The sequence below is a fragment of the Eleutherodactylus coqui genome, chromosome 3 (assembly GCF_035609145.1).
Source record: "Eleutherodactylus coqui strain aEleCoq1 chromosome 3, aEleCoq1.hap1, whole genome shotgun sequence".
In the NCBI taxonomy this organism is placed as follows: domain Eukaryota; kingdom Metazoa; phylum Chordata; class Amphibia; order Anura; family Eleutherodactylidae; genus Eleutherodactylus; species Eleutherodactylus coqui.
In genome coordinates this window covers 35,785,990-35,858,078 of record NC_089839.1, presented here as the reverse complement: position 1 = coordinate 35,858,078, position 72,089 = coordinate 35,785,990, and the positions used below count along the sequence as shown (strand labels likewise).

General features: G+C 45.9%; 1 protein-coding gene across 1 annotated transcript; it reads left to right on the top strand.

Moving 5' to 3' along the window:
- The first annotated feature begins 20,499 nt into the window (after window positions 1–20,499).
- ACTR2 (actin related protein 2) lies at window positions 20,500–65,170 on the top strand. The gene is made up of 9 exons (XM_066595480.1): window positions 20,500–20,657; window positions 42,541–42,651; window positions 48,324–48,539; window positions 50,459–50,531; window positions 54,088–54,224; window positions 56,772–56,921; window positions 59,988–60,133; window positions 60,280–60,412; window positions 64,210–65,170. Exons 1-9 carry the CDS (start codon window positions 20,610–20,612, stop codon window positions 64,378–64,380), a joined length of 1,185 nt encoding a protein of 394 aa, XP_066451577.1. The 5' UTR covers window positions 20,500–20,609; the 3' UTR covers window positions 64,381–65,170.
- Window positions 65,171–72,089: the final 6,919 nt, after the last annotated feature.

The following is a 72,089-nucleotide window of genomic DNA, read 5'->3' as shown; positions in this document are numbered from 1 at the left end:
CTTAGAAATATGGCAAATTTTTAAAAGTTTTTTAGTACATTAACCCTTTCCAATCCAATTTGTATCCTGGTTTTCCTAGGGGATTACTCTTTTTCAGCTGTTATACAACAGCGCTACATGCTGGCTAAAGCCAGTACTGCATGAGGTGACACGTTGGATAGGCTCCGACAGCAGAGAGGCTGGCAATATACAGTAAGAGAACCCCGACGGACGTCTTCCAACATCGGAGCTGTACAGCCTTAAATCATAATGTCTTCAGACGTCAGACAGTGGATTGGAAAGGGTTAAAATGTTGCGACTGAAAAAGACAACTCGTCCTGCAATATACAAAACCTCAGATCTCAACGAATGATTTCAAAAGTTACGATTCTTTGGAAGTGGGCAGGAAAAAAAATGCTAAAACAAAATGGCCGTATCCTCAAGACGTTAACAAAATATGGCGCCCGTGGACGCACTGCTCAGAGGATTGGCACAAGCTCTACCACTTTATAGGATATGAATGCAATTGCTGGCAGGCCGTATGCAATATCTTTCCGGACTGTCAGTACAACGAGGACCCTTCTTACAAGTACAAATTCTTCCATTTAGGAAGGAACTAGCAAAAACGTATTCGCTTCCTAAAAGGAAATGACACAGTACTGAGAAGGTGAAAAGCTGTATGGTGTCATTTCAACAGCCTGGAGGAAAAATTGATTAGCAAATTCCAAACTTCAACGGCTTTGTACATTTTTTTTTCTAATTCCACATATTTATTTAACCTGTTAGTGACTGCAATACGCCTTTTTACTGACCTCATTAATTGGCTTTTATCCTCTGCCACAGGATTTCTTAATCTCCGCGGGGAGTCCCCTCATCACTGAACACTGTGACAGCATTGTCACAGTGTCCAGTGACAAGGGGACTTCCCGCGAGAATGAAGAATTCCCCTGTCACAACTGTGGCACAGGAGCGCAATGACCTCCAATTGCTTTCAATGGGCTGCCGGCAAGCCCTGCAGTGATTTTCGGGGAAGGGCTTTAAACATAAGCCCTTCTCTGAAAATCATCCCTAGAATGTGTAAAATAATAAAAAAATATATATATACACACCTCTCCGCCGCTGCTGGGGCTCAGGTGCGTCCAGCCGCGTCTTCTCCTGAACTGCTCTTAAGGGCTTTCAACAGGTGTTGCAGAAGCAACGGCCCCATTGAAAGCAATGGGAGTACCTCATGCTCTTGTGCCAAAGCTGGTGACAGCTGTGGCAGGGGAATTCTTCATCCCCACGGGAAGTCCCCTTGTCACTGGACACTGTGACAATGCTGTCACAGTGTTCAGTGATGAGGAGACTCCCCGCAGAGATGAAGAAATCCTCTGTTACCGCTGTGCCAGAGGATCGCGATCTTCACTGTATGTTCTCAATGGGGTCGGCACCCTTAGGCCATAAGGTGAAACCCCTGTGACAGCATCCAGGGGTTTCACATCCAAAAAATCCTGAATGCCGCAGTTTCTTGCGTTTTGAAATCCGCGGCCCTATTTTTACCAGTGCAAATTTTTGTGCTAAGGTAAAAACCAGAAAAGCATTGGATGTAATAGATGAGGACCGCAAACGCAAAAAACATGCAATAAACGCCAGTTTGACTGAGCCCTTAGGCGGTGTCTTGGCTGACTACTGACAGCCCGGCTCCTGCAGCAGAAAAACCTCAGCTCCTGCCAGTTTAACCCCTTACATGCCACTATCAATAGCAACTGCAGCATGTAAGCAGATGATAGGGGTAGGGGGCTCCTTCTGTCACCCATCGGCACTCTTCAATGCAATCGCAAAGAACCAATGGGTTCCCAGTTCAGTTGGAAGCTTGACAAAGGTATGCATGTCTGCCATGTAACACAGCCTATTGGGCCTTGCCTCCTGTGCAGTCTCATAGGCTGCTGTCATAGGCTTAGTAGAATGAAATACATAAGTAATGCAGTATGCTATCCTAGTGACTGAATAATCACATCTTCAAGTCTCCTTCAGAAACTAGAAAGTATTGTAAAAAAATTCAATAAAATTCAATTTACAGAAAAGGAAACCCAGTTTTTAAAAAAAAAATGCATTTTCCCCACAAAAAAACCCCAAACAAAACATTTTAAATGTATAAAATACCAAAAGATTTTCTAAAAAAAAAGCAATATTTAATAGGTATTACCGTATTTATAATGACACAATGATAATATTTAGACATTTATTTCACATGGTGAATGCTGTAAAAATAGTTATTTTTCTTTTTTTTTGTTTGCCTGCCACAAAATGCAATAAAAATCAATCCAAAAGTCACATGTACTCCAAAATGGCACTAATAAAAACTACAACTCTTCCCACAAAATACAAGCCCTCAGTTTGCTGCCAGAAAAATAAAAAGGTTATTAGTCTTAAAGTGCAGCTATGCAGATTCAATTGTTTTGAAAGAAAAACATGTTTTTATTGTTCAAAAGTAGTAAAACAAAAAAAAATCACTGTAAGGGCTTATTTCCATGAGCGTATATCTGTGGGCATTTTCACGGCTGGTCAATATACGCTTCCATCTAAGCAGCGCCCCCTTTCCCTCCCCCTCACCGGCTCTCTGCCTCTCTCTTCTTCCCTCCGGCTGTTTGCAATGGAAGTGAGCTGGGCAGGGGCGGAGCTAAGCTCCCACCCCTTGTCCACAGCCAGCAATGAGAGTGGGCAGGATGGAGGGATGGGGAGCCTGCTCAGATGGAAGCGTATATCGGCCAGCCATGAAAACGCCAGCTGATATACGCTCATGGGAATAAGCCTTAAACTTTGCATCGCAGTAATTGCGCTGATCCAGATAAGAAAGATATGTTTTTTTTTAATTGAATTATAAACGCTGTATAAGCAAAACCCAAAAAGAAGGATTTTTTTCAATATTTTTTTCCATCTCCAGCCAAAAAATGTAATAAAAGTTGTGCAACTCATTATATGTACCCCAGAGTGGTGCCATTAAAATATACAACTCATCCCACTAAAAACAAGCACTCATACGATTATGTCAGTGAGTTGTGGCTTTGCAATGTGTTGATGTAAATCACTTGGTCCTTAAGGCACAAAATGGTTCCTAAGGGGTTAAAAAAAACTAAAATAGGTAATTACACATAAAACCATATATCAGCTCCATGGGAAAGTGAGTAAAGTTAGATTCATTTTTGGTTAGCCTAATTTCAAAACGGAGTGTGCATGTTGAGAAGAAATCATATTCTCCCTAGAGTCTCTGCAGACAGAGGATGGAAAAGCGCCTCTAAAGCGCCACCTATTGGAAGGTGACTTCCCTATAAGTCAATAGCCTTTATTTATGAATATTGGCGTATGTTGCATTAATAATTTTTAGAACCCAAGAGTTCACAAAGTGGCCGCACAGTCTTATATATTTGGCATAAGAAACGCTGCACCAAAAATAGACAAGCTGCGACAAATTTTCGCATTGCAATGTTGCGTGCGCCCAAAAAAGTGCCACTTTTTATTCCAACAGGTTTTGCACCACAAGTTAACCCCTTAGTGACCGGGCTTTTTTGCTTTTTTCCATTTTTGTTTTTTCCTACTCCCTTTTAAAAAATCGTAGCTCCTTTATTTATCCATCAACGTCGCTGTATGAGGGCTTGTTTTTTGCGGGATGAGTTGTATTTTTCAATGGCACTATTTATTGTACCGTATAATGTACTGAAAAACTTTTTAAAAATTCTTAGCGGAGAGAAATGGAAAAAAAACGACATTCCACCGTCTTTCGGTGCGTCCTGTTTCTACGGCGCACAAACTGCAACAAAAACGACCTGATATTTTTATTCTATGGGTCAGTATGATTACTACGATACCAAACTTATATAGTTTTTTTTTTGCTGTAGTACTTGTATTTTTTTTTAAGATATTAAATTTTTTTAAATTATTTTCTGCGGTCATTTTGTGCGCACGATAACTTTTTTATTTTTCTGTCGACGTAGTTGTGCAAGGGCTCAATTTTTGCGGGATGTTCTGTAGTTTCTGATAGTATCAATTTGGAATACATACAACTTTTTGATCGCTTTTTATTGCATTTTTTCTGGAAGACAGGGTAACTAAAAAAGTGTATTTCTGACATTCTTTATTTTTTTTTTCGGACGATGTTCACCGTGCAGGAAAAATAATGCACTACTTTGATAGATCTGACTTTTACGGACGCGGCGATACCAAATACATATTTTTATTTTATGATTTAGATTTTTTAGTAATTGATATGGCAAAAGTGATTTAAACTTTTATAACTTTTTTTTTTTTACAATTTAAAAAACTTTATTGATCTTTTTTTTTACTTTACTTTGAAGTCCCCCTGGGGGACTTTAACATGCTATGCTTTGATCGCTCCTGCAGTATGACGTAATGCTATAGCATTACGTCATACTGCTTATTTACAGGCAGTCTATCAAGCCACCCTGTGTGGATAGCTTGATAGGCAGTCTGCTAAGGCAGCCCTGGGGCCATTCATTAGGCCCCCGGCTGCCATGACACCTGCACGGATCCCCCGATCTCACCGCGGGGGGGCCGTGCGGGACCCCCCAAACAGCGTTCGGGGGATTTAAATGCCGCTGTCAGAATTGACAGCGGCATTTAAAGGGTTAATAGCCGCGATCGGCCGAGCACGGCTATTGCCCGCGGGTGTCAGCTGTAATAAACAGCTGACGCCCGCGCTGTATGGAGGGAGATAGCGGCGCTACCTCCCTCCATACACGTCCTGCAGCTGCAGGACGTAAAAACACTATAGCGTGGTCAGTAAGGGGTTAAATTCTGCTCTATGCACTAATATAAAAAATAGCCAATAGTCTAATTACAGATTTTAACACATAAAAAGGTAGCAAAAGCATAAAAAAGCCACCCTATCCATGCACTTTATTTTGCTCCACCAATTTCCACATAACAATACTACATGTGCAAAAATTTGCGCCAGTTTGCATTTGTAAATATGTTTTGCTCCAAAAATTTTATTCTGCATCATTTACAAATATAAAATAATTAGTCGGCAGTCAAAACAATGATAATAAAGCTAAAAATGGGGCAAAGTCAAGTCCCCACCCCATCCATGTAGTTGGATTTGCGACAAAAAATGTATCAAAAATAGCGTGTTCCAAAAATTTGCACCAAATGTCTCTTCATTTACACCAGCTTTCATTAGGTTTTATTAGTGCCAGTGTTTACTGAGAGAGTGCCGGCCACATGGGGGTACCTTCAACCCTCATGTAGTGAAGGGATGGAAGCTGAAGAGAGGTATCCTGAGGTCCCAAATTCAAGGAACTATCTTTAAGGAGAGAGAGGAGAAGGAGTCCTCCGTGCAGCCATTAAGCTACTAATTCTCAAGTGAGTGTCTGCGGAGTGTTGTGTCCCCCTCTGGTGCATCCTAGTGCATATCCTGCATCCTGTCTGGGTGTGTCCAGGAGCGGAGTCATACAGAAAGCAACTGTAGGCCCGGTTTCATCCCGTGTCCTCTTCCCTGACTGTCTTTTAAATTGTCTTCCTGCATTGGCGTATAAAGCTGTATCTCCCAAGCCTGAAGTAAAGTTTCCAGTCATTGCCGGTTCCCAGTAATTGAGTGTTCAACGTTAGCAGTGTGTGGACTATTATTTTCTACAGCCAGAGAATCAATGGTGTGAAGGAACGATGGCGTCACGAGTGACAACTTCTTCAGTCCACTACACACATCTATACAGGTAACCGTTCCAACAAAATATCCTGATAACTACAACAAAAAATATCTTTCGCTACTAATTAAACCACATTCAATTTTTAATTTTTGGAAATTTTAATTATTAGGGGCCTCTGCGATAGCTGTTTGCAGGGGTACACAAGGGCCCCACCAAATTCTTTGCCCAGGGCCCCATGGTTTCTGGTATCTCAGCAATGACATGCCATAGTGGAGTTTTTTTCTGACATGGCCTAGGACTGTTGGTCATCATACCACAATCCTTGAATCATGAACATTACAGGGACCTACCGTGTTTCCCCGAAAATAAGGCACCCCCTTAAATTTGCGGAAGTCCCAAATATAAGGCACCCCCCGATAGTAAGGCATAGTAAAGTGTGCAGGCAAGTCAAGAGGCCTGTCCCCTCCTGCCATCCCCGTTGTCTCCTACCTCCAGATGTATAGGTAGATCTGCAGACAGTCTGCTGTTATCCTGTCCCTGCTGTGCTGTATGAGTGTGCTGTTGTGATCTCCCCTTGCTGGCTGGAAAAGTCCATACTGTACGTTCTGTTCCTGCTGTACATGTCTGCTGTGATGAGCTCCCCCTGGTGGCCGGAAGCTGCAATACCATCCCTGCTTACAAGTGGTACAGGAACTTTTGTCTGCAGACAGGTACGTTACTTTACAGCCCTTATTTTTTTATGGCTCTGTGTGTGAGTCAGGCGCCCTGTGTGATTCTTAAGGCTGGGTTCTCACAGAGCGTATTTCCAGCGGAAATCTCGCAGTTTGGCCACAGCGATAAACAGTGAGATTTCCGCCGGGAAAGTGCTGCTTCAAAACCCACGGCACTCAGCCGCTTGTTTTGAAGCGACCTGGCTGCACGCTTTTCCGTTTCTGTGGCCGGTGAATCCGTACCACAACACCGGCTTCTCCCAACTTTGCCGTGACAGATTTGCTGTCCCATGTGGACGAGATTTCTAAGAAATTTCGTCCACAAAGCTGGCCAATTGAGGGATTAGCGGCCACAGACGGATTTGCGGCGGCAAAATAAGACACCCCCTGAAAATAAGACGTAGCGCATATTTGGGAGCAAAAATTAATATAAGACGCGTCTTATTTTCGGGGAAACAGGGTATTAGCTGACAATCTGCACTCATATCATCAGGAAATCCTCCCCAACCACAGTGCGATCTTTGAACAGGACAACACAATGTGTCGTTGAGCTTGGATCACTAGGGAGTGGTTGGAGGAACATGACTATGAATTCTTCACACGGCCTTGGCTCCCAAACTCACCGTACTGTAACTACACTAAACAGGTTTGGGATATGCTGGGAAGGGCTGTGAGATCTTCCCCCACTTATTCACAAAATGTGCGCCAACTGACGGAGCAGCTGCAGTGGGCATAGCTTGAATTGAGTATGGAGGATGTACAATCTTGTGTCATATTTATCATATGTCTTCAAACACTTTCGGACCGTTTTTCCAATTTGTCCGAAAAAATTGGCATGGCCTCAAATGCTTCAAAAATTGTTTGAAATTGCAGTGAATTGCGCCAAAAATTTGGCGTAATTTATGGGGTAAACTAAAGGCCCATTTACACAGAGCAATGATCGCTCAAAAAATGCTCAAATGACAGTTTGAGTGACAGCTTTGAGCAATCATTTTGCATAAACTATTAAGTAGCTACTCAGCTACTTAATAGCTTATTAGTGTGCAAATGAAGCCTTGGCTGAAAGCAGTTAATAGCCTGAGGGCTCTTATCTGCTTTAAGTTCCTTTGTTCTCCGATGGAAAACAATGCTATCAGCACTACCCGCGGGGAACTCCTGATAAGACCCCAGAACGATTTTTAGGTTAGTCTGAATTTAATGATCAACTTTAGACGCAACGATTATCGCTCAAACGATTGCTTTTTAGCGATTTTTGAATGATCATCACTCCCTGTAAATGGGCCTTTTGCCAACTAATAGGTGGTTTAAACTTAGACTAGATGGCCTTAAAATTTGACAGATTTATAATTCAGGGTGCATTCACACGAACGTATATCGGCTCGGTTTTCACGCCGAGCCGATATACGTTGTCCTCATCTGCAGGGGGGGGGGGAGGATGGAAGAGCCAGGAGCAGGAACTGAGCTCCCGCCCCCTCTATGCCTCCTCTTCACCCCTCTACGCTATTTGCAATGAAAGGAGCGGGGGTGGGGGCGGGGCTAAGTTTTGAGAATTAGCTCCGCCCCCATCCCGCCTCTCCCCATTGCAAATAGTGCAGAGGGGCGGAGAGGAGGCAGAGAGAGGGCGGGAGCTCAGTTCCTGCTCCTGGCTCTTCCATCCTCGCCCCCTGCAGATGAGGACGACGTATATCGGCTCGGCGTGAAAACCGAGCCAATATACGTTCGTGTGAATGCACCCTCATTGTTACATCTAGTGCATTTTTTGTTTCAATAGTATTTACTGGGTTTGATTTTCACAACAAGCAATAACAAGTTAATGGATTCAATAACAAAGAAATATATACCCTGTTTCCCCCAAAATAAGACCTACTCTGAAAAAAAGCCCTACCCTGATTTTCTGCGGGACTTTTGGGGAGGCTTGAAATAGAAGTCCTACCTCAAAAAATAAGCCCCAGCTGCATTACATAAAAAAAAGGAATACATTCCTAGCAGGATAAGTCCTGGTCCCTCACGCTACTTGCCAGAGCCCCGACATGCTTCTTGTATTTCTCGGCCGCCCAAAGAAGATCACTTCCTGGTTACGGGATTCATAAATCTCACCTCCAGGAAGTGCTAGCTCTGATTGGCTGAGCAGTGCTCGAGAACCAATCAATGCAGTGCTTCATAAACCAATATGATGACTGTGATCCCTGTGGGCGGCCGAGGACTGCAAGAAGTGGGTCAGAGCAGCAGGAGGGACACAGACTGAGCATGCTAGGTATTTATAATAAGACATCCCCTGAAAATAAGACCTAGCACCTTTTTTGGTGCAAAAATTAACATAAGACAGGGTCTTATTTCTGGGGAAACACGGTAGTTAGAACATTCCAACAAATAGTTCATGTAATTAATTATGTTAAAAGGATAAAAAACATCTATTGGTTTAAACAAGAGAGTGAAAGGGAAAATTGGGTAAATAACTAGTAACCAGTGTGGCAAGTTGGGGTCTGCTTGCCACAGGATCGTCCACCTTTGCTACCGGAATGGCCACCAGTCATGCAGGAATGTTCCAGAGATGTGGATTCTCTTGAATTCTGGCTCCTGCCAGCCTTTATTTACAGCACATAGCAAGGTAAACATACATAGTCCAAAAAAGTATTAGGGTTTATAACCCTAATGAGGACCCTGTGGGTTATGAATAGAGATGAGCGAGTATACTCGATAAAGCAAACTACTCAAGCGAGTAGTGCCTTAGCCGAGTATCTCCCCGCTCGTCTCTAAAGATTCGGGTGCTGGCGGGGGGCACGGAGCGGCGGGGGAGAGTGGGGAGGAACGGAGGGGAGATCTCTCTCTCCCTCTCTCCCCGCCGCAACTCACCTGTCACCCGCGCCAGCAGCCGAATCTTTAGAGACGAGCAGGCAGGTACTCGAATAAGGCACTACTTGCTCGAGTAGTTTGCCTTATCGAGTATGCTCACTCATCTCTATTCATAACCCACAGGGTCCTGTCACTAACCCCTCCTGGGGCGTCGGGGGGCGTCTTCTTCCATCCGTCTAGGTGACAGACCCAACTGATCCATTCTGTCAGGAACGGGCTTAAATGCAACCCTTTTCCTGCTACACCCATCAGGTGTTAACCCTTTATTTCTTTTTGCAGGTGTCAGAGTGCCTATCTAGCACCCTCTGCAGGCTAGTCTGACACTGCCCTGCTACACCAGGTAAAACAAAGAAAAGAGGTAAGGCCATTTTACACGCAACGATTATTGCTCAAAATTCGTTCAAATGTCCGAAAACGAGCGATAATTATCAATACATGTAAACGCGGGCATCATGCACTTTTTGTTTCAGCAACGATGTAAGGTTAACTTAAAATTCATCGTTTAGCCACTGAGAGATAAAGCAAACACATTTTTCTTTAAATAGGCCACATGCTGATATCTCCATGGCATGTTTACACTAGCCAGGAGAGAACAATGCAATCTGCCAGCAGCCAAGAGGAGAACAATGCAGTTGTGTGCACAGTAGGGCATGTGTTTAAATACACACTGGGTTCTGCAAATAACTCAGGTCCTTTTACATGCAAATGAGGATGATAAAGTGTTAATTGCCATTAACACTTTATGCCAATAGATTGCTAAATTTTTCAATCTTTCATTTGAAAGATTATTTTTGCGTGTAAAAGGGCCTTTAAACATACAGTAGCTCCTACAGTTATCAGTTAGAGATACACAGATTTCAAAATATGCATGCTTTACATATATGTAGGAATTTCAGGAATGTAGGGGGGTTATTTGTAGATATGTTTTCATGTACATATGTTTGATTGAACATATTTGTCTAAAAAGAAATTATTTTTTTTTATAAAAACCCAACATATTTGGCATCCTGGTGTCCGTAATGACCCGTACTATAATTTAAGCACACTATTTAGCCTATGCAGCAAAAACCATAAAAAACAACTGAGGCAAAATTCTTATTTTGTTTCTTTTACCTCCCAAAAAGAGCAATAAAAGCAATCAAAAAAAGCCATATGTACACCAAATCTTTGGTGCGAGCTGCGCAGGAGTTTCCATTGACTCCTATGGGAGTTGGGGTTTATGGAAAAGCCAGCCGAGGGAATTCCCAGCTACTTACAACAAGACATTTAAAACCTGCTGCCCAGAAGCACATTTTAAATGCCCTGCTGTAAACTCCTGCTAGTCCCTGCAGGGATGAGGGGACTCCCCGAGGGTTCCCTTAAGGACATCCTTGTACCACAGAATTTGGTTTCCGCTCGTGTGCAGGAAGAATCACTTTTCCATAGCATGCTATGAAGCGTATTTGCCGCTGAACCTGAAGGCAACGCCCTCCCTGGATTCTGCATCAAAAATCTGTCCGTGTGCATGAGCCTTAACAGTCCTCCACAAACTTTGGAATGGAAAGGACGATGTAGCAGCTCTTCTGGAACGGAGTACTGTAAGTGCAGGGTAAAAGTTGTCTGGTGTAGCCGAATTTTGAATGAATCATCATAAAGTCACATCAGCAGGGCAGATTTAACAGTCAACGATGGACTAGTTTGGGAGACCTCATGGCCTGCTATTCCTCTGGCAGGTGTTGACTGGTTTGTCTAGGATCTCTGGTGGGCAGGAAGATGCCCAAGTTCCGCTGTCCCAAGAGATTGATTACTTCATCTAACGTTTTGACAACCAAAGTAATGCTGTTGTGGGTTATCACTAGACGCACAGAGAATCCCCATTCGTATATAACTTTATTGGCTCTAAGCGTTGTGGGGATAGTAAAGAGCTATGCAGGCAGAGCGGGACACCGCCGCTTTCGCATAAGCAGGCAGCTGCATTGTTTTTCACACTTACAGCTCGCATCCCACTGTGAACTACCAGCGGGACAGGAGCTGAAAGAATCTTATCAGCACTGCCAACTGTGATAACAGCCTGCACCGCTGATAAGAGTTAAATTCTAGTTTTCTGGAATTGAGCGAGGAACGAGTCCTACACGAAAACTGCACGATGTCCGTGCATTTAGACGCAATGGTTATCGCTCAAAAGACAGCTTTAAGCAAAATTTGAGCGATAATCATTGTGTCTAAATGGGCCATAAGGCTTTTAAGTATTACTTTCTTGGCTATATCCGTCACTAATATGTCATTGATGGGAATATAGTCAGAAACATCCATGATTGTGGGTGATATAGCTTTAGAAGAAGTTTGGTCACTCCCCCCTGCATCTGGGTGTCCCATTGGAGAGCTCATCCTTTGTCTCTGTTTTGATGAGCTGGCTGAAGGAGAAAAGGCAGCATCTGCCATACGTTGGTGATGATGACCAAGTTATTTCAGGAATGTTCGCCCAGCATTCACAAGATTTTCCTTTTAGCAAATTTGCGAGATTTTGCTGATAGCACTCGTTAACCAAGGGTTCAGAGCTGTTTCCTTGCCTCGACCCTTCGGATTTGGCACACTTGGCAGGTTCAGATGCAGGAGAGGTTCCACATGAGCTTCCGGCCGCACCATCTTTGTCTTGAGACTGATGGCTTATATAGGCCATGCAATGCTCACTGTGAAAAAGACAGGATAATGAATGATTGAATAATCCTTCGCAGCGCCACCTATTGGAATGCTAGCTGCCATATAAGTCCATATCTGACCTTTTAACAAGCCTTCCAGTATGACTAGGGCTGTGAACCAGGTCAGAATATCCATATGCACGCTGTAAGGATATATTTCTTCAGTTACCACTAGAGGTCTCCAGTGAGTAATTGAGATGATGTGACCTGATAATATGACAAATGCAGTGGACATCATCCGTCATGTACTGGGAGCAATAGCTGACAATGTGATATTACTGTCCATATCGGTAACAATCAGAACCCCTCCAGCATTATATAATATACAGTCACGTCAGAACAATATTTAGACGCAACCTGGTTAAATTCATGGCGACAATTTATTTTTTAGAACGAGTGCACAATCTATGCAAATGAGGAAGATGGAACAATACCTCTGCAGCGCCACCTATTGGATGGCAGTATTCCTTCAAATCAATGTACGACTTTGTAACAAGTCTGTAAAACAGTGGTTGGCTGGAAACTAAGCTGCCTGTCCATCCTCCTCTTATTAAGCCTTGTGGTCCCTTTGCAGCGTCCCGTAGGGTGACCCCGGACACATGGCATACGCTGAGGAGCTGAGAGGGCAAGATGCTGGCTTGTCACAGTGGCACTTACCACGCTCCCTACCGGAGAGACGCACACAGCCAAGGCCAGAGCAGCACTGGGCCTCTTCGGGACACCCCCGGCATGGGGATGCACAATAAACAGGAAAACAGGTGATGAGGTTGTCACGGGTGACGCCACTGTTCTGGTGCTTCCCAGTATCAACGTCGGTGGGGGACATAAATGAGCCACAGACAGTTTGATACTACCTCAGGTCCCCAGGAACGGTCAGGGCCTGGAACAACTTTTACGCAATGTAACTTCAGTAGGATACAAGGCACACCTTGAAGTAATGACAAAGCAGGCAAGTAAATGAACTTGACAGTAGTACCTCCACACGGTGACCCAGACTTCAGCTCAACCTGTGCGTGACAGAATGGGTGTACCTCTATGCGGTGATCCAGACTTCAGACGGCCGCGTAGGAAGATATAAGAATAAATAGTACCTCTGCACTGGTCCTTGATACACACTCGCTCACAACTGGGCTTGCTCTCGCTCTTCTTAGGTGGGACTCACTCTCTTCCCACAAGTACATTCACCACGGGAAACCTCTCCTTCTTTTCCATGCTTCACTACATGAGGGCTGAAGGTGCCCCCATGTGGCTGGACCTCCCGACTACTATTCTTGAAGACATAGAACCCCTTTCCTGCTCTCAAGCACTCACATTTATAGCATCACTCATACCACATGACAGGACAGAATTGTTACATTACAGTCAGCTCACACTTTGCAGACATTAACCCATCACACGCTGCAGCTGTGCAATACACATAACACAATGACAAGACAGTTCTGCACAGTGCATCCACACGAGACAGACATGTATGACATTATGGAGGGGGCCAGGAAAGCATGTACTGAGCCACTACACTTTTATCCGGGCCAATCAACACATCAGTCAACAATTGGTTCATTTTCTCTTTACAAAGACCGAACAGCTTATGGGGAAAAACAACCGCTACTATAATCCTTTGTCCCTATAGGCCGGCTGTACATATCTTTGTTCACCCATGGAGATGTACTACCGATCAGTGAGCATTTTTATACTTAATGAAACTGAAGCCGGCGAACGTGTATTTGGAGGAACGCTTTGGCCCAATAATCTGCCTGTGTATAAGGACCATAAGAGTACCTTATCAATTTTGTAATTAAAGGGGTGGTCTCGCGAAACCAAGTGGGGGTATACACTTCCGTATGGCCATATTAATGCACTTTGTAATGTACATTGTGCATTAAATATGAGCCATACAGAAGTTATTCCACTTACCTGCTCCGTTGCTAGCGTCCTCGTCTCCATGGTTCCGTCTAAATTCGCTGGCAGCTTGCTTTTTTAGACGCGCTTGCGCAGTCCGGTCTTCTCCTTTCAGCACGAGCCGCTTCAGTGTGCTCCCCGCTACAGCTCTTCTGCGCATGCGCAGACGAGCTGTCACTGCTCGGGAGCGCGCTGGAGCGGCCATTCTGTACCTTCCTCTGTTAGAGGAAGGTGCAGAGCCGCCCAGCTGTCCGGAGAAGCCGCCCAGCTGTCCTGCCGTCCAGCTGTCCTGCCGTCCAGGTAAGTGATGGGCCGGGGGGGGGCTGCCGCTGCGGCGGGGGGGGGGGGGGAGGGGGGCTGTCGTCGCTGTCGCTGCGATGGGGGGGGGCTGCCGCTGCGATGGGGGGGCTGTCGCTAGGCCGGGGGGGGCTGCCGCTGCGATGGGGGGGCTGTCGCTAGGCCGGGGGGGGGCTGCCGCTGCGATGGGGGGGCTGTCGCTAGGCCGGGGGGGGCTGTCGCTGCGATGGGGGGGCTGTCGCTAGGCCGGGGGGGGCTGCCGCTGGGATGGGGGGGCTGTCGCTAGGCCGGGGGGGGGCTGCCGCTGCGATGGGGGGGCTGTCGCTAGGCCGGGGGGGGGCTGTCGCTGCGATGGGGGGGCTGTCGCTAGGCCGGGGGGGCTGCCGCTGCGATGGGGGGGCTGTCGCTAGGCCGGGGGGGGCTGTCGCTGCGATGGGGGGGCTGTCGCTGCGATGGGGGGGCTGTCGCTAGGCCGGGGGGGGCTGTCGCTGCGATGGGGGGGCTGTCGCTAGGCCGGGGGAACTAGCGCTGGGCCAGGGGGGTAAGTGATGGGTCGGGGGTGATGTTCACTGACAGGTGAAGGCCCCGGAGCCCAGCGCTGGGCTCCGGGGCCTTCACCTGGGCTGAGGGTCTAGCGCTGGGGAGCCGGGAGCGTAGCGCTGGGGAGCCGGGGGCTAGCGCCGGTTACCTGCTGCCTGGCGGTGGGTGACTGGTCGGCGGCTGCGCGGCGTCTGGTCGGCGGCTGCGCGGCGTCCGGTTGCCATGGAGACACAGCTGGCAGCGTCTCGGGAGCGCGCACGTCGGGCTGCAGCGAGCGACGGGGAAAGAGCCGGCGGCCATCTTGGGGAAACTTTTATAAGTTGCTGAAACGCTGGAACGGTAAGTACGAACCAGCTAGAAAAGTCATTTACAGGGGTAATTAGTAATGTATGTTTAATTAGGGGGACTGGGCAAAAAAAAAAAATCACTGCTTCCTCGAGACATCTCCTTTAAACCCCATTGCAAAAATGGTTGTCAACCCAAAATACATGCATTTAAGTGAAAAAGAAAATTTTTCATTTCCAGAGGTGTTCAGAGGTTTTAAAGGGGTTCTGTCATTAAAAAAAAAGAAAACCAAAACAATACTTACCTATTCTTCCCCAAGCAAGCCGTTTCACTGCCTCTTCTCCTCACCGATCTTCTCCTGGCTCCTGCAGTCCCTCAAGTCACCTCACCATTTTCTGCATTCTTCTTCCTGCAGGTCAGTGTACTCTATGTCACTAGTGGCGTAACGTTCACTGCCTAGCAAGGAGTGCCGATCTACTGCTGAGACTGCGCATGCATGCTGTCTCGCCGAGGGTGTACATATACAGCGCGCATGCGCAGTCTCAGCAATAACCTGACATAGGATTTGGCATGAATGCCGAGAAGGGACACTTCGCCACTGGAAGAAGAGCATCCAGCCAGCTGAAGGTGACTTGGGGGGCTGCAGGAGCCAGGAGATCGGTGAGGTGAAGATGCGGTAAGAAGACTAACGGGGGAGGAATAGGTAAGTATTGCTGGTTTTTTTTCTAATGACAAAACCCCTTTAACCCTTTCCTGACCGAGGGTTATCGATGTGCCTGCATCCACGTCACATTCTGCCATTCTGCTGCTCCCATTAAAAAAAAAAAATCATAACATTTATTTTTCCGATGAATTGTTTTTTTGCGTTATGAATTTTATTTGTCAATGGTACAATTTAGTATACCAGATAATGTATCTGACAAAGTTAATCATGTGGGATTAATAATTTTATTTTTTTAAATTTTTTATAATAATTAAAATAAATATTTATTTTAACTTTTTTTTAATAGACTTGAAGTTCATAAAATCACAGAATGGTAGAGTTGGAAGGGACCTCCAGGGTCATCGGGTCCAACCCCCTGCTCAGTGCAGGATTCACTAAATCATTCCAGACAGATGTCTGTCCAGCCTTTGTTTGAAGACTTCCATTGAAGGAGAACTCATCACCTCCCGTGGCAACCTGTTTCACTCATTCATCACCTCAGGCCTCTGTCACTCATATATTCACGTATATCGGCCCGCCATTTTCACGGGCAGCTCTTGCCTGTCATTCATTCATTCAGTGAGAGCTGCTGTGATTGGCTGAGCACCTCAGCCAATCACAGGCAGCCCTCGCTTGTCATTCATTCAGCAAGGCAGCTCTCGCTGAATGAATGACAGACGAGAGCTGCCTGTGATTGGCTGAGCACCTCAGCCAATCAGAAGCAGCTCTTTCAGCAGGTGGGGATTTTAATTCCCCGCCTGCTGAAAGAAATTCATTGCAGAGCCGGGACAGCGCAGAGAAGATGCGGCTGAGCCCCGGTAGCTGAAGAAAGGTAAGTATGTTTTTTTTCCTTTTTTTTTCACTAGTTTGCCTTGTTTTTCAGGGAAGGGCTTATATTTAATGCCCTTCCCTGAAAAACAATTATGGGATGCCGGCAGCTGGATCCTCTACTGCAGCTGTTATCTGTGACAGCTGCACTTGGGAATTCTTTATTCCCCACGGGGATGAAGAAAACATCTGCCGCATGTGGCAGATGTGTTCTTCATCCCCGCAGGGGACACGGCAGCAGCGGACAGGTAAGTATATATATATAGTTTGCAATTAATTAATTAATTTAGTTATTCTTTTACACTAAAAGAGATGATTTTCAGAGAAGAGCTTATACTTAAAGCTCTTTCCTGAAAAATCAATTCAGGGGTGCCGGCAGTCCATTGTCTGCAATGAAGCCGCCAGCAGCAGCTGCGGCTCCATCGAAGGCAATGCGTGCATTCTCTATGGTGCACACATGTCCTATCTTTACAGGCGCACACCTGTAAAACACAGACATGTGAACACACCATAGGGAATGCAGTGGTTGTAATAAACGCGTGTTTTTTGCGCGCGTATGCACGCACATAAACACGTTTGTGTGAAGCCACCTTTACTGTCAGAAAACGTCTTCTAATATCATAGAAAAAAATACCAAAAATCGTTTGGTCCTCAACGCCAAAATAGGCCATGTCCTTAAGGGGTTAAAAAAATCATAACTTTATCCCCCTTGCATGTATAATGAGGGAATCGGCACGCTCGGCTTGTTGCCCTAAGATGCAGTGTTCTTAAGTATTGCTGACGTTTTGTCTCGACAATGTTTGTCATCTTCGGTCTCTTTCACACAAGTGTTTTATCGCGGTTATTTTGCCACTACCGAAAATCGCGATTATCTGAAGCATTGGATTCCAATGCATGCATTCAGATGGCCGATTTTCCGGCATGTAAAATCGGACAGACCAAAAAGATAGCGCACATGGCGCGCATTCCAACCGGCCGTTTTTATGTGCAACTGAAAAAGATCTAACCTGTCCTATCTTTTTACCGCAACACGCAGACCTTTCCCATAGATTCCAATGGGAGCCTATGAGAGCCGTCAGAAAACGCGAGGGGGAGTTTAGCAGCGTCACTCTCTCCCGTTGTGGCAGCTCCCATAGACTAATGAGAGAGGGGAGGTCAATTAGCATGGCAAGCACTGCTAAAGTCCCTCCCTTTGCCGGCAGCTGCCATAGGCTTCTATGGGAGCTGCTCTTGCTGCGATCAGTTGGCAAAAGGAGGGTAGGTGAGGGGGAGAGACTTTATCAGTATTAGGACTCTTCCACAGAGGCGTTGCGATTTTCAGTCACGATGCGAAAATCACGGCTTTCTCTCGTTCATGCGATTCTCGCATCATGACTGAAAATCGTAACGCCTGTGTGGAAGAGTCCTAATACTGTTTTTTTTCCCCTTATATGTCCACGCTAGGCATTTTTTATTGGGTTTTTTTTTATTTGCTTATGGATTGTCTAGATTGGTGATCTCCTTCCTGATGTGTAAGTAAGCATACTGCAAGCGGTAAGTCTGGGTGGTTGCATGACATATACCCTGTTTCCCTGAAAATAAGACATACCCTGAAAATAAGACATAGCATGATTTTCCAGAATTTTTGAGGATGCAAAATGATTTTTCAGGCTTTTTGAGGATGCTTGAAATATAAGCCCTACTCCAAAATTAGGCCCTGCTAACAGTTAATTTAAAAAGTCAATTTAAATAGTGTCCAGGCAGCTATACATGTAAAAAAGTTAAACCTTTTTGAACAAAAAATAATATAAGACGCTGTCTTATTTTCAGGGAAACACAGTAGTTGCACCTCCTTTGGACACTGTTGTTGCACTTTGTGCATTTTTAATGTTTTTAACCTTTTTGTAATGATCTAATAAAGTATATATTTGTCTTTTTTTTTTTTTTGCACACTTCTATTGCTTTATTGCTTCTACAGCGGTATGTATGACGGGAAGGGGTTAAGGTTGGGCCGCTACTCATTCCACTGAAATACTATTGATGACCTGTCATCGGGTTAGGCCATCAATAGTTGATCAGCGGGGTCCTTCGCTCAGGACTCCGACTGATCAGCTGAGCGAGTGCATGCTGTCAGCACCGCCATAACACATAAGTCGGAGCGGAAGGCTTCGCGACAACCACTGTGTAGTGGCCGGCGCTTGTTAATGTGGGCACAGCTCTAATTGAAATCAATGGGAGCCGTGTCTGAAGTTACAAGCACCGGCCACTACATGGGAGGTCGGCACAGAGACTTCCACTCTGATCTCTAACAGCTGATTGGTCGGGATCCCAAGCGACCAATCAACTATTGATGACCTATCCTGACCTATTATTTCAGTGGAAAACCCCTTTAACGTTGTACATTTTTTTAAAAATGGGCCAACTCCTTAAGGCTTCTACCTACTAGAGTTTTTTCTCTATTGATGCGAGATTAAGTGCCTCGCAACGCAGAGAAAACGCTGCGATATCACTCATTGTTTTCAATGGGGCCAGTGACAGCAGCGCCAGCCCTATTGAAAACATAGGGAATACAGCACGGACTTCTGCCACAGCTGTGCTAGAAGTCCGTGATGCTATCCCATTTCTTTCAATGGGGCCGGCACTGCTCTGGCCCCATTGAAAGCAGTGGGTTTGCAGCAATGATTTTCGGGGAAGGGTTTGAAATATATAATGGCTAGCTGTAAAAAAAAAATATATATATATACCCACCTAAAAGAGCTGTCCGGCTCTTCTCTGCTGTCCCAGCAGTTGTCTTCTGTGTTCTGGAGGCCGGGGATTGAAAAATCAATCAATCATCAATGAATGGCTGAGAGCTGCCTGTGATAGGCTGAGTGCTGTGACCAATCACAGGCAGCGCTCAACTGCCAATCAATAGCTGAGCGCTGCTTCTGATTGGCTGAGTGCTCAGCCAAGGACACCAGCGCTTTCTGGAGACAGGGATTTTTCAATCCCCGGCTTCCAAAACGCAGAAGACAACTGCTGGGGCCGGAGAGAAGAGCTGGACGGCTCTTCTAGGTGAGTGTATATATATATATATTTTTTTTTTTTTACTTTTTTTTTTACAGCTAGCCATGATTTTCAGGGAAGGGCTTATATTTCAAGCCCTTCCCCAATAATCATCAGTGCAAACCCACTGCTTTCAATGGGACCGCAGCAGTGCCGCCCCCATTGAAAGAAATGGGATAGCATCATGGACTTCTACACAGCTGTGGCAGAGGATTCATCCCCGTGGGGATACAGGAATCCCCTGCCATAGCTGTCACAGCTGTGGCAGAAGTCTGCGATGTATTCCCTATGTTTTCAATGAGGCTGGCGCTGCCAATCGCATGTTGGCAAGCGCAATATCGGCCCGATATCACATACGCCCATGTGAAATTAGCCTCAGGGCTCATTCATTCGGGCGTGAAAAATGCACCGTGTTCACCGCATGCGTCTGTGCGTGTTGCGGGTTTCTTTTTACGTCCCTGTGCCATCCGGTTTTAACACGTGCGAAGAAAAAAAGCTCAGGAAGGCCAAACCGATGTCACCCTTTTTGCTTTCACCGTCTCCTGGCAATGTGTGTTAAAAAAACCGCAGCGCACACATGTAACATCTGGGTTCACATTTTTTTTAAGGCTCTTATAGACTTTCATGGGCTCCCTTTACTAGCCATAGGTTGCCTCTGTCATGGAGGTACCGCAGTTGTGTCAGTACCCAGTATGGTGCAGTGTGGCTGTCTCTCCAATGGGGGCACTGTGGTTCCCTTTATGGAGGCACTGTCCAGGAACTACGAGGCGTGGTCGAAGAATTTTTAGGGTGGGGTTTATGTATATTGCCGCGCTTCTACTTCCTCCCTTCAGCCATTACTGACAATTTAGACAAGTGGCGGCTCCGCCAGCATCGTTTATCATCTAGTATTAATCGCACGCCCACATTAAAGATGGCACCCGTCGCTTCCTCCTTCTCTGAATGGACAGCCGGCTTCCTGCACGCGCTATCCAATCACCGTCCCCGCTCGCCCACTCTCGCTCCACAGGCGGCTCCCTGATTGGCTGGATAGGCGTAGGCGTCAGATCACGTGTCCTCGCTTTACCGGAGGAGAAGGAGAAGTAGTAGTAGGTGTCGGGCGGGGGACGCACTTCCGGTTTTGCCAGTCATTGAGAGCTTGGCGGCTCCGGCGGAGGAGGGAGGCACCGATATGGACAGCCAAGGCAGGAAGGTGGTGGTGTGCGACAACGGGACAGGGGTGAGTCGTGGAGACCCGGGGGGACACTGGGCGTTGGTTGTCACCACCCTCTTGAGTCAGTGGCCATCTGCAGCACCCAGCAGTGCCCACATAGCAGAGGCCATGGTGTAATATACGGCTCTGCCACCGCCTAGAATCACCTATAGCGCTGACATATACTGCAGTGCAGTACAGAGCTGCCTCAAACCACTTCCCTGCCTGCATGCATCAGCCAGGCTCTGCCATAGAAGTGTAGCCATGGTGACGGGGTGGACAGGGGGGCCTAGTGAGCCCCCCCCCCCCCCCCCCCCCCCCAACTCCAGGTAGATGGCCTGATGTGTGCCCATTCATCCAATGCTTTATACGGAAGCATCGCCCCTTTTTTGCGCGTGTGTGTGTGTGTGTGTGTGTGTGTGTGTGTGTGTGTGTGTGTGTATATATATATATATATATATATATATATATATATGTGTGTGTAATTGTAATTGTAATTATTTTTCTATTGCACAATCCTGTCACTTCGCTGCGTTTCATTCATGTACAGAATGTTTCGTTCTTACCTACAATGTTCCAGCAGCTCAGGGGTTAATGTCTTCCTGCCTGTCCCCGCCTGCTGGGGAGGGAGGGGAGCTGCAGGCCCCGGCCTGATCCGAGGGCGCCGCATACCTTGACATGCGTTGAGGTGGCAGCAAATATTTTTTTTTTCCTCTACATATTTTTGGACGGTAAAGGCTGACCGCGCGGAGGAGCGATTGCGGATTTTACGTGATTTCACACGTGCCTTGGGGTCAGTTTACGGTTTACGTGTCTCCGTTTTTGGAGGAAAAACTGAAAAAAAGCAAATTCATTTTTTCTTTTTTTTCCCCCATGTTTTACACACACACAAAAAAAGGCTGTCATTCCGTCAGGTTTCTGTTTTTTTTTGGGTTTTTTTGGCGGGGGAATTGGGATGGAAAAATAGCGCAGTCTGCCGTGTTATATTTTAACGTCCAGAAAAAAGGAATGGAAGCAAACAAAAGCCTGTTTTGCTTTTTGTTTTTTTTTTTCCTTATAACCTCATTGAAATTAACAGGGGTGGAAGGGGGGGGGGGGGGGGTAAAAGGGATCGGTTATATATCAGTTTCTCTCTTGTAAAAACGAAGCAGAGAGACGGAAGCCCTGGAGTGACCCGAACGCAGGTGTGCGAGCCGCCGACAACATACGTCTCTGCTTGCTGTTATGTGTTTATCCTTGGATAGATTTGGTGTTTACATGAAACTGATACATTGTTGCTATTTATAGCCCACAAGAACTGATACATTTACATTCTTGGGCCGGATTCACATCAATGTTCTGTCTGCCTTTTTTTCTTCTTTGTTTCAGTTACGCGCTTGAAAACGCGTCTGATACGGATCTGTATTCTGAACGTGTTACAGATGACATCACAATCGCTTGTCATCAATTTTTCATCCATGTTTTCCCATTAGAAGTCAATAGCAATACGGAGGCAGAAACGCAAAAAAGTAGCTCATGCTGTTTAAAAAAAACAAAAAAAAACTAACTGCTAAAAAATCGTTACATTAGCTCAATATTATTGGTCTGTCTCTTTTTTTTTTTTTTTTTTGGACGCTATTGCAATTTGTAAACCTGCGATTATCGTGCGACTTCAATGCGATTCGCGAGATAAATACATCCCTGCATGCGAGTTCCCCAAGTGTGTTCAAAAATTGTGTTCTAATGCTTCTGCTCATAAAAATAGCATCGCAGTCGCGCGTCACATGTCATTCCAGTGCGATGAATTTTTTATCGTCTTGCATAGGAAATAATGGGTACTATCACGTAAAAATAGAAAAATCACAGCGTACGCGGTCTCAGACTCTCGGTCGTAGAGAATAATCCCTCCTGTAAATGACCCCATTTAAAATGACGGGTTCTTCTGTTAACATGCAAATTCTGTGCATCTTGCAATGCACGCAGATCTTGCATTAAGATACACCCCGAGGCCGCTTTCACACGACCATAAATTTTGCGCAAACATGAACCCTATTTTTTTTTTGTTAATGGAGTCCTACACAAGAGCGATGTTTTCCCATGCCGCAAAATGATCGCGGTAAGTCCTATCTCCTCAGAACGCATCACCCATTGATTCCAATGGGAGATTTAATGCATCACATGGCTCTCGCATGCGACTGCAATGCGAAGTTTTCCATTGAAACCAATGAGAAACAGAATGGACCCTTTGCATTTCTTTCGCATTGCACTTTATGGCGGACGGGTAAACAGTTTATTCTATCCGTATGCCATTTTAAGGGGTTTGTCTGGGACTTGCACTTTTTCTGTGTATGCGTGACGGGCATCTGCTGCTATGGATCCCCGCTGTCACTATGAACAGTGCAAGAAGCGGATCACGCTGAGCACAGCGCAGTGGCCGGGATTGGTATTGCAGGTGCAGCTCCCATTGAAATCAATAGGATGCAGATGTAAAACTAATGTGGACTGATACTTTTGTTTTTCAACGCACTGGGTTGCTTGTTTTTTGTTTTTTTTTTGTTTTTTGTCCCCCCCCATCCCCCTCATATAATAGTCTTATGGGCACCGATTATAACCGCTGCAGGTTGTGAGGAGCCTTGTGAGCGGGACTTGGCTGCTGGTCTGTGAGGTACAATGGCAGGAAGAGGCTTGATGAGTCGTGCAGATAAGAGAACACTATTGCTTGTGTCACTTGGGAAGTTTTCATTTAGTAACACTTCTCGTTTCGTTCTTCCACATATAATCTATTGTGTCTGACTCTTACAGGGGGGCTCCAGTGTCTCCAAAAACAGAAAGTTTAACCATCAGACACCATGACAGTATTCAATCTGCTCACTTCAAAAGATTGTGGTACCTAAGCCAAGACTTCCCAATGTGTATCGGTGTGGATGCGTTGTGCCCATACTGCAGAGCATTAAGGCATGACATACATTGCCCTCTCCCCAGACACAATGTATAGGATGTCTAGAAGTAAAGGCCCATTTAGACACAGCGATTCTTGCTCAAAATTCGCTCACAGCTGTCTTTTGAGCGATAACCGTTGCGTCTAAATGCATGAACATCGTGCAGTTTTCCTGCACGATTCATTTCGCGCTCAATCGCACTTATGACAGTTGGTAGCGCTGATAAGATTCTTACAACTCGTGTCCACTGGTAAGTTCACAGTGGGATGCGAGCTGTAAGCACGGAGAACAATGCAGCTGTTTGCTTATGCAAAACAGCTGTATTGTTGGCCAAGTGACAGCAGCAGTGTCCCGTTCCACCTGCATGGCTTTTTAGTAGCTAATTAGCTACTATAGACTATGCAAAGATGATCGCTCAAAACTGTCACTCAAACTGTGATTTGAGTGGTCATCTATCAGTGTAAATGGGGTCTAATTCTCTTGTCCTGAGATCTCAGCTGGGGGCACAAACTTGAATGTACAAATCCTACAAGGTGTCACTGTTCTGTGAGACCAATTGGGGAATACAGCAAACTGTACAGAACTGTCTGGTTAAAGGGGTTTTCTGGGAACCCCAAACATTGGTGGCGGGGGGGTGGTGGACGCAAGGCATTGAAGAAAAAAAAAACCAAACTCGCTGTACTTTGCTACTGTCATTTATGGACCGCTGCAGCGGTTAGCAGGGAAGCAGAGACTTCATGAGTAACATCTTGTAAATCTGCTTTGGGGTTTTTAATGTAGAAGCAGAGAACAGATTTACCAGGCCTTCTGGTTGAGCGTTGTCACCTTTCGGACCACTGAATATGTATATTAGTGTTTTATATAGTCCCTGCCACAGATGACCCAAAACTTTCTAAAAGTAATAACTCAAAAAACCCCTGGAAAGTCCCTTTGCACAGGACAACTGTTGTCACATTAGTGCTGTCCTACGACTATCGCTCGTGTGCGTCATACAGAAGTGGTAATCGTGAATGGAGGCAGAGTAGCAGAAAATCGCTTCAGGCCGCCCGTCTCCATTCACAGTAATCAGAAGCCGTTTGTAGATGGAGCCGCTCCTGTTTATGTGGCCCAATAGTTGCTTGGCTTTTAGTCCTGTTAAAAACCAGGCGGCTCTGAAAAGTGAGCGATTTGTTGCTCAGAGCGCTTTTTGGCAGCCATGTCTATACGGGACGCTTATTGCCACAAGTTTCTGGGATAATTTGGGTGATCGTCCCGTGTAAAGGTACCTTAAGGGTGGGGTTACACGGGACGAAAATCTTGCGGAATGACCGCACTGAAAACGCGAGACTAACGCAGAATAAGCGCAGCTTCCAAACCCGCGGTCGCAAGTTTTGAAGCGGTTTCGCTGCCTGCATTCCTGCTGCAACCATCTCTCGCCATAGAGAGGCCACTGTGGAAATGAAAAAAGAATTGACATGCGGTGACTTTGCTTTCCGCGCCCCATGTCTGTTTATGCACAGCTTGGACACAATGGATTGGCCGCAGCGTGTGGACGGGATTTTTGGAAGATTTCGTCCACTTTGCTGGCTCATCCCGGGATTAGGAGCTGCAGGCGGAATGGCCGTGCGAACATTCCGTGGCAATTCCATCCCGTGTGAACCCAGGCTAACACTGACAGCAGCCTGGTGAGCAGCTTATCCGTGGGGGTCCCAGGTGTCGTCCCACTGCTGATCAATATGGATCACCTATCCATTAACATAACCTATCAGACCTGGGGATACCCCATTAATGTACGGCTGCCTGAAATGACTGCAAGCAGATGAAATGTAAATGTTTACATATATGTAGGCTGTATGTGTCACGCCTGGCATTGCTCGCAGGGGCCTGTTCCAGTTTTGATTAGTGTTTTTTGGTTTTTTTTTTATACTGGGAATGGGATCTAAAAGAAGGATGATGAATTCAGTATGCAACGGGGGGTCCTGTTTTCTGAAGCCCCTTTTGATAGACACTAAAGGGACACTTTTTGTTTTTGGGGTCAGCTTTTTTTTTTTTTTTTAATGCGACATGTTCCTAGGTGTGGTATTTTTTTTTTCTGGCCTTTTCCCGAAGGCTCCTCTATAGGAGATAAAAACCCATGGATATTCTAGTCTGCAGCTGCATTCTGTAGGATTCAGAGCTGAATTCGCCAAATATTCCTTGCATTCTCTACGTTTCTATGTAGCTTTATACCCAGTATAGTCATCTGTAGCAAAAACTAATTGTCTATACCTACTAGTAGTCATGCAACTGACCCCTTACTACCCTTCATGCATGTTGTGATCAGTCAAGCATGCCAGCCATACAGAGACTTAGGCCCAATGTCCAGGGGTGAATCGGATTCTGCTTGCGGGAGCCCGCAACGGAACTTGACCCTGCCTGCAGCCGAGGACACGGTTACCTGTCTGGGTCTTCTATTTCCTGATCTGCGGATGCGTGCGGAGACACTACATATTTTTTTTAACTCCTGCTTTCCTGCAGAATCCGCGCGGTTCGGACGGCTTCAATTGACTTCAATGCAAGCTGTTTGTGCGTGATCTGCACCGAAATGGAGCATGCTGCAATTAGTTTTCCACACAAAATGGTCCGCAAATCAAATTTGCATGCTTTATTTCATTTGTGGATGGTTATGTTTTTCTATGGGCAGCTGGATGTGTGGATCTTCCACATGGATGCCCCGCAAATCAAAGCCACCTGTGGACATTGGGCCATAAAGGACGTTCTTTTGGCCTCATCTGGTGTATGTGGCCCGTGGATACATTTCTTGTGGTGTTCCCTATCCATATAATGGGGATTAACTTGCTGATTGGTATGGACCTCATTGCTGAGACCCCAGCTGCTCTTGAGTGGGGGATCCCATGTCCCCCCATCTTCCTCCCCACGGGGTTACTGCATGGTGAGGAGGAGATGGAGTGTGGGGCTGGTCACTCAAGTGTACTAGCGCTTCACTCCCTTTCATTAGGACTGCGGAGATGGTCAAGCGGTACCCGCTCTGGTATTTTCATCAGCCCCACTGAAATGAATGGCGCGCGCTGACCACGTATTCTCAATCAGCACTCCGTTCACTGGTATGTCACTGTGGCGGCCGAAGCGACCCCTGTAGTGACAACTATAGAGGGACATGGGAGTCTAGTTCTCGAGATGGGCTGGGGTCACAGAAGTGAGACCCCCACTGATCAGTAAGTCATCCCCTGTGGATAGGGCATAACTTGTCATTGTGGTACAGCCCCTTTAAATGGAGGGCTGTGACGCAATGTGCAGAGAGACTTGCTCAACCTTTTACGATGATCATAAACTGTCAACTGCTGTTCAGAGGTGAATGTAAGCCTTAAAGGGAACCGGTCATCACTTTTCAGAATATTAAACCATGAGAATATGGATGTTAATGTGTTTCAAAAACATGGTTTATTAGGTTAGGTTCACATCTGCGTTGAAGCCTTCGGTCGGAGCGTCCGTCACAGATCCGGCACAAAATACTGAAAGAAGCAGGCAGCGCTCGTCCGTTAAAATATCGGGCAACTGAGCAGAAACTGACCCCAATGGGGTCAATGGGGTTTATTCAGCACTGTTTAGCTCCGTCATAGACAGAACCATTTGGCCAGGGGATTCCACTGGCGCATGTGCTGATCATCTGTCCCTATTTGAGGGCCCATTCAGAGCACTAATCTGCCCACGCGCCAGTCCACAAACTTGGGTGAGTTGCTTTGCTCCATGGATAAGATCGAAATTGTCATCTCACGTCAGAACAGCATAGAGGGACGGGTCAATAAGAAACACTACATCCAGCAGGGAACAATCCGCCCCACACAACAGACCGGTCTCTATTATTTGCATACGGCATGAGAAACCCATAAACATGATTTCTCCAGGCATGCTTTCACAAGGGCCAGTAACAAACTTAAGTTTTTGAAACTGGAACTGCAGAATCTGTTACATTTAGGCCTAAGTGTGATTGACTCCGTTAGATCACTGCAAATGTGCCGAGAAGGAGAACCAGCGCCAGAATATATCTGAGATGCTGTTTGTTATACCCAGGGGTCCAAATATCCTTGTCCAACTCCCTCGTAATTCCAAAGTAAAGTTAATTGATTATTTATTTTAACCTTTTTTCTACTACAAATCTGCTCTAGCATATTTAGTTTATTTCGAAAACTTCCACAAATCCCCTGGACAGCTAGGGTCACCAACAGAGCTGTCCTGGACTGTATCACCCCAGAGGTGTCCTTGGATGGCAAGATCATGAGACAGAGACTGACGTACTTTGGACATGAGATGCTACTTGGAACGGTCAGCGATAAAAGGAAGCGGGGAAGACAAGACACGTTGGATGGACACCATCAAGAATTACATGGGAATGGACATCGAGCAATTGAAAGCAGTTGTAGAGAATCGAGAAGCATGGAGACGACCGGCCTACAGAGTATCCAAGAGTCGGACATGACTGAACGGATAGAATTGGATGTAGCTTATGTATGTGGTGCTATCTTCACAAGTAGACTGCAAAGTGACATTTCATGTCTTCAGTAGTTTCTGTTTTAGTTTTTGAACCCAATTTCCTTTTAGGACTTGGTGACTCTTGTTCCGTGTCTGTTAGAGGAACTACGGTGACAAAAAGGAAGCACAATTATTCAGCACGAAGTTTCACGTCTGGAAAGGATAACGCCAATGTGCAAAATGTATCAGTTTGCAGACTTCCTTTGCCTTCAGTAGCTCCCAGAGCATTTAGCTATTGAGCTTCTGTGGTTTCTGGGATGTTTTCTTAGCTTCTTCCCCACCGCTATCTTCACAGGCTGACAGATCTGCAGACACTGCGTCTACAATCTCCTCATTCTCTGCCTCTCTTGCTGTTAGAGTATGTGTGTATGCACCCATTATATTGGGTTTATTAACCATTAGCCCACAATGTCTCTGGATGCCCATTTCCTACAATCATCCTGGCACAACAGAAGGCCGGGCATTCAGAGACAAACAATGCAGTATGGGAAGTGAGGGAAAGAAAGTATAGGACAGGGAACTACTGGCAGAATGGTAGGTTTGCAACACACCCCTGCCTGAAAATGGATTGCAGACAGCAGAACAGAAAAATGGTGAAAACCACCTAAAAAAATCAGAACTTGGACCTGAAACGTGGTGCAAACAGCAGCAAATGAGCCGGTAAAGAAAACCTGGTGTATTTTAGAAAACTTGTTAAACTTGGCTCTACTTTAAATCTGCAGCATATCCTTAGACATTGCGGTTTTGGTTTCTCCACCTCCCCCCTTTTGACTTCAGCTTCGAAATCATAGCTTTAAAAACGAAATATCCTGCTCATCATCTGGTGCCCACATTTCTAAGGGCTCATTCATGTGGGTGATTTTCACATCCGTGTGATATTTGTTTGCAACTGATTGCATATGGACAGCACACTGATCTGTTCTAGCCAGTGGGGTTATGCAGATCTGTGGATTTACACCAACTTGTAGGCCATGTTAAAAAAAAAAAAAAAAAAAACTGCAGCATATCCTATTCGATTTCTTCTAAGTCAATTCAAGTCAATGGATGTGCAGTTAAGGAAAGAAAAGTGATGTGCCTGCTGTTCACAGAAGCGGTACTAGAAAGTTGGGATGCCTTGTCAATGATTTTTCTTGTGTACATAAAACGGATGACACAGAAGTAAGCAACACACAAAAAATTTGCACATACAAGTAGATTTTTAATTTTTTATATATTTTCTTCCATCGCGGACCACAATTGGACGGGCTTGTTTGAATAAGCCCTAATGCTGAGTTCCCATGAAGTTACTCATCTGTCTTTTTTTTTTTTTTCCCCTTCACTATGTAGTGACACACCAGAGAGAAACTTATGCCAGAACTGATTGCATACTTGTGTGTAGGACAGTTCAAGGCATCCAACACGTCCGTTTTAATGCCGGAAACCTCCCTTCGCTGGATAGAAAAACATTGCGTTTTTATTCTGACTATAGACGCCAGACCGGTGCACCAAAAAGGCCTTGGTTGTGTCTGCCTATGGCATGAAAACACTGGCCAAATGCAACCGATGAAAGCTTATCAGGCCTAATAATTTTCTTTACGCCAGTGACCTCACCTATGAGAGCCCGCCTTCTATCCGGGCAGGAAATGGGAACCTCCCAGATCTCTTCCATAGAGCCGATCGGTGCAAGTCTCCATTAGAAGCCACTGGTTAAGCCTGGGTTTATCCTCTTGCCCCCTGCTGGATGCTGTGCTGCCCCGTCTCTGGAGGTTTGGGAGAAGGTTCTTCTGGCGTCATGGGATCTTTGTCTTGAAGTTCTGGGAGGCCTCTTTAGTGGTGGAGTGCTACCTGTGTTGCTGCACCTGGATCGGAGGTTTGCTGTATGCGACCTCTTGTTTTATCTGGTGCTTCCATTAGCAGATGGAGTTTAGGTGGGTGCTAATCTGTGAAACGCCTAGTTTCACCACTAATTGGAGCTAGGGAGAGAAATGAGCACTTTCTAAGAGGATCTCCAGCCAGTCCCTAGTGGATTAACCTTGTAGTGGTAAGGGATTGAATTTAACACTTACCTTAACTCTACAAGATTGAAAATTTTATGTGGGTTGGCTCTTGTTGCACTGATTATCCAGACTTGGGACCTGATGGCTTCTAAGCCTAGGGCTGAATGGCCTCCAGGCCTAGGGCTGTATAGCTTCTGAGCACTATACTGTGCTCGGTATAGCAATAGCCGGTATACTAATAGCTTCTGAGCTTGGTCTATAGCCTCTTTAAACTCTGGGCCTTGGCCTAGGACCCTTTTTTATGCCTCTTTAGTAGGTCTTCTGGGCTCATCTGCGGAGCAATGACCTCTGGGCATTGCCTGTGATATTTAGTGGGAAAGCTAGTAGATGAAGTCTCTCTTCCTCACCATACACTCTTAGTAATGTCCCGAGTAAAGATTACCTTTTGGATGACTGGGGTAAGACTGTTCTAATGACTTCATGGGAACAAGATGAGAAGAACATGAGATGCAGTTTTGGGTATATGGAGGTTACATTGGATAAGACCAAGTAAATGTTTCCTCTTACGGAAAGTATAATGTCTTGGTGTAATATATATTTTTTTTATCCATTATCTGGATGGCTCTGGTGGAGAAACCACCACAAGGGAGAGTTGGCTCCTGGAGACAAACAAGCTGGCATGTATTTCTGTAGGGTTAGAATGCCCATCTGGTTGTGTGGCACGGATTTTGCATCCAGATCAGAGTACCAATATTTTCATTCCTCAGATCTGTGAAACGGCTCCTTGTAGTTGTGCTAGTATTCTTTGTGGATTCTAGAATCCAAGGGGCTATTGGCTCTCAGTAGACTAATGCTTAAGGCTAGCAACTCTAAGGGTCCATTTAGACGGGACGAATGTCGGGCAAACTATGCCCGACACTTGTCCCTGTGTGTCCTCCCGCGCAAGAGCTGAATGGCTGCAATTTGCACTGAGCTCATCGCTCAGTGTAAATAGCGGCTGTTCAGTATTGAATGGCCGCTATGTTAAGTCAATGGAGAGGGGCGGGGTAGCGGGAGGAGAGAAATCTCCTGCAGCCTCCTCGCTGTGAGTAGGCGATTCTAGCTCCCATACAGGTGCGTGGGAACTAGTATGTGCGAGGAGAATGACGGGCATCGTTTGCCCGACATTCGTCCCGTCTAAATGGTTAGTTCATCTAGCATAATCTCTCATGGGTGTAAGGGAAACCACAAGATTACTTACTGGTAATCTGTTCACCATGAACCCATGTTGGCACTGCTAATCCCCCTCCCCTCCCCATTGATCTATGGAGCTGCGCTAAAATACTTATCAGCTCTTTTAGAAGCGGTGGAACATGCCATGATTTTATTTTTTCTATTGGGCCTCTTTTGAAGTTCAACAAAAATGTCCAGATGAAATTGGAAGGAGGTGGAGGTGCTGAACGAGGCCATAGAGTTGTATGGGCGCTGCTGTATCACTGCCATGTACATTAGCCCTGAGTGATGTCACCCCGTATAATAAGAAGCATTTGATCTTCATTACCTGTGATATTAAGCTTCACTAGGCCATCCATTGTTGCTAATTGTTTCGTAATGTATTGCTAAAATTTCCGGGTTTGTAATTACCAGCTACATTGCCAAGTCTAATAGTGTGTGCCACCCAAACGCGCCTGGAGATGTTGAGGGCATAAACATCTATCTGTGCATATTGGGAACGGGGCGCCTGGTGAGTGTTAAACACCACTCCCTGGACTGTCCATTCTCTGACCTTTTTTGAGCTCCATAACGTAGTTTATAGGGCTCAAAGGTTATGACCGTTTCCCTTTAAGGTCCATTTACATGGGCTGAGAATTGGCCCTCTGTAATGAGCACTGATCAACTAAGCATGTTAATTGGAGCCTGTTCACTACCGTTCATAGACGTTAGATCAACACTATAGGGACGAATGATCGCTAATACAATCCTTCATCCCCATGCAGATGTCGTTGGTCAGCTGTTGTCTCCATTCACGATCTTCTCTACATTCAGATTGTCCGATTATTGGGCAACAATTCATGCCCTATGGGATGTAAGGCTTTGGTCACGTCTGTATCATGGCTTCCATTTATAATGAAAACCATGATGGCATGCTGGATCCTTCCTGGATGTCATTGGCTTGTAGCCGGGTAAATCGGGTGTCTGTCATTGCAGAATCTCCGACTGAGTCTCTGAAGCAGATGTGAACAGAGCCAGACTACGTTTGTATCAGTTCGACGAGGACTTTTTTTTTTTTTCTCCCTCCGACCTTCTCTTAATTGTTGAAAGACTTGGCCGGAATTTAGAGTTTTCTAAAATAACGCCGGGGTTCCACGTTCTTGTGATCCCAGAGTGTTTCAGTAGAAACGCCCCCCTCCCAAACAATCATACACTTATCTATCCTGTCGACAACTGTTCGGCCAACTTCCAGTACATCTACATGCAATTTCTGTGGAAGCGGTGAAGCTTATACAGAGTGACTCTCATAAGGAAACCCAAGCTTTTCTCATTGACTCTGAAATTTTTGTCTGCTTCTCTAGGTTGACCTGGATGGAGATTTATGAAAACTGTCAAAAAAAAGGTCCTTATTGCCCATAGTAACCAATCACAGAGCAGCTTTCATTTCACCACAGTACTAATAAGAATGAAGGCTGCACTGTGACAGGAAAGATGGGTTTTCTTTAAGTTTTCATGCCCCCCCCCCCCCCGCCACTTCACGTTTGGGTTTCCCAACAAGAGAAAGATTGACATGCTGAGTTATAGGCCTGAATGCCCCTTTAAGGTGTTCTCTTACCCGCGTGGTAAGCGCTATGACCGGTCGTAGATAGTTTGGGCCCCTTTGTCTGTAGACTGCACAAAACTAGTTTTTTGGTTTTTTTTTCTTTTCTTTTTAGCTAATGGAAACCGTTGACTCATCTTTCCTGTCCAGAACTTCAGCAGATTTGCAGTTTCCCTTAGGATCCTCTGTACTTCTTAGTTTAGTAGTTGATGGTCCCTTGCCAACCCAGAGTAACCCGTTCCATTTTAGCTTGGCAAAAGTCCATATGCTAAATAAAGTCTGAAAACCACAAGTATTTCTTGCGCACATCTGGTTGCGGCTCTGATGTCTGCTGACCGGTTAGAAGGGCTTTTGTTCTGATAAAACGTACAGACCTCCTCTACTTCCTCTAACTTTCTGAAAGCTCCCAGTGTAAGGGGCTGCCGGAGTCTAAAAACCTAAGGGAGGGACTGGTGTAAAATAATCAACTACCTAAAGTGTTTGCCTGTTACTCCGCTGCTCCTCTCCTCCTTGCTGCTGCTCGCTTACTGTTACATGCCCGTATATCCACGTTATGGCTACAGCCAATCGAGAGGGACTTGCATGTCCTGAAGAGTCACCAATGGCGTCCCATACATAGAGCATTGACTGTAAATTTCTAGATCATGTGATCTGTATACAGAACACTATTGGGTAGGACATGGCAAGTTCTGCGTGTGGATCTGCACCCAAAACCGCATCAGATGCAAGGGGGGGGGGCGGGGAAGCTGTGTTTGGGTGAATGCCCACGGACACACTTGCACCGCGGTTCCCGCGCATGAATTCCGCAGTGGCAAGGTTCCATTGAAGCCAATAGTTTTCTGTCTGCCAACGCACACATGCAGATTTCTGTTAGCGGGGGAAAAAGAATCGCAGCATGTGTTGTTTTTTTTTACTGCTGACTTGCGCCGCGGGAGGGCTCCATTAATATCAACATGGCATTTTTCTGCTTCGCTCATGAGGCCATAGGTAGAAAGCAGCCATGTTTTTCTAACTGTGGGCAACCACTTTAATCACTGGTGACCTACCACTCAGGATCCCTGGCGATCCGCTGACCGTCCGACCCGCTGGCGGTGCTGCAGGGTTGGATCAGGAAGTCTCGGAGTCAACTTCACTCGCATTGAAATCAGTGGGAGCTAAAGTCTCGCCTTATACCTCCGCTTCCAACACAGGGGTCGGACGCAGAAGTGTAACAGGCTGCACTCCCATTGAGCTACCTCTTGAGACTTCTTGCTCCACCCCAAATGACTATGCCCAGTCCAGCCCAGCCTGTTGCACTGATAGCAGGATGGACGATCAGCTGATTTGGAATCCTGAGTGGTGAGTTCCCAGCAATTAACTATTGATGACCTATACTGATAGCTTACTAATAGAATTTGCCTTTAAAAAATCCTTTAAAGGGGCATTCCCAATATTGACTTATCACCTATCCTGCGTATAGGTGATGTAAGTCTGTTTGAGGATCTCAATGCTGAATGAATGGGACTGAGCTGCTATACCAGGCAAGGCCACTATGACGCGTACAGCGCTGTGCCCAGTATGCAGTGACGCTCGCCCCAAATGGAAAATAGTGTGGATTTTCTGCAGTTGCGTGTGAATGTAGCTCATTGTATCCAACAGTCACGCATCACTGCATAGAGTATAAGGAAAATGCAGTCAAGCATTATAGAAAATAGCTGGGAAGTATAACCTGTGGTAGAGACTTGCATATAGTCTAGAAGCCCATAAATGGACATGAGCTTTAACTGTCCAACCTCACATTAGTATCACTTTAGTCTTAATTGCTTACGGCCATGTTTATAGGAACCCTGCCGACTAATTCCTATATACAGAACCACAAAACCCTTTCAGATGGTTAGGATTATTCTAGGTCTCGGAGACCGGTCTTTATGCTGCCGGTGCACGTGAATCCGTGGCTGTGCCCATCCGTGACTTGTCATCTTTAGTGAACCTACATTTATTTATAATGGTATTGCATAATGTTTTCTGGATCTGCTGGTAAATAAGGGTGTGCCCACACCGCTGGCAGAGCCTCCATCGGCAGACTGCAGAAACCACAATGCCAGTGTAACATGGCACACACGGGAGAGCTCTAGTAATTGGGGCTTAGAGCGTGGTTTTATAAAGGTGGACATTCACTTTAAGGCCGATCTCGCACAACTGGATTTCTATTGCGGAATCTGCGATCGTCACCCGCGCAGACGATCCGCGGTATTCCGTACACATTGAAAGAATAGAACATTCGCATATCCGCTCAGATGTTTACTTTTTCAGCCAGATCCACGCGGGACTGCTTCCATTGAAGTCAATCGTAGCCGTCCGACTTGCGGCCCATCCGCAATTGACATTGCGGATAGGCCGTGAGTACCCATTTGATCGTCTAGTGGAGGCACAGGAGAGCCAAGAGAAAAATGTGTACTGCGCGTGACCATCAGTGAGCATCCGCGATCCTCCACAGTACAGAAAAGGTACACGGGGATGGCGGCCGTGGGCGGAGACTGATTCTGCTGCGGGCTCTCGCATGCGGGACCCGGCCTTAAAGGCAGTCTTTTTAGGGCATCTGCGCACACAGGACTTTTGCGGAGAATCCGCAGTGGCATTCCATAGCACCAAAACTATGAGATTTGAGTAAATCCCATCCTCAGGACGCAAAGGTTTTCCAAGCGGATCTTGAAACCCGCAGTAGATCACTATTGGTGGATCGTCATCGGCAACAATTTTGCGTTGGACGAATCTACCAACACCTCGTTGAGATGGGGAGAATCTCAAGGACATGTAAAGCGTGCCTGTCATTTCAGAATAAGGGCCCTTTTACATGGGACACCTGCCGGGCTCTTCAGCGCCCAAGAATGGTCCCAGAGATAACCGCATTCATACCGGGCCGAGGATTGCTCGGTGAATGGTGGTGGAGCAGAGATTGGTTCGGCTTACCGTCTCCACTCGAATTCATTCTGCTCCGGCCATCACTGATTGGCTGCATATCTCCTCGTTTACTCGGAGGTGTGCAGCCAACCAGCGAGCGTTTTTATGTTGCCTTTACGACCCAATCGGCTGAACAAGCTTGTGTTCGTTGGCTGCTTGTTACTTTTTACATGGCCCCATACTTTTGGATCCATTCCCAGTCCGCCTTCTACCCCACGGGGACCCTCACCGGCGGTATGCTTGGGATGATCAGTACACTATGGCCAATCACGTTGTAAGATTCCCACCCAGAAACGGGTCAGCTTCTCCAGAGATTGGTCTGGGATGGAAATTCCTCCTTGGCTGCACATTGAGGAGCCCGTGCTCCGTAGACTTCCTGCCGATGGTAAAGACCTGGCAATCCTACGGAGCGTCACGGGAATCACATGTTGTCCTCCTACTTTGCGCTTTTCAGTTGGTACATGCAGGATCTCAAGCCTCTTCTACTGCTGAGCCTTTAAGACGTTTTTGTTTCGTCTTCCCGGTGACCACAAGAGCTGCACCTCCCCCGTTCAGAGCTCTTTACGTCCTGTGTGATATCATTCTTTGGTAATTTCCTTCTCTTTCAAACCCTTTCTTCCTCTTTTATGTCGTGTGGCTTGACATGCTGCCGATCTAGAATCCGCCCCGAGTTGCCTTTTACAATTGGAACCACATGCAACTTGAAATTATTATCTTTGGTTTTTTATCACGCCTGTAAAATATATTAATCTAATTTTAAATCGCAAAAAAACCCATTTTGTGCAAAAAAAACCCATTCATGAAAATCCCTTTTAAAAAGCTGTTTAAACAGATAGTTTTTCCCTGACTCGGCTGTGTGACTACACCCTGAGGGGGGCGGGGCTTCACACAGCAGTTTTTGGAAAATGCGATTGCAGTTTTAGATGCAGTTTTTAAGCCCAAACCAGAAGAGTCTCCAGCAGGAAAGAGAAGTCCTTCCATTGATGGTGCTCATTCTGCATGCGCGGAAGGGCTGCGGATCGGATGGCTTCCATTGTCTTCAATGGAAGCCGGCCACGCAAAATCGGTGAAAACACGGAATATACTGCGATTATTTTTATATATATATATTTTTTTCATCACAGCGCAAATCCGCTGCAGATTTTCTACATTTGCCCTTGCATTTCAAAGGATAAAATGGCGCTGAAGTTTAATATCAGGTCTGACCTACTCAATCCGTGCGGTGGAAATCAAGCCTGAGCCTCGGAGTTCCTCCATGGATCTTCATGCAAATTCGCTTGCGGCTGCGGTTTCCTGGTCATAAATTGACAAGTTAATTCGTTAATTTCCATAATCTGTCTAACTGGGTCCGTATGAACCACAGTGTGTATCTCGCTACCAGTCAATAGAATGCTTGAGTGGAGCCGCTTTGGCTGTGGTATCCGTGGCGTAACTACCTAAGCGTATGTCCACATGAGACAAAGTTGCAACAGAAAAGAGTTTTTTTTCAAAATTTTGCATTAAAAAAATTTTTTGTGGAATTTCGGGCATGAAATCCGTAGCGTAACTTCCCCGAGTGTTCATAGCCTTACGGAGGGTGACTACCTTCTATACAATAGCACCCATAGGCAAGGCCATCGCGCTTCAGTCCTTTGTGCTTTAATAAGATAAGAGAAGGGTGACTCTTTTACTAACTAATCACGCCCACCCGCTGCCATCTGTTTCAGCAGGAAGCTCCGCCACCGATTGTGGATTTTTAAAACAAAATCATGTCCATTTCTTCTGTGGATTTTCGCTGCAGCTTTGGCGCTTCCAGTGCGTACACGGGCGGATTCTGCAGCAGAACTTGACTTATTTACATGTGGATTTTCCTACAAATTCGGCACAGATTTGCGCAGATTATTCCACCTATTAATATTTAGTACAGAAAACACTAAATGTCAAAGCTAGAAAATCCCTTTCAAAGCTGCCGCTCTCGCCATCCACGGCCTGACATGTCTCCGTACACACAGGAGGCTGCACTGAACTAGTCAATTTATAGTAATAGAATATAAGAACTTCCAGGATGGGGAAACCGAGTCATCACTGGATGAAGAAAACACGTAGAACCAGCAATGTCAGGGGAGGCGGTGGTGGTGGCGGGGGGGTTGGGGGAGAACATTAGGCGCTCACATTCCACAATGACCCAACCTGAACATGTCTCAACTAGGGAAGAATATGCCTTGTCAGACAAGATGTATTACTACTGTATATAAAGGCCTGAATTATATGTAATCCCTGACCTCAATGGAGGTGGGGAACGGGAGAACCCGGAGGAAACCCACAGAATCACTGTTTTTGGTGTCTTTAAGGGTGCAGTCACACGTATAGTTGCTTTTCTACGGATTTTGCAGCAGATTTTACCTCCTCAATTTTAATTCAATTGAAAGGGGTAAATCTGCTGCGCCTCCGCACACAATCTGTACTTATGAACGCACCCCTGGGATATGTTCTCATGGGACTGATTTATTTTATTTTTTGCTGCCATTGGTGGTACGGATTTTTTATTTTATTTTTTGTGCCATTTTTGTTACGGATTTCGGAATATAGCAAAGGGTGAAATCTGTGGTGTAAATTTGCAGCATACGGTTGACACACCGCACGTGTTAATGATGCATTTATTTTTTTTTTTTTCTCCACGCACGTAATTGCAGGAGCAGCAGACATTGTGGAGATCATTATCACAGTTTCTGCAGATCTGCCAGCCTGCAGCCTCTGGTAACCCCTCCACCTGTTGTTGTTACCACAATCTATATACCCAACGCCAGAGTGGATTGCAAAGATGGAAGTGGGAGCCCTCTAGTGGCAGCCACTTAAAGCAAGTTTTTGCTTCATCTTTGTAAATCTTTTTTTCATTCGAGTATATTACAGAAATAAGACTAATAAAAGATGGTAGATGAGCAGAAATTGTCTGAGACGTTGGTGCCCATTTAAATCAAAGTTTTCGTAGTTAGGGCAAATCTTACAACTGTGCATTTATGTACAGTATATGCTACCGCCAGGCAACAAAAGCAGTCTTATTCTCGTAGAAATCAGGATATTATAACATATGTCATGGTCAGTAATCTGCCACTAATAAGGTTAAAGCACTTTCTTATATCAGTAGGGGAAGAGCGGAAACGGGCTTCTAGATTGGTGTCTTATCAACATTCACGAAGGCTCAAAGTCTGCGTTTGATCAGCAGGGCTGGGCGCCATTGTAAAGCCAAGTGCAGATAAGGAGCACATTTTGATTCTGTAGAAACCAAGAGGTAGCCCTATAGGCTCTGTGCGTTCGTATTAAAGGGGTGTTACCAAGATGCACAGGCCTTTGGAGGTTTTGGGGGATCCCCACTGGTCCCACTCTACTCACACCCAGCTAATGGCTAACTTTGCTGGGGAACTGGTGGCCGCCAGCCTGACTCCTCCCTGCAGGGGAATGTAGTATGGATTTTCACGCGAATGGCACCGACCTGCACATTGAACGTGCCCTAAAGGGATGTTCCTGAGATGACGTTCATCCAACCGAAGCAGTGTGTGAATTCTGCACTGACACGCGGGGAGAATAATGAAGCTGAAAATGGGTTCCCAAAAGTTTCAAAAACTGGGTAACTTTTTGTCCTTTTAAGCCAACCCACACTACTGGTTGTCGGAGGCAGTGCAGCTGCTCCGACCTGACAACTTGTCTTAACTTAGGCCTGATATCGCCCTTGCCAGTGTGAAGGAGCCCTACAAGTCTGGACTCAACACTTGTTGTGTTTATGGACAGTATTGGGAGTGGAGAGACACTTGTGCTGCTGATCTAGTTTGGCTTCCGGACTTCCCACCCCTGGGGGTGCAGTCAACCCGTATGAGGACGAACGATTGTATTAAAGATCGTTGGTCCTCGTAAAGCAAAGTGTCTGAACTGCAGAGCTTTGCCGACTGTTGCTTGTTACAGTGGGTTGATTCTTGGCCCGTTTTTTAATTGGGGCTTCAGATGCAACTTGGGGAGGGTAAGGACTGGTTCCCATTGAAGAGAATTCATGTGGGATGAAGGATTATTTTTCAGGCAATGCTCCATGGGAAAAAAATATGCAAATCTCCTCCCGAAGGATGAAAACGGTCGTAACCGCTATTGTATTGTAACACGGTACCTCCACTCACCAAACGGAGATCTGGAAAATGATGAGACCCTGAAACTGAAAACCTCTCCCTACACCAAGTTGTTTCTATAAAGCCTCAAACCAGATGTAATGTAAGGCTCATTACAAAGCTAAAAAAAAATGTGCACAAGCCGAGCGGCGTTCCCTGCGCCGGCCGCTATTATGTAGAGCGAAGGTCTACTGCTGGGTGATGTGAATGGCACAATGCTGCTTCATAATGGGCCGGCCGCAGGACTTTCTGCTAAGATGTGCAGCAGCACGTTCTATTTGTGCAGTGTAAGCCGCAGCTGTGCATGACTCAATAGGAAGTGGAACCACACATTGCTATATATGGGCTATATACTGCACACTCTGTAAGGTAGTTCCATCATGAAAACTAGTTATCTGACTTCATGCGCTCCCTCGTTACAGGACCTTGTAGTTAACCCAGTGACACGAGTCCATAGACTTCTAGGCCGTCCTTTAAGTGATTTTCATTGACGTATGATAGTCAGGCTAATGAATTCTGCTCTAATTCTACAATATTAACCCCCCCCCCCCTTATTTTTGCCTTAAAGGGGTGGTTCAGTTCTAAACCATTGATGGCGTATCAAGATAGGTCTACAATTGTAGATTGGCGGGCTTCACTGCCCAACATCGGTGATCAGCTGTTGGGCCTGATGCACTTGTGTACTGTGCTGAGCAGGAAGCAGACAGCGTCGTTCCCACTACAGTGGCCACGCTTAGTATTACAGGCAAAGTTCCCATTGAAGTGAGTGTGATACCAAGCATAGCCACTGCAGAGCAAATGGAGCTGTCAGCTCCTGCAGAAATCAGCTCTGTGTATGGGACATAGTGGAAATAGCTGATCAGCAGGTGTCCTGGCACTGGACCCATGCCAATTTACTATAACCTATCCTGAGGACAGGCCATCAATATTTTGCAATTGGACAACCCCTTTAAAAACCAAGCGGTTTTCGTGGTTCCATAGTAAGAGCCATAACCCGTTAACATAAGTGTCCAATGGTTTTGGAAAAAGATGTATTTCTTAATGACACCGCTCTGGGGTAAATATACATATAATCCTAAAATCCTCCATTGCTTTAATGGCGTTTAGCATGTGTTTTGTTTTTTTTTCCCCATCAATTTAAAAATGGCTTTTGTGACTAATTAGCACAATGTATTCATTTGTGACAACTAAAAGATGCTACAAATGAACTGACCCAACCGTTGGAATAAGATAAATCTGCCAACTAAAGAACTGTGACAATCACACGGCGAACACCTGAATCGGTGATGGGTGATGGAGCTCCACCTCATTCCCAGAGAGATGTGTATCAGTGGCTCACCGCTCGCTTTGAACCCCCCTGGATTGGACAACGTGCCCTGTTCATTGGTTACCGCGTTCAGCCAAATGCACACGGGCGGGTTCTTACTGCGGAATCTGCGGCGGGCGTCTACCCGTAGGTTCCGCAGCAATGTCCGTCCATAGCATGCAATCTAAAAGTCATTCTTCCACGCACACAAACGGAAATCACTTGTGATTTCCATTCACGGAGGAAAAAAAATCGCAGCGTGCTCCATTTCGGTGCATTTTCCGCACGCACTGCTTCTATTTGTCATCGGGAGACACCCGACCCGCAGCCTTTCTGCAATGTCAATTCCGTAAAGGCTGCGAGATCCGCGTCATCGCCTAGTAGCGGTGTTGGAGGTCTCTACTAGGCATGTGCGCCGGCCGGCCCATCTGCAGTACAGAGAATGAAGAACGATGCAGGGGTCACCGGCCACAGTCACAACGAGACTTCCCATGCGGAATCCGTGCATGCCCGGTGCATTAAGCACTTCCTCGGACATCTACCTTCCTTCCTGTAGGGTCAGCTCATGCCGTCCATTTCACCGCCATGTCCATCTTTGTGTAGCCGCTGACGGCAGTCTTTTTTGTTTCCAGTCCTCATTTGTCTTTATCCCTTTTCGGTTAGTAATTTGTGTTTATGCTAAATTTTGTCTTAAACGGATTCACTTTGGTTATTTTAGTGCTGCACCAAGCAACTCCGCTCGATCCCCTCGTACAATGCTGGGAAGATCTCTTCTGCCCCTGGATAGGGGTTACTGTGGACACCCTGTATATTTGGGCAGTGTGATAACTTGGACTCCCACCGATGCCTAAAATAAAGGATAATTGCTTTTTTGCTTTTTTTGACTCTGCATCAGGTCTTGCAGTGCTGTGTCGAGCAGCTCTGGTTTCTGAGAAATGCCTTCTTCTCGGGACTGTAATACCAATAGGACATTAATATTAATGAGGATAGACCATTAATTACAAGAGCGCAGTACTCATGCTCGCCCTGTCTGTTTCCAGCCAGCAGGCTCTGTGCTGTATAGGCTGGGCTCACATATATCCATTATGCCCTTCCTTTGTTTTTGGGTACCAGTTCAGCATCCATACCCGCCATTGGCCGGACAGGAAAATGCTGAAGTCCAAGTTTGTCTATTATGCGCTAAACGCCATAAATGATCCCATAGAAAACAGTGAGATTGGCTCTCGCATCTTCTCCTCCCAGGCTTTCACATTAATTTACTGCTTTGCTTTATGACATTTTTGCTTTTGTAGCTTTTTTTGAATATTTTGTAACTTTTTTTTCTTTCTTTTTGTTTTCAGTTTGTGAAATGTGGCTACGCCGGCTCCAACTTTCCGGAGCACATTTTCCCGGCTCTGGTTGGGCGACCCGTTATCCGTTCTACTGCCAAAGTGGGAAACATCGAGATCAAGGTAACTGTTCAATAAAACCTCGTGGGCCACATTTTGGGTTCTCATCTGTAACAGATGAGCAGAACTAAATGTGTCATTTTTACTTTTTTGTTTTTTCTCTGCTGCTTTGTCTGCTGGTCCTCCATTAGTGCTGCTTCTTATTGCATCCTTAGGATTCATACATAATGCTGAGTCTCTTTATAGCCTTTCTGCTCAATGCTTTTATCAGGTATTGTGCAGAATCTACTTCTAATACACTTGAAAAACCGACAATCAGTGCTCGTTTCTGCCAGAAAATGCCATTTAGAAGGACCTTAACCTTTTTTCAGGACCTTAATTCAGTCAAATTTGAAAGAGTTTAAAACTGACAGATGATGTCCTCAAAGGGTTAAAGGTGTTTTCCAGGAAAATGCTATTTATGACATATCCTCAGGATAAGTCATCACTGGTCGATCTGCGGCTCGAGACCCTGGCCAATCGGCCTTCTTTTGCCAGTGCTGCTAGACACAGGGATATGCTGCTCTGACCCCGGTGTAGTGGCCGGTGCTTGTAACTACAGGCTCCGCGCTCATTACAATCTGCAGTTACATGTGCTGGCCACTACACAGCAGTCGAAGCAGCAGCTTCTGCTCACTGCCCCTGTGTTTAGTGGTGCGAACAGTGGGCGCCCGAGCTGCAGATCCCAACCAATCAACTACTGATGATCTATCCTGAGCATAGATCATCAATAGTATTTCCCTGGAAAACCCTTTTAGCAGACTGTAAAGAATGACCGATGGTGACAGATCTATGAGCAGGAAGGGGTCTGGATAGAAAGAAAACTTACAATGTCGGACAGCCCAGGTCCTGTCACTGTCTACTTCTGTGCTGCTAGTTGGACTCTGAATATTCACGACTGGAAAACATGTGACCATGGAGAGCATCCTTAATCATTGTATAAAGCTAAAAATCACTAGGTACAAAGTCCGGTAAGTAGGGAGGGTGAAGATCTACTTCAAATTTGTTGTCGTGAAGACACCCCTGAATAAGGGCCGCCCAAGGAGTAGGAGCGTCGTCTTCACCGCCGCCACCTGAGGAAACTTTCTGCTGCTTTTGGTCAGTCCTCCATAACCACTTGCTCTACCATGTTATCAGACCGGCTGGTATGTGGACGGGGCTCTGTGCACAGTATGGGGAGGTGGAGTTAGTCCCTTGTGGGTGCAATGATTGAAAGAAGGGCCGAACATTGTGTAACAAACTTCCATATTTCACACCCATGACACCTTCATGGCATATCTTATGATGAATGTCAATGGGCAGCCTCCCACGCAAGTGAAGAAGACTTGAATGATTACACGCTGTTCTTGGAACATAAATGTTGCCATTTTAAGTATCAAACTCCCCTAACTCCAGCCGCTCTCATATGGGTTCTGTGCATCTCATTCATCCCCGAAGAATGTCCGCATCTTCTACAAGACCTTGGAACTTGAATGCAGTTTGTGAATCAGCGTAACGTTCCTACAGCAGAATGTACCATCGGTGTTTCATCTGTATGTTTCTTGCTACATGTGATTGTTCTCCGTAAGAGAAACCAAGTAATCTTGTAGATATGATACCTTTTAATGGCTAACAAAAATTCATGATGTTAATGCGAGCTTTCCAGCCTCTTAGGGTCCTTCCTCAGGCATAATGGAACAGATCTGTACAAATGTTCACACGTATGAAAAGGCACAGACCCAGCGAGACTAAGTTGTACTTAAAACAAAGATGAGCTTACGATAACATTGTGTATTTTTGTTAGCCATTTAAAGGCATCATATCTACAAGATTACTTGGCTTCTCTTGCTGGGAACAATCACATGTTTCTCTATTGGATAACACGGTACCAAAGCTTTTTTTTTTTCTACCTGCATACAGAAACTAATCCCAGCAAAGTAGAAAAAGTTTCCTGGAGGACCAAAATATGTGGCTGGCACGCTGGCCGTAAATATGGCCGTGAATCAGACAGCCCTGTTGGCCCAGTAGACACTGTAGCCGGGTTGTATATTAGCTGCTAGAAAGGGAAGCGGTTAGCACAGCCTTTTGCCCCCATATATATGATTACTGGTAGATCTGCATTTAGAAAAGTGGTTGTCTAAATACCATAAAGGGATCTTCCTGGACTTTTCAAAAAAGTCCTTAAGAACAAGGAATGGGCTAAAGTGTATCTGCAGGGGAGAAGCGACCCTACAGTGATGGGCAGGAGGGGCACAGGCCCCCTGTTGACGAGATTGGCAAAGACCCCTGCCAATCAACAAATTAACCCCCATACTGGGGATGAGGGGGGTAACATGATCCTGGTATAACCCCTTTAATGGGTGCCTACTGCTTAGGGTTTGTGGTGCATTCTCTGCCCTTTAGAGAGTTTTGGGGACTTTTCAAAAAGTTTAAGTCTGGCATGAGCGATGTTCTCCAATTTCACCTCTGACTTCCTCTTCTCAACTCTTCTTTCTTTCTTCCTCTGTTACTGAAAACCTCAAGTAGAATAAGAAAAAGATGGTAAGTGAGGCTGTGAGGTTGACGTTGGGGCGTATGCTGTAGACATGGTGTTCTCCGCATGGACTCGCAGCATGTACTCCTAGAATAAAGCCCATTCTAGCGCCATCGTGGTCTGTCCTGGTCGTATGGAAGCATTTCTATCCAGGAATGTTGGACATATTGAATTTGCATATTGAATGGGAAGTGTTTAATTACCACTAACTCGTTACACCTGGAATATGCTCCTTGCATTATGGCTTTGTTTGAATTTTGGCATGCTGAATTAATGGAGGTTTCTCTACTAATCGGGTGTTTTTTTCAGAACTGAAAACTCGCTGTAACCCCCCCCCCCCCCCCCCCCACTGCAATGGAGGGCACTTTTTTGGGTCCTTTTTTATTAAAAGGAGATGAAAAAGGGTAAAAGGTCCCCCTTATTCAGAATACTGTATTTTTCGCCCGTGTGCTGCTCACGTATTTATTTTTTGAACCGCACACAGAAGCATTATACAGTGTTTCCCCTAGCTAATGTGCCCATAAAAAAAAAAATCAATACTCCCCCCTGGTCCGCAGTGGTCTCCAGTGAATGACATCACTGAACGGCTGTGAATTGGCTCATTGAACGCCGGCTGTGATAGGCTGCTTGCGCTCGATTAGCCACTCACAGCGCTCGCTTTGCTGGAGGCGGGGTATTCAAAGCCCCGTCCCCAGCAGAAGACAGCAGTGAGATGAGGAGGACGCCACATCGCTGCCGGACACCATCCTGAGGCATTGGGACGCTGTGGACGCCCCCCCTGAAAATAAGTCACTGCCCTTTTTGGGGCAAAAAATAATATAAGACAGTATCTTATTTTAGGGGAAACACAGTAGTCTAAGGCTGAAGTCAAACTGGTGCTTTTTCACTCTAACAAGCTCTCCATTAAAAAAGAGGAATCTCTGCCCTGGTCTGTATCACAGATGAGACTAGGACGTGTAATGTCTCCGCAGATCAGATGGCAGACGGAAGGGCGATTCAGCGCTGTCCAATGGGAGTTGCGCCTAAGTGTTTCGAGCGGAAGTTGCATACGGCCATCCGGATTCGGCCTTGGATAAATCCAATGTGTCTGGTCATTCAATCATTCTTTCCAAGCTAGGTGACGTCTTCTGCTGAAGATGCAAAGTAATTGCCGGTCTTGGGGTCGGTTGCAGCCACCATGCAGTTGATCCTGAATTAGTTGAACTGCGATCAGTTGTCAAACTTAGTTTTGCAAATCTCTGTTTAAAGAAAGTGTCGCACCAACCAAGTTCGTGATCTGTGATCGCAGGTTAAACCTAGGAAAACATGTATCCTGATTGGTGGCTGTAGTCAGGTGATCCTCCCAGCGTTTATAGCAATCGTTAAAAACATGGCCGCTTCCAGCAGCAAACGTGGGTTTAATTTCACCACCCAGGAAAAGCCTAAATTCAACTAGTTTGACAAACTGTGGGAAACTGCCTTTTATAATTTCTAATGCCATGTGTAAATCTCAGTCCAACTGGTCCTGCAGGTGGGTGGGTGGACCATCTCTGCTGCACAGAGCTCTCTTCATGCTCCTTCTTCTCTGACTGATGTTGGAGATGCCATACACTTCACATGGTTAAAGGAAGGAGGGATTGTGGAAGGGACTCCAGACAGCAGAGATGGTCCCGTTGGCCAAGATTTGCATGTGGCACAGGAAATTTGAGAAGGCGGTATCCGGTGGTATGTCGCAGTAGCTGTAACCAGATGTGATTTGGAAGCGGCTCTACCTTGACAGTCTGTAACTGTAGGCGACTTCGGTCAGGAATGATGTCTTTTCTTCTTGGGGAGAGCACCTAGAAAATGAATGAGACTTGTAAGGCCATTCATGCTCCTCTGGGTAATATGCAAATAAGGGAGATGGAACAATACCTCTGCAGCACCACCAATGGAAGGCAGCATTCCTGCAAGTCTGTGTTAGACCCTTTTTATCCAAGCCTTGTAACAATGACTGGGAATTGACCTGTAGGCAACTTGACATGCTTGGAAGTGCTGACAGGTTCCTTTTTAAATGTCTATAGCCAGCTGAAGGAATGGCGACGGAGAGTCGATCATAGCTGAAGGCCTTAGTGCTTCTTTCCTCTTATATCAGCGATCTGTTGGGGGTCTCTGCAACCTGGACCCCACTGATCAAAACTTCAGATGTTTTTTTTTTTTTTTTTTTTAAATAACACATGATTTTAATAAAAATTTAAGTTAATTTGGGATGAGGGAAGTCCTAATGTGCCCTCCGTCCTGATTTGGATTCATTGAATCACTCATGGAGCTTCTAGTTGCAGAGGGACCGGATCCCGCCTGCACCACCTAGAAGGCTTCTTACTAGAGGTACTGAATCCCTTTATGAGGCCGGAGAGCGTTTATGTTGATACAACTCTTGCTGTTATGTCGTCTTGATGATTGCTGGTTACTACTAGACATGTTTGGTTTTCTTAGAGTCCCAGGTAGAGTCTCCATTCTTTCTGCATTCCAGGATCATCAGGTCTGACTAGTTCTGGAATATAAGCCATTGTACAAAGTGCCTGAGCACCGTGCTCACCCCACCCCATACAGCTGCCTGGGGTTGTTTCACAATTTACTGCTTCAAAGAAGGAAGATGGAACAATACCTCTGCAGCGCCACCTATTGGATGGCAGCATTCCTGCAAATCTATGTCAGACCCTTTTAAACAAGTCTTTAAAACAGTAACTGGAAATTGAAAACCAAGCCAGAATACCATACACAGACAGCTGTTACCCCTCATCAGTGTGCAGTAGGCTTCTGTCCTTATTTGCATATATTACCCAGAGGAGCATGCATGACCTTATAAGTCTCCTCACTCACCTTCTAGGTGCTCTCCTTGAGGAGTGATGATACCCACGTCATAGGCCTCTCACTAGACCTTCATGATATTCTGGATTTTGGGGGAAAATCATATGTAAATGAAGCGATTTGTAATTTGGGCATAGACTTCGACCACCGATTGAGACTTAGGCTTGAGCGACATCGGATGACGCCAGCATAAAAGCACTCTTTATGTCGTTGAAACGGGGTTTGTAAGAGCCATAATTGTAGACCAATCGAAATGAAGGCATCCGTGTCACAATGGCAGCCTAGACTTCTGGTTTCCTTCTCCACCGCCTTTGTTCGAGTGTTTTTGAATAAGTCCTGCTTTGTGTTTTTTAAGGACCTCATGGTTGGCGATGAAGCCAGCGAGTTGCGTTCAATGCTGGAAGTGAACTATCCCATGGAGAATGGCATCGTGCGGAACTGGGATGACATGAAGCACTTGTGGGACTACACGTTCGGACCTGAGAAATTGAACATCGACACCAGAGACTGTAAAATCCTTTTAACTGAGCCGCCAATGAACCCAACCAAAAACAGAGAGAAGATTGTGGAGGTGAGTTCTTCTTGTCCACTTTGGTCCTGTCTATAATCAGTGCTATGTCATGTTATGGTATAAAACATTGTGACAGTTGTATATATGGGCCAGCCCGATACCGGCTGTCGGGGGAGAAGGGGTTCGGCCATGTTGGTTTTTTTTTTGTTTTTGTAGCTTCTAGATTTCCCGTGCCCAATGGTAGCAAATGTATATGTATCTCTACATGATCATGCATGTTTGTTTGGGGATACAACTATTTGTACATAAACCCACATATTAAAGGGATTTCCTTGTATATGACAATCATTTTCAAATATCCTGTTGGAGAATTCTGATTTAACAAAAATATCTTGCTTATTTCTCTCCCCCCCCCCCCCCCCCCCCCCCCCCCCCCCAATCAATTTCACCACCACCTTAGTCGGGCCACAAAGTCTCTTGATCTGAAAGTCCCAACACGTCCATGCAGCACACAGACATTCCATGGATTTTGATGGGCACCCTGTTATGCTTCACCTCCCCTGTGGAGGCGCTATAGGAGAATTGAATAGTTGCTGACACTTCTCAAGGATTACGGATTATGTTGACACCAGACAGATTTTGTGTGACGCAAACAACTCGTGACTTGAATTGTGACTTAAAAGGGTTGTTCAGTTGTAGACTTAATGATTACTTATCTTTAGGATAGGCAATCCATAGTAGATTGGTGGGGGTTCGCCGCTGATCAGCTGTTCGCCAGGCTAGTGCTTGTGCACTGAGCTAATTTCTGCAGCTCCATTCCTGTTACTAGTGATGGCCTTTTCCCCAAGGATAGTTCATCAGCAGTAGTTTACAATTGGACTGCGCCTTTAAGATGCCCATACATCTTCAGTTGCTGTTGACTGCTGCTTTGACTGACCGCTAATCCTCCTGACCCCACATACTGAGTATTTTCAGCACGGAGTAGAGTAGGCTGAATTCAGACACATCTAGTGCCAGAAAAGGAAGGGGTGTCGTCTCTCCTTAAAGGGGTTGTCTCACGAAATCAAGTGGGGTTATACACTTCTGTATGGCCATATTAATGCACTTTGTAATATACATCGTGCATTAAATGAGCCATACAGAAGTTATTCACTTACCTTCCCTGCGCTGGCGTCCCCGTCTCCATGGCTCCGTCTAACTTCAGCGTCTAATCGCCCGATTAGACGCGCTTGCACAGAAAGGTCTTCTGCCTTCGGCTCGGTTCGGCAGCAGTGGCGTTCTGGCTCCGCCCCCTTCTACGCGTCATCACGTAGCTCTGCCCCGTCACGTGTGCCGATTCCAGCCTCCTTATTGTATATTACGATGTATATTACAAAGTGCATTAATATGGCCATACAGAAGTGCTGAACTCCACTTGCTTTCGCGAGACAACCCCTTTAAGGAGAGCACCCAGAAGGGGCGTGGAGACACACAGGAGGTGAGTGGGTCAGGGAGGAAAGTTATCGTCTCTTCCCAAGGAGAGCACCCAGAAGGGGTGTGGAGACACACAGTTGGTGAGAGTAAGGAGACTAATAAGGCCATGCAAGCTCCTCTGGTAATATATGCAAATAAAGAAGATGGAACAATACCTCTGCAGCGCCACCTATTGGATGGCAGCATTCCTTTAAATCAATATACGACTCTTTAAAATACATTCTTTAAAACAATGATTGGAAATAGGAAGCCAAGCCAGAAGTTCAGCATGCTCAATTTCTTCTCCTCCCCCCCCCCCCCAACATCAAGGAAATGTCAGGAGGCCTCTAATAGACATAGGATAGTCAGCTCCTCCTGCCTACACCGGCGGGTTCACTCAACTCTGCTTCCATAGAAGGCCGTTACCTGAAGGATTTTGTGAGCATGTCAAGCATTTTGTGGCGTTATTAATCTACTTTTTTTGTTGTTGCCAGTTTCACTTTTATGTTAATGTCTTTTTCTTACAGGTGATGTTTGAGACTTACCAGTTTTCAGGTGTTTACGTGGCTATCCAGGCTGTTCTTACACTGTATGCACAAGGTGGGTATGCCATCTGAGATTGCCATGCTTCATGACTCTACTAAACTTGTCCAAATAAAGCCGGGGAAGTCACATGGAGACGGCCGCGACCACATATGTTAGTTTGATCCCTGAAATGGATAAAAACATAGAGCGCATCGTGTGTACATCTGTCTAGTGTAAACGCTACCAAAGTGCTGTTGCTCACCTCTATGGACTGTGACTCACACAGCCTTGCTCATACACATCAGAAGGCTGGTGGCCTTTTCAGGACCATAGAATACAGATTGGAGCATTTTAGGTGTCAGACAGCAGTTGTCCGCATTATATGGAGCGGTGATCACCTTCATACAAACTATGAAAGCCCATGACATAACTGTACATTTTGGGTCACTAAGGGGTTAAACTAATTAACAATTCGAAACAAAACATCTTAAGTAACATTTAAAGGTGTTTTTAGCACCAGATAGGTCATCAATAGTTGATCGGCAGGTTGCCATCACTTCAGTCCATACCGGGCACAGTGCTGTACGTTGTATAGTGGCTATGCCTGGTATTGTAGCTCTTGGAGACCAGGCTGCTCTATCAATGAACATGATATCAAATGCCTGAGAAGAAGCCGCAGTGCACACTCGAGTGCAGTGACCTAAATCAGCCGATCAGTGGGGATCCTGAGCAGCGGCGTATCGCCATCGATCAACTATTGACCTATCCTCAGAGTAGGAGGAATCTGGTGTGATGTCTTCTATACACTGTACCACTTAGAGATTCTGTTCTACAACACACACACACACATTACTGCATCATGTAGGACATTGTGCAGCAGTCCTGAGCAGTGTAGATATGATTCCAGTATCTGTGAGATGGTAAAACACTCACCATTAGCTCCAGCAGCACATGTGTATGTCTGCTTCTCTCCCCCATCTGTTCCATAGATTTCTATGGGCAGCATGAGCCATCAGCCGCCTCCACTTTAGTAACAGAGATTAGAAAGAGAACGGGGAGACTGGCTTTTCCACATGACGACAGGCAGTGGACAGCAGATTAGAAGAGGGACCCCTAGTGGCCAGCACTTATATTTAATATTTCAGCACAGTCATTTTAGGTAAAACAGTCTGGATTTTGGTAGTTATCACATTGGCTATTACATAAGCACAAGTTATTTGACCATTTAAAAGGGGCTTTACAGTATTTTAAACTGACTGCATGCTGTAGGTAGCAATACATATACCTTTAGTCAGCGACTATTGTGACAGTGCCTTTTTGCAGAAGCGGTGATCTTGTAGATCAATGAATTCCAACCCCCCGCAAGCTGCAGTGCAGAAAGTGAATGAAGCGTTCTTGGTATGCAGAATGAACTGCTGGCGTTATTGGCATTTTCACTTGTCACCGGCGCACACGGAAGTGTGACAATGTATAATTACGTCTCATCCTACGCAGTTAACTAGTCCTCTTCAATAGCCGAGCACACATGAAACCTATCCAGTTACTATGGCAACAGTAATTTATTCCATTACCCCACAGACCATGGATTTTAGTTACAGCGTGTACGGCACGCTTCGCCCTCTGCAGTGCCGTCCGCCTAATGGCCCTTCGTAATGTCCGCGACCGCTCACATCACGGCGTTATTACAGGGTCTGCATGCTGCAAGAGTGTCCATGATCTATTCTGGTATCCTAGGGGGGCGCTATAGGGCTTCTCCATCAATCTGTAAATACCGGTTATATAACCGAGCATAATATGTGCTCCACTTCCCTTCTCTGTGCTGAACTCTCCTAAAAAGGAAGATTTCATTAACTTTTTAACTTCCAGACATTTTTCAGGTTTTTGCATTTATCATCTTTCAAGAGTCATAACTTTTTGCGGTCGTGTTACAGTAAAAATGACATTTTACATTCAGCCTGTGGGTCCGTACCATCGGGATCCTACCATGTTTGTAGATTCTGCTTTACCACCTTTTTTTTTCTTCTATTTAACCCTTTGCAATCCAATTTTGGATTCAGGGTTTCCTAGGGGGCTTTCTCTGCCTGCCATTATACAACGGCGCCATCTGCTGGCTAGAGCCAGTACTGCTGTATGGGACATGCTGAAGAGGCCCCCTGACAATAGAGCGGACTGTAATTTACAGTAAGAATACCCTGCCGGACGTCTTCTGACATCAGAACTGTACAGCCTTCAATTATAATGTCTTCAGACGTCAGACAGTGGATTGGAAAGGGTTAATAATACAGAAATTTTTTTTTTTTTCTGAGACCCATAAACTTTATTTTTTCCCTCAACGGTTGCATTTGGGGGTTCGTTTTTCTGCGCGGTAAGCTGTAATTTTTATTGCTACCATTTTTGGTTAAGTACAACTTTTTAATGACTTTTGTTTAATTTTGGGAAAGGGGAGGACAAAAAAAAATATTCTGGAATTTGTTTTGGTCACCTTCCTTTTGTGAGATAAAACAAAATATTATCGCTGCTTTCTGAAAGTCAGAGCTGTCTAATTATTGCATTAAGGGCTTATTCACACGTCCGTATAGCGGCCAGGTTTTCACGCCCGGCCGATATACGTGTCCCTTTCTGCAGGGGGATGAGCCGGGCCGGGAGCAGTGCACTAAGTTCCGCCTGCCCCACCCCCTACCATTGCAAATAGCGGCGAAGTACGGAGAGAGGGCAGGAGCTCCGTGCACTGCTCATGGCCCGGCATGCCGCCTCCTCCCCCTGCAGAAAGGGACACCGTATATCGGCCGGGCGTGAAGACCCGGCCGATATACTGATGTGGGAATAAGCCCTAAGTAAAATGGGAAAGGGGTTTCTTAAATGTGAACTTTTTTTTTTTTTTTGTTAAACAGTTTGAAGTTGAATTCCTTTAAGGCGACAAAAAAAGTTAATCCCTTCTATACTGTAATACTTAAGTATTGCACTATATTGTGTTTTTAACATTCACCTATTAAGCACCCCTCCCTGGCTGAAGGCTTGCATGCTGCAGTCAGCATGGAGGCTGTTTTACAGCTAGTGTCAGCTGTTTCAAACTAGTCCAGTATGTAGGTGGCTCTGGCCTGGGCCCGCTTCATACCCACCGTGCACCTCTGGCATGCATGTAAGTCACAAGGGGGTATAAAAAGGTTGTCCGTGTCTACTGGGGGTCTGAACTCCTAGGACCTCCATCAATTACAAGAACAGGGCTTCTGCGTCTCTCTGTATGAATGGAGCGGGGGTCAGACGTGTACTGCCACCTCATTCGTCTCTAATAGATTTCCAAGCGCAAGATGTTGGCAGGGTCAGAAGGTCTGCACAATGCTGCCATGGCTCAAACATTCGTTAGGAATGACTTCTCTTCTCCTTAGGGAGAGCACCTAGAAGGTGAGTGAGGAGACTTATAAGGCCATTCATTCTCCTCTGGGTATTATGCCAAAAAGAGAGATGGAACAATACCTCTGCAGCGCCACCTATTGGAAGGCAGCATTCCTGCAAGTCAATGTTAGACTCTTCATACAAGCCTTGTAACAGTGAATTGAACATTACTCACCTGGGTAATGTGTAACCAGTAATCTGCAACGATTTCATGCTGAACCTTCCACTCTCTCTTCAGGTTTGTTGACTGGCGTCGTGGTGGATTCTGGTGATGGAGTCACCCACATCTGTCCTGTATATGAAGGCTTCTCTCTGCCTCACCTCACCAGGAGGCTAGATATTGCCGGCAGGGATATTACCCGCTATCTGATCAAGGTAAAGCTAAAGGATACGGCTCCAAGCATTGTGGCCCTCATTTACATATGTCTTTACAACACTTCCATGTATGAAACTGCAATATTCTGTGGCGCTACATAAACTACATGGATTTAGACCATTTAGACCATCTGTAATTGGACCTTGGTCCCCGCTCTACTCACCGCTGTAGTGAGTGAATGAATGGGCCCAGCGGAGCCAGTCCATGTGATCCGCGGTGCTATGCAGACCACCGGTCCCATCCGTCCAGTTCCTCACTAGAGCCTGTCCAGGGACCTAGACCCTCAGTCGGAGCCCCTGATAATATCTGTTGGACCCTAAACAGTGCGGCTCTACTGAGCGCAGATCACATCAGGCTCCTTAAAGGGGTTGTCCCGCGAAACAAAGTGGGGTTATACACTTCTGTATGGCCATATTAATGCACTTTGTAATGTACATTGTGCATTAATTATGAGCCATACAGAAGTTATTCACTTACCTGCTCCGTTGCTGGAGTCCCCGTCTCCATGGTGCCGTCTAATTTTCAGCGTCTAATCGCCGGATTAGACGCGCTTGCGCAGTCCGGTCTTCTGTCTTCTGAATGGGGCCGCTCGTGCCGGAGAGCGGCTCCTCGTAGCTCCGCCCCGTCACGTGCCGATTCCAGCCAATCAGGAGGCTGGAATCGGCAATGGACCGCACAGAAGACCTGCGGTCCACCGAGGGTGAAGATCCCGGCGGCCATCTTCACCAGGTAAGTAAGAAGTCACCGGAGCGCGGGGATTCGGGTAAGCACTATCCGGTTTTCTTTTTTAACCCCTGCATCGGGTTTGTCTCGCGCCGAACGGGGGGGCTATTGAAAAAAAACAACCCTTTTTCGGCGCGGGACAACCCCTTTAATTTCTTGGACTATGTCACAAAAGCAGTGGGTGAAGTTGGTGCCGTGGGTATATGACCGATCTGGGTTTCAGTAAAGCCTTTGATACACTTCCACATAAAAAGCTCACAGATTTAACCCTTTCGTGACTGAGGGTCATTGATACACCTGGGACAAAATGAAGGAAAAAACACAATTGCACCATGGGGTGACGGTGCAGTAAAAATGACACGTTGTCTAGTCTGTGGTGCGGTACGAGTACCATGATGCCAAATTTTATAGTGTTGTGTGGTTTTTTTTTTGTTTTTTTTTTTAAATTAATTTAGTGATTCTTTAAAAAAAAAAAACGTAATAAAAAAAATGGCAAAAAAAAAAGAAAAATCAGCATTCCTACATCCGTAAGCGGACCAAATTATTTACATTTTTACATTAAAGGGGTTGTCCCGCGCCGAAACGTGTTTTTTTTTTTTTTGTTTTTTTTTTTAATTCATTCTCTCTTTTGGTCACACAGTATCCAAAAAAAAAACAAAATAAAGAGCGCTCAAAAAACCATATGTACTCCAAAATGTTATCAATAACCTGAAGAACGTACAGCCAAAAACCCTTGAGCGGTTAGATGTGCTACGAGCCCATCTTGATAGACACACAGCAGCCCAGTAGGCCTTCAGAAGCCCCCGGGCTGCGATGCTCTCTGGACGGTACCCCCTATGATCTCATCACGGTGGGACTGTTCGGGACATTTTAAATGCTGTTCTCAGAACTTGTAACAGTTGCGATCAGTGATTGCTTGTGTCCATCGATCAATTATTGATGACGACTCCTGAGGATAGTATAGTAGTCCGTTTAAACTAAAATCTACATATGCAAATGATGTGGATGTCTATAATTATGCATGGACATCTATTACCTGACTTTCTCACTGCTCCATTTTAAGATTATAGACTCGACAAGATGTCTCTAGAGCAGAATCGGCTCTGTGGCGCCATCTTGTGACTACAGTTCACACACCTCAGACTGAATAGTAGCAGGCTGGTTAGAGCGGATACTTGTGTATTTTTACATTGGGACATTTAAATGCTTTTTTTTTTTTTCCTCCATTATTAATAAATGGTAACTGAAGATTTTTCGTAGTACTTGGGATATATCAACAGGCAGCGGTCGTGTGCATACAGGATGCTTAAATGCTTTTACGTCTGCCAGACTTCTCAATTTCTCCTATGTACAGGGTAATTCAAGAACGAACCGTGCAAAAGTAAACTGACGTCCTACATAAAATAGCTTACGATAGCACAAATGACAAACTCTTCAAGTTTTTATTGCACCTTACAGATGTTCATGCGGTCGTCATTGGTGACGCGGCAAATATCACGTTGGTCGTCCATTTCTGACCACATGCGTTCCAGCATATCCTTTGTTATCCACTGCAGCGCAGATGCCTTGTTCTAGATCTTGTGTCACCAACGATGTCCACATGGAAGATCTGCAAGGTGCAATAAAAACTTGAAGAGTTCTTCCATCATTTCATGTCATTCTGGCTGTTGTATGTCCGTTCACGGATGAAGTAGTCTGATTTAGTTTTGCACCGTTCTTTTTAAATCGCCCTGTCCTAAAACAGAAGTGGGGTATATAATGAGTTGTACTCTGTTAGTTTATGGCTGGTGAACCGGGTATAATTGGCGTGCCTTGTCTTGCAGTTGCTGCTTCTGCGTGGATACGCATTCAATCACTCGGCAGATTTCGAAACTGTTCGCATGATCAAGGAGAAGCTCTGCTATGTCGGATATAATATAGAACAAGAGCAAAAGCTGGCATTGGAGACTACGGTGCTGGTGGAGTCCTACACAGTGAGTACGGAGTAGTGGTGTCATATATACAGTGCCGTCCGCAACGCTTGTGGGTGCAACTGATAGGCAGCGGTACCTCCTCCGACATCTGCACTGAATGGAACAATGTTCGCGGTCATTCTAGATCTGTGCTATGGGCCATCGTTGTCCAAGTGTGATGACTGACTAACTTATACAATAAATGTGGGGGGGTGTATCTGTGAATTTGATGGTTGAGCTCTTGTCCTCGTCAGGTATGGTTCCTTGTGGAGACCACCTAGTAGAGGTAAGGGGGCTTGTAAGGCCATGCACGTTGCTCTAGGAAAGTTGGTATATAATTGGGAGATGGTACAAAGGTTGGACTTGCAGGAGTGTGACCCTCCAAAAGTACTTTTACATGGGACTGTCATGCGCTTAGGCATGCGACAGGGATTCCATCACTGTGATGCGGTTACGCAGGAGCAATGATCGATGAATGGAGGCGGAGTGCGCCAGAGATTAGCACTGGGACAGCTGTTGGGGGTTTTTAGCGCCTGTCATTCATCTTCTCTGGTCGCCCGCCGACCTACATTCAGTAACGGGCATAGGTGATCAACTGCGTAAAAGAACCTTAATAGGTGGTGCCCTAGAGGCATTGTAGCATCTGCCACTTGCAGACCAAGTTTTCCAGAGGAGCATGCATGGCGTTGTATGTCTCATACCTACTAGACGCTCTCCACAAAGAGAAACTGTACCTCTCCAAACCCTTAAAAACCAGAAGAACACAATCCACGGATGGCCATTCGTGGCCACTCGGAGGTTTCCTTCATACAGTTCACATCTATGCTAGGGGCCCCAACTACAGAGCAAGATATAGTAGGAAATGTCCCTACCCGTAGCTGCAGGTTTCGGGTCCTGGAGAAACCGGTTTTAAGGGTACATTCACATGTTGTGGATTTTGGTGCTGATACTTGCCAAAAACCACAACGAAATATCCCCCATTTGGTGTGGATTGACAGCTTTTGCCACGGATCTGCAGTAGATTTCACCCTTTCAATTGAAACCTGCGAGGCCGCACCACAATCTTTGCCAAAATCCGCACCAGTGGTATGGATTCTGACACAAAATTTGATCACCTTTATCGGTAGGCTTCTAATGGAAATTGCTTACAATAGGGCTAGATCTAGTTGTAGAATGTAGCATGGCTGTGGCAGTGTGAGATCTGTCAGGAACGCTTTCTTTTCTCCTTAGGGAGAGAACCTGGAAGGTGAGTGAGGAAGCAGAGTGTCTGCTGGGGGTCTGAACTCTAGGACCTCCGTCAATTACAAGAACAGGACTTCTGCGTCTCTCTGTATGAATGGAGCGTGGGTCAGACGTGTACTGCCGCCTCATTCGTCTCTAATAGATTTCCAAGCACAAGATGTTGGCAGGGTCAGAAGGTCTGCACAATGCTGCCATGGCTCCAACATTAGTTAGGAATGACTTCTCTTCTCCTTAGGGAGAGCACCTAGAAGGGGAGTGAGGAGACTTATAAGGCCATTCATTCTCCTCTGGGTAATATGCAAATAAGGGAGATGGAACAATACCTCTGCAGCGCCACCTATTGGAAGGCAGCATTTCTGCAAGTCAATGTTACTTTTTATACAAGCCTTGTAACACTGGGCATTGAAAGCAAAGCCAGAATCCATACACAGACAGCTGTTTCGGGGCATGAGATATCTGTCATCTGAAGCTACAGCTCTAAACTTGGAAAAACAAAATTTCTGATATTTCAGAATCTGTGAACTTGGACCCCAGCGGTGATCCCATTTTTAGTTTTAAGCTCTGAGATCTGGCCTCTTGAAAGATCAAGATCTGCAATCTAGTGTACATGAGGTTCCCAGAGACTTTAGAAGGGTTGTCTTTGATGGCCTATCCTTTTGATCCAATTTTTTTTTTTTTTTTTTTTATTTTTTTTTAATCGATGGGGTTTGACTCTTTGGCAATTCAATTAGCTGTTTGAAGGGATTGCAGCGCTTCTGAGAACACAATGTACTCTTTGTTTACCTTGCTCCATTACTGGACAACGCTGCAATATCAGGAGCAGCCACTTCTAAAAATACAGCGCTGTGCAGAGCAATGTAAAAACCGTCAATTTTAAAGATCTGAATAACCCCCTTCTAATGGGTTGAAGTTTTTCAATACGACTTTGTGGTCAGGTATTGTGGTTTTGGGACAAAATTCTATCCTGGGATCGCACGGGGTGAGGGGGGGGGGGGGGGGGGGGTACATTGCCTAAAATTGTAGTTTGTTGCAGTTTCTCCAATGTACCAGTTCTTGGTCCTGCGTTCAGTCATCCAAGATGGCCAACCCAATCCACACAGTGCATTGGTAGTATTCTACTACCAGTGCACTATATCTGCTCTGATTGGCCAGCATTGATAATGTGGCCAATCAGAGAAAATTGCTGCCATCTTGGGTGGGCAATAACTGGGCCTGGAACTGGCGGATTGGAGGGCCAGCAGAGAAGAACATTTGCAGGTAATGGACTCGCTGCCCCTCCTGTCCCAGGACAGATTTTTGTCCCAACTTTTTTAGCGCTGTGATTAATCATTATTATATTTGGGTTATTTATGGGCTTAAACATGATGGAAAAATTCTGCTACTAAATCTGGGTGGGTTATTTGGGGATTTTGGCATATATAGTATAATCTACTTTGCAGAGGATTAAAGATTACAAAAATTTGGGGCAAATCCATAAAACAATAGGCACTCTGCAAAAATATAAAGTCAACTTTGTGAACTTTTATCAATAGTTGGCATCAGCACTGGGAGAGGGGTGGGGGTGGGAGGGAGACAGTTGTTTTTTTTTTTTGTTTTGTTTTTTTTTTTACTCTGTTCGGGATCCGGGCAACGATATTCGCTGGCCTAACAGATCTGTCTTATGACTGAACCGAATGGCGCAGAACAGACACCATTGCGCAGATTCTTAAAAACGCGCAGTTTTAAATTTTTTTTTTGCCTTGAGCAACCCGGAACATGTGGCCTTGCCATACACCTTCCCTTCTCATTAGCCCCACTGTTGGAGCGGACCTGTAAATGCGGCCATGTTTGCTTCTTATTGCACAGCTTCCAGATGGCCGGGTTATTAAAGTGGGTGGAGAACGCTTCGAAGCCCCGGAAGCTCTGTTCCAGCCGCATCTTATCAACGTAGAAGGCGTTGGCGTCGCTGAGCTGCTCTTCAACACCATCCAGGCAGCTGATATTGATACTCGGTGAGATTCTTTACTTTGTACCACTGGATACAATAACGCTACATGCAGCCCGGCTGATGACTATGGCGCGGTATCGATTACAGTATGGCTCCTCTCATTGGACAAGTGATCTTTGTCTCCTGACAGTTGTCCTCTTCTGTCTGCAGGCCAGAGTTCTACAAGCACATCGTGCTGTCCGGAGGCTCCACCATGTACCCAGGCCTGCCGTCTCGTCTGGAGAGGGAACTTAAACAGCTCTACTTAGAAAGAGTCCTAAAGGGAGATGTCGAGAAATTATCGGTAAGGGCTAATTTGTATTTTGCTTTATCTTTCAGGTTATGAACACCTTTTGGGATAGGTTTTTCACTCAAATGCATGAATTTTGGGCTGACAGTCACTTTTGCAAGAGTTTGAATAAAATTTCTGCACTGTCTACTTACAGTGATATGTAGAAGCTGCAGAAGGCGCTGCAGTCTAAGTGTCCTTTTACTCAATCGCTCACTGAATGAAGGTGGAACATGTTGGAGGTCTTAATGCCCACTTTCATTTAGAGCAAACAGGCTGTCGTCACTAAGCAATGATTGCTGTTTTGTGATTAGCACTGGGACAGCTGTTGGGGGTTTTTAGCGCCTGTCATTCATCTTGTGTAAGAGGGACTATAAGCGCCAGACGGTCATTCCAACGATGGCCACTCCTATTCTTTCACACAAAAGGGATAATGGAGGCAGAGCGCTCCGGAGATCTCTTCTGGCTGCCTGCTTCCATTCAGGGTAAACAGGCAGTCCCTCGTAGATGAATGACTGCCTGTTTACATGAGTGGATTAATGTATAAAACGGACTAACGATAAGTGAACTAATTATTGTTCAATCACTGGCAGTGTTTACACTGAATGATGATTCAGTTTTATATGTACAATCAGATTTCATCTGCAGTGTCTATATACAGTGATATGAAGAAGCCGCAGAAGGCAAAATTTCTAATTAAACTCTATTGTACTGTTACACTGAAAATACCTACTCCGAAAATAAGCCCTAGCCTGATTACACAGGATTTTCAGGGAGGCTTGAAACATAAGCCCTACTCTGAAAATAAGCCCTAGATGTATTACATAAAAAAAATACATTGGCAGGCTCGGTCCACGTCTCTTCTGCTGCTCTCCGGAGATCCAGCATGCTTCCTGTAGTTCTCGGCCGCCCACCGAAGATTGCTTCCTAGTTACGGGATTCATTAATCCTGCCTCCAGGAAGCGATGGTTTTGATTGGTTGACCAGCGCTTGAGAACCAAACAATGCAATGGCTGGGATTAGGTTCATCTAGCGCTGCATTGATTGGTTCTCAAGCGCTGGTCAACCAATCACAGCCATCGCGTTGGGGAGGCGGGATCTATGAATTGGCCAATCAATGCCGCAGACGAAAATAAGACCTAGTACCTCTTTTGGTGCAAAAAGCAATATAAGACTGGGTCTAATTTTCAGCGAAACATGATGGGAAGGACTGTCAGCCCAAAATACATGCATTTACGTGGGGGGGGGGGGGGGGGTGTTCATAACTCATGGCTACATGCCAACGCTTTTTGAGATGGGGATACCACTTCAAAAAGGTTATGATCAGTGGGAACACCACCGATCCTGAGAATTGAAAGAACTGCAGCACTTCAGTTTTTGCCCCAGCCACCCACTGTACATGGGTAATGCTGCCTTGCTCCATTCAAGTGAATGGGGTCAGCTGGAGTTCTCTGTACAGATCTCTGCTCTCCCTGTGGTTTTAGGCGTGCAGTGGGCGGTCCGTTCTGCTCTACCTGTGGTTTTAGGCGTGCAGTGGGCGGTCCGTTCTGCTCTCCCTGTGGTTTTAGGCGTGCAGTGGGCGGTCCGTTCTGCTCTCCCTGTGGTTTTAGGCGTGCAGTGGGCGGTCCGTTCTGCTCTCCCTGTGGTTTTAGGCGTGCAGTGGGCGGTCCGTTCTGCTCTACCTGTGGTTTTAGGCGTGCAGTGGGTGGTCCGTTCTGCTCTCCCTGTGGTTTTAGGCGTGCAGTGGGTGGTCCGTTCTGCTCTCCCTGTGGTTTTAGGCGTGCAGTGGGCGGTCCGTTCTGCTCTCCCTGTGGTTTTAGGCGTGCAGTGGGCGGTCCGTTCTGCTCTACCTGTGGTTTTAGGCGTGCAGTGGGCAGTCCGTTCTCTACCTGTGGTTTTAGGCGTGCAGCGGGCGGTCCGTTCTGCTCTACCTGTGGTTTTAGGCGTGCAGTGGGCAGTCCGTTCTGCTCTCCCTGTGGTTTTAGGCGTGCAGTGGGCAGTCCGTTCTGCTCTCCCTGTGGTTTTAGGCGTGCAGTGGGCGGTCCGTTCTGCTCTACCTGTGGTTTTAGGCGTGCAGCGGGCGGTCCGTTCTCTACCTGTGGTTTTAGGCGTGCAGCGGGCGGTCCGTTCTGCTCTACCTGTGGTTTTAGGCGTGCAGTGGGCGGTCCGTTCTGCTCTACCTGTGGTTTCAGGCGTGCAGTGGGCGGTCCGTTCTGCTCTACCTGTGGTTTTAGGCGTGCAGCGGGCGGTCCGTTCTGCTCTACCTGTGGTTTTAGGCGTGCAGCGGGCGGTCCGTTCTGCTCTACCTGTGGTTTTAGGCGTGCAGTGGGCGGTCCGTTCTGCTCTACCTGTGGTTTTAGGCGTGCAGTGGGCGGTCTGTTCTGCTCTACCTGTGGTTTTAGGCGTGCAGTGGGCGGTCCTACTGGTGATTAGGACCGCCTACTGGACTCCTTGGTACAGAATGCACAGCAAGTTACACTGAATCTTCACCCAGAAAAAGCTGTCCGTCTGTTCCGCTCCTCTGTAACATAACAGATCACACTGCATGTGTAACATGGCCGCTTCCTTCTAAATGGATGATATTGCTTTTCTGACTAGTTCAGAGGTTTCACTGAAGGACTTATGATTACCCCTATATACAGTAACAAGTCTGGCGTCAGAATTCTCAATGAATAAAGACCATTTCACTATTGTGCCACAAGAGGGCGCACGGTCATCTTTTTTCTGAATGTCTCTTTCCTGACTGCCTGCTGTTAGATTTCGGTTTCATTGTATCAAACGGGCTGATGTATACAGATGGATATCTTGTCTGTTGTCTGTCTAGAATGTGGAAACGTCCATCTAGAGCATTTTTTTTTTTTTTTTTTTGATGACAATCCTATTAGGGGATTCTGAATGGATGATCCCCATCTATAAGCCAGATTGGAGACTCAGAGTACCCAGCATATCCTTGTATTACACAGACAAGCTGTTGATTTCAGTAAGAACTGTGTAATTCCTAATTTCTCCTGTGGGGGCGCTGCAGAGAAAATGGACACTTGTTTTATCTTTTTGTTCAAAGATTAGCAGCAATTTGTGTTCTTTATGGTGTGATATCGTCAATGCCTGCTTGTAGTGGGGTTATACTGCAAGACTCTGACCATTTCTGACCCATCCTCGGGATAGGTCATCAGTTGGTGGTTGGCAGCTCAGGATCCCCGGCTATCGACTGATCCTCAGGCCCGCTGACAGTGTGGACCGCACTGGAAGCAGATAGTGCTGTCAACATTGCAGCTCTCCAGTTTGGTACTGCAGGTACAGCTCCCGTAGAATTCAGTGCAATACTACCCGTGGCGCTACAATGTTGACAGCGCCGGAAGAAGACAGTGCTGTCCACACTGACAGCAGGCCTAAGGATCAGCTGATGAGGGGGGATCCCAAGCAGCAGACCCCCACTGATCAACTAATAATGTCATCAGAATCCATACCAATCAGCTGATCGCCAGGCCAGCTGTCAGGATGGACAGCGCTGTCCATATTGCAGTGGCCCGGTTTGGTACTGCAGGCACAGATCCCCGTGAACACAATGGGATCTGTGCCTGTAGAACAAAACTGGGCCACTGCAATCCTAAAAGCTGGCCTGGGCATCAGCTGATTGGTAGGGAATCCTAGGTGGCTACAGCCCACTGATCCCATCTATTGATGACCCATCCTGAGGATAGGTCATCAGTAGTAACAGTCCCTTTAACCAGCAGTTTCCCTTTTTTACTTTAGCACTATATTGTTATTAGTAGTTTTTTTTTAAAAAAACATTTTTTTTCCCTTTCTTGCAGAAATTCAAGATTCGCATTGAAGACCCTCCCCGTCGTAAGCACATGGTATTCCTGGGGGGCGCAGTGTTAGCAGATATCATGAAAGACAAAGACAACTTCTGGATGACCAGGCAGGAGTACGAGGAGAAGGGCGTCCGCGTGCTGGAGAAGCTTGGTGTGACTGTCCGATAAACTCCACTGCCTGTTCTGTTGCTTCTCTAAAGCTTTCCTTATATTTCCTTTATTGCCAATTTTTGAACTCATTCAGCTACATGACTTGGAAAAGCCTATTGACGTTAGAGGTCGAGAAGGGGGGAGGGGTTCTAATTTTTTGTCTTTTTTTTTTTTTCCACCCTGGGGGGGGGGGGGGAGCTTTGTACCATGTTTGTCAATGTGGCCAAGTTTGACTATTTAATTTGCCCAGCACAAAGCTCTAGCTCCATAACCTACGTGCGTCATTGTCTGTCGCCACGGGCATCTGGCTGAACCGCAGTTTATTTTTTTCCTCTCTCTCCACATAGTATTCTGCTCTAAAGCCGCTCTTTCTCTTCTGATTTCTGGGTGATTTTTGGCTTTTTATGACCATACAGACTCTTCATAGCTCCGCTTTCTTGCTCGCTCTGCACCCCACGCTGCCCCGGTCTCAGCAATACGATGATCGGTTTACTTGCAGGGACCCACTCGGCTGGGTTTCCCATGATGACCTGCTTCTACCATTTGTCTATTTCGGTTTTTTTTTAGTTTTTTTTCCTTTTTTTTGGAAATCTTTCTGGTACATTTCCATCTTCTATCCTGTAAGCTGGCCGCAGCCTCCCCAGCCCCCTGTTATCTGTGGCCTAACGAGAAAGCACTTGTCCGGGCGATGAGGTCAGAGGACGACGACTATTCTTAATAATCATTCCCAGGAACAGAAACAGTTACAAATGTGTATGTGATCATTTCTAAATATAGAGAACTGTATCTATAAAAGAGAACAAAACCATCTGCTGGTGTATCTTTTTTTGTGTTTCCCCCTTTTTGTTTGTCTTGTTTAGTCTCTTTTTGGCTCCCGTGTTTTAAGAAGCGCAAAGAAAAAAAAAATTGTCAGTGCCAATCGTATTTCCGATGACCAAGTAGAAGAGTTCGGGGGAAAGTCGGGAGCGCTCAGTGTTAGGCACCTTCTGCGGATACATTCGTCATACGTCATCGTCTTTTGCCCAGTAAGGTGGTAGTTTACAAGAAGTGTTGCTATATCGTAACTAGTGTTACACCTTTAAGTAGCATTCCAGTAGATAGCCTTCAGCTTCCGTCATCTGTGCTTTTTGCCTGCTGTATTGTACAATTCTACTCATTCGGGTGTTGAGTTTGATTTTTTTTTTTTTTTTTTGGCAAAGCCGTTGACGGCACGGAAGAATCGGTAAAATTGGCATCTCTGCTGACGTCTGTTTTTTTAGTATTTACTTATATTCCCATGAAGTAACCATTTTGGAGCATCTTTTTTTTCTTTGAACTTTTTTATTTTGTTCCTCTGTTGTTCCTCCTGGAAATGTGTTAGTAAGCTGGCAGTTGGGTGGCACCATTCACCTTTGTCAGACTGAATAGCATACCCAACTGATACTAAAAAGAGTCATAGTAATAAAGCCCCCCCACCCCCACCACTCATCCAAAACATAAAAACTCGATGCAGATGGTGGGATTTGAACCCAGAAACCTAATGCTACAATGCTAACCTTTTGAGCAACAGTGCTCCTTGACTCGGGCTTGGACTGACCTACAGGGAAGCAGGTGACTCATCTGCTGGGCTTTGAGCCAAGGCAGACCCCAAGCCTCCCACTCCCAGCATGAGCTTTGCACATACTATTAGGTAAGTGATCGTCTGCCATACTTCAGTGGAGACGGGACCGCTTGTAAATGCAACCACCGTTCTAGTAAAGTATACAGAGAATGCAGCAGCAAGGAATCTATGAATGGAGATCAGGTAGTAATTGCATGCATCTGTACAGGGGGCCCCCAGAATGAGTTTTACTGGTGGGCCATGGACACACCGGTCCAACACTACTGCTCTCCTAGTCAAGGCACACTTATATTACGGCTCTGTACTACCTTAGTTGTAGGTAGCCTTATGAGGGCAGCTATAGACGTCTATGGGGAACCACTAGACTGGTAGGCCTTGATATCCTATGGAGATATTCTCCATGGTAAAGCAATCCTTCATGGGGGGGAGTATCTGCTACAAGCATATTTGCCTCAGGTTGTCAATGTTGTTCATACATTTCCAGGAGGATTAACAGAGGAACATTACAAAAATGCAGACGTGTCAGGAGGGTTGGCGGGTCCATCGTATTGAACCTAGATATGCCTGAGTACAACGGTGGAAAAGGGGACGGCACCTCGCCGATTCCTCCCCACCCGTCCTACCAGGATAGGCGACTATTCAGTGGTAGCTGTCTGCTGCGCCATTTATATTGCTTTGATCTGTTAAACTTTCTGCTGCCCCTTTTCTGGCTTTCCGCGCCGTTCTGTAATTCCAGGTTTCCGGGATCCCTGGATTGTTGTATGGAGGGAACCGGTAGAAGGAAAATATGAGGAGAGGGAAATAAAGAATCTTTCTGGCAATTCGAGTTCTACATTTACAGCTTTTCGACAATATGGCCGAAATCCGCTTCTAGGTTAGAGGGGTTCGGGACTTTTTTTTTTTTTTGAATTTCTATGTCATTAAATTTTAAGATCCTTTTTAAGGTAATTTGGAATAAATTGGTCCTTCTCTGAGCGGCTCCTGAGCATCTGTTTTATTTTCCGTATTTCAGACAATCCAGTACGTTGCGGACTTGTCGTCCGATTTGTTACGGCTGCTTGTGGCGGTTTGTGCGACTAATAAAAGGTGAAACGGAGACTCGTGGGACTGTGATTAATAAGTGGTGCCGCCTCCCTTAGGCTGATGGAAGTGCAACCAAACATCACTTATTTATATCCGCCGGCCGCCGGATTTCGTCTCCGCTGTCCTTATATCGCTGCTTTAGGGCGGGGAGATGCGTAGTTGCGCTCACAGCATCGTATTTGCGTATGAACAAGGTTTGAAGAGTAAGGTAATCCGTGTTGCACGCGTCTGTGCGTAGTACTGCAAGCCAATCACACAAGTGCGACGCACACTTTCCATGGAATTTAATTGCTCTTTCAAGCTGCTGCCTTTTCCTATGTTTTGCGCAGTCACGCCCTTTCTCTTGCCTAATTTCGCACCTTGCATAGACTATAGCAGGAAAATAAAACAAGACTTTTTTTTTGTGTCCAAAATGTGCGCGCAAAACGCGCTTATGACAATGAAGCCATTGGAATCGATGGGTCGTATTCTCTGTGGTTAGCGTGCGTTAAAAAAAGTGCGCAAACACGGCCGTGTGGAGGAGCCCTTGGTTTTTCTACTGTTCTATCTCCAATTTTGGGTGATTTTCTGTTGGACATCTGTGTTCCAACTCCCGCAATTTACAAGGAGACCGTATTGCGTAAGCGCAGGAGGGATATGGGTCGTTGGACTTCTTTGTCCCCATTGCCCCAGCCGTAGTGTTCTAACTCCTCTGACCAATAGCTGGCTTGTATCATGTTGACTACAGGAAATAGGTAGCGGTGACGGCATAGAAGGTGCAGATAAGCTGTCACCACTACCTATTTTCTGTGGATGAGGTGGACCCTGGGATCAGATCCGTTGGTGACTGGGCATCATAAACCTGGCCTACCATATTCTTCCAGTTGCAAAGCTCAACACTAACAAACCCAAAGTCGATAATCTAAAAGTAAGACATTAAAGGCGTACGAGCATTTCAAGTTCTTTCCTATCCAGCATAGGGGATAACTTGCTGATCAGTAAGGGTCTAATTGCTGAGAACCCTGCCAATCTCAAGAACAGAGATTTGGTGTTCTCTGTCATCCTTACATGTGGGGGCGTTACTGCAACCCCCCACCGTGAGGAGGAGACTGAATGGAGGATTGGTTGCACAAGTAAGTGCACCAGCACTCCATTCATTTGCAATGGGACTGCCAAGATACCCAAACCCCAGGTATTTCCATCACCCCTATCAAAAAAAATTGAGCTCTTGATTGCGTGTTTGTGAGGCCAGTGCGCCATTCAGAAGTAGTCCCTGCAGTGACAGGAGAGGGGGGGGGGGGGGGGGGGCACGAAGTCCTGTTCTTGCTGATCGGTAGGCATCTTATCGCTGAGACCACATCAATCAAGTTATCTCCTATCTTGTAGATGGGCAATAACTGGAAATTCTAGTGCATCCCTTTTCCAGAGATCACAGGATATGTTGGGAGGCTCTTCTGAAGTGAGCGTGGGCTAGTAAGGCCGCAGCGGATTCCAGCTGTGACCCTGTGTACGGCAGCATAATGTACTGCATATGTCTGACCGTCCGTTTACCTACGCAGGCGGTCGGCGCAATACAAATTATTTTTTTTGTATTGCCTGTGCTGTTGCTTAGCAATGCTGCGGGTATGTCCTCCGCCCTAGAGCACAATGGGCTCTATGCTGCGGGTATGTCCTCCACCCTAGAGCACAATGGGCTCTACGCTGCGCATATCTGTGATAAAATAGAACATGCTGCTATTTTTCACAAGTGAATTACGCAATTCCAAACGTCTAATGTGTGCGGAATTTAATGCACTTGATTAAACTGCGGATCAATCGCTTGTAGAATCCATAATTCAAATCCAGTCATGTGAGAGCGGCCTAACGCATCATGTCCACGGGGAAAATCAGGGTCCCTCCTGCCCTGCGGACATGAGGGCTGAAAGGAAGAATAAACTCACCTGCTCCGGACGGTGCGGTTCTTCCCTTCTTCGCAGCCGCATCTTCTTTCTTTAGCCCGGCGGATGTGCTCGGCACGCCGGCTGCGTGCCGCGCGCATGCGCCGGGCACATCCGCCGGGCCGAAGAAAAGATCCGGCCGCATAGAAGGGAAGAACCGCACCGTCCAGAGCAGGTGAGTTTAATTCAGGCGCGGGTCTCCTGTGGATCTGGACTGCTTCCATAGGCTTCAATAGAAGCCTGCGGGAGCCGTCCCCACGGGAGACCCGCACCTAAATGGAGCATGTCCAGATTTTCTCCTGTACGCGGGACCCGCGCCTGCAGGGAAAAAATGACATCCGTAGGTAATTAACTACCTGCGGGTGTCTAATGCAGGGGTCCCCAACTCCAGTCCTCAGGACCACCAACAGGTCATGTTTTCAGGATATCCTATGGTGAGAACACCTGTGGCAATGTCTGAGGCACCGACAATAATTACATCACCTGTGCAATACTGGGGAAATCCAGAAAACATGACCTGTTGGCGGTCCCTGAGGACTGGAGTTGGGGAACACTGGTCTAATGTATCCCTATGGGGCGTGGATCCGCGTGCAGGAATTTTAATTCTTAATTTCCCCGTGGACTTGAGGCCTTAGTGTTATTTTTAACGTTACTTGTAATACTTGTGCAACAATGTATAACTTGTGTATAAACCGTGTCTGTGTATGAAAACGTTATTGTATTCAGATTTAGATCCTTTTCAGAAGTGAAGGGAATGTCCTTGATTGGTTATCACATCAAATAGTAAGCTGAGGCCGGGCGTTGGAACACGTCTTGTTTTGTGACAGTACATGTAGCCAGAACATTGTTCTAACTCCAAGGGAACTTCTGTGTTAACTTTGGACATAACCCTAACTTATTGTAAAATACTTTACATTACCAGATTACTGGGGTTTGGCAAGCAGCACAAGTTCTCAGTGCCAGGCTACATCTGGGTCGGAGTAAAAGCTCGCACAGCGCCTATTGATTGTGTAGTGACCAGTGCAGGCCAAGCTCCATGCGTCGGGGCAGTGGCTTCTGCTCCAATCCCGGTGTTGCCTGGAAAACCAATTTTAAAGAGGTGTGTTTGACTCCACAAATTTTCAAACATTCAGGGTCTAACAATGAAGATGTTACAGATTGGGAGTTGGAACACTATGGACCTAAACCAGCGATATGCTGGCGTTAGTAGGACAGATCTGTTTTAAGCCCCACATTGATACATACACTACCTCACAGCAAATGCCACACCATGAAGAAATGCTTGAGATGTCAGAAGCCGGATGGCCCATACTAGGGTCGTTGGGATTCGTGCGGCTTGAGCATGTGCTGGCGTTTTTGTTCTCTTCCAAGGATCGAGCCAAACAATGGAAATGTCCTGGGGCCTCAGTTGCAGTTGTGAATGGGGCTCAAGTTTTGAACAATCTTAATTTCAACCCATCAAACCATAAGTAGGATCCTCTGTAAGTAGTGAGACTATCCTGTTCGGTTTTGGTCATTAACATGATGTGGCATCGATTCAGTGATTATATGGCTCCTGTCCGGGGGTGGTGCTGCTCATTTGGTATTGACCGCAGTCCACAATTCATCACTACAAGGCTGTGAGAGCGTTCACTTCATATCTCCAAAGAGATAAATACTTAATCAGTTTACTGAGCTAAGGAATGTGACAGTTTTATGATGTTCGTTATCTCTCCTTTAAAGTTCAAACATAGAAAGAGATGGAAACACTAGCTCTGCAGCACCACCTATTGGATGGCAACATTGTTACAAATCAATTTCTGCATTTTTATGAAGTTAATATAAAAAAAAAACAAAAAGAAACAATGATTGGGAAGAGGACATCCTTCTTGACCTCCTTCAGACCTTTCACATTCTCCACTTATGTAAGAATCCCAAGCCGTGGTTCATTCCATTCTTGAGGTTTTCAAACATGGCCATAAAAAAAAAAAAAATACTTCTATAATACTGCGACTTGTCCTTCACTATAACTCTCATCTGCTCTATGCTATGACCACAAAAATGTTTTGACACATAATGAAGGGCAACCTCAAAGAACATTGATCCAGAGTTAGGCATAAACCCCAATGAGGCAGAAGCCAATTTAGCCTATTTTGGGGTTAAAAAAAAATCCTTCCCGACTCCATATTGGCAGTCAAAATAATCCCTGGATCAACATTTAAAAGTTCCTACCCGACTCCAAGACCTGGATCAACAATCCTGCTGGTTATTTAATGTCTATATCCTGTAATATTATAGCGCTTTAAAAAGGCATCTAGTCCCTCTTAAACTCCTCTATGGATTTTGCCATCACCACATCCTCAGGCAGAGAGTTCCACAGTCTCACAGCTCTTACAGTAAAGAACCTCCTTCTGTGTTGGTGATGAAACCTGCTTTCTTCTAGATGTAGCGGATGCCCTCTCGTTACCCTCACAGTCCTGGGTATAAACAGATCCTGGGAGAGATCCTTGCATCGTCCCCTCATGTATTTATACATAGTTATTTGATCGCCCCTTAGCCGTCTTTTTTCCAGTGTAAATAATCCCAGTTTTGATAGCCTCTCTGGGTATTCCAGTTCTCTCATTCCGTTTATTAATTTAGTTTCCCTTCTTTGAACCCCCTCCAGCACTGTAACATCTTTCCTGAGCACCGGTGTCCAGAACTGTACGCAGTATTCCATGTGAGGCCTGACAAGTGCCTTAAATAATGGAAGGATAATGTTCTCGCCCTTCGCCCCTATACCACTTTTAATGCACCCTAAGACCTTATTTACTTTTGCAGCAGCTGACTGGCATTGGTTGCTCCAGTTACATCTACAGTCCACTAGTACCTCCAGGTCATTTTCCATATCACTTTTCCCTAGCAGTACCCCATTTAGTGTATATTGGTGACATCCGTTTCTCCTGCCCATGTGCATAACCTTACATTTATCAACATTGAACTTCATTTGCCATTTTTCTACCCAAGCCCCCAGCTTATCCAGGTCTGTTTGTAGCCGCACATTGTCCTCCGTTGTATTAATTATCTTGTCTAATTTCGTATTGCGCGAATATCGATATTTTACTGTGCAGCCCCTCTATCAGGTCATTGATCAATGGTACTATAGAGAA

What these genes read in the sequence shown, in the direction of transcription:
- ACTR2 (XM_066595480.1), top strand. Translation starts at nt 20,610, where the DNA reads ATGGACAGCCAAGGCAGGAAGGTGGTGGTGTGCGACAACGGGACAGGG. An exon ending in TGCTGGTGGAGTCCTACACA is followed by an intron (nt 56,922 to 59,987) that starts GTGAGTACGGAG and finishes CTTATTGCACAG; the next exon opens with CTTCCAGATGGCCGGGTTAT. An exon ending in GAGATGTCGAGAAATTATCG is followed by an intron (nt 60,413 to 64,209) that starts GTAAGGGCTAAT and finishes CCTTTCTTGCAG; the next exon opens with AAATTCAAGATTCGCATTGA.